The sequence below is a fragment of the Pleurodeles waltl genome, chromosome 6, assembly GCF_031143425.1.
Source record: "Pleurodeles waltl isolate 20211129_DDA chromosome 6, aPleWal1.hap1.20221129, whole genome shotgun sequence".
NCBI lineage: Eukaryota > Metazoa > Chordata > Amphibia > Caudata > Salamandridae > Pleurodeles > Pleurodeles waltl.
The window spans coordinates 788,274,080-788,346,168 of record NC_090445.1 but is presented as its reverse complement, the minus strand read 5'-3'; positions in this window follow the sequence as shown (position 1 = coordinate 788,346,168).

Below are 72,089 nucleotides of genomic sequence, written 5' to 3'. Positions count from 1 at the left end.
ATATAAAACTTAAAATAAAAATATGTGACCTGCTGTTGCTAATGTTCTACCCCATACATTTTAACCAGGCTCATGTTATATTCAAGTTGTGGATGTAATCCTAAATTTTCTTGCATCTTGCACTTGAAATCCTACTTTTATAATGGGAAAGTGAAAGTTTCCAGTTGCAGAGAAACACTAAGGCAATAGGCCTCACCATTGTGGCCCATTGGCTTTGCCAATGCTGTGTAGTATTGTGAAAAGCAAAATGCTTTTATAAGCAATTAATTTGCTGACACTGTTCAATGAGAAAGACTTGATTATGCCACACACATATGAGCATGTATATTTTATGACATCATGCATACTTATGCATGCATGACAATGTATGTATGCGCATGAGTCAAAATACATTTCCATACCTACAGATTCATGAAGGCACTATTTCATTTATTTTTTACTTACCAATTTAAAAAGGCAGCCACCAATTGGAGTGGTAAATAAAAATAAATATTGTTCACTTTTGCAAAAGTGCATTACTGAATGCCTGGCCAACCCGCAGCAAATAAAAGTTGCCACACCCACCAAAAAATTTATTTTAAAGAACATGAAGGGTAGGTCATAAAAGGTGGGGGAGCAGCAAAGGAAATGTATAGGGGAGTTGGTGAGGGGCTAGCAAAAGGTAGTCAGTGGGAGGAGCAACATACAAGCTACTCGACACACCAGCAGCTAGGACGCCATTGGACTGCAGATTAAGAATTGTAAAAAAGGAAAAAGCAAGACAGCAGGCCTTTTCCACTTATGCACCCAGGATCTGGACCAACATCCCCGTAACCACCAGAACCGTCACAACGGTGCTCCAAGTGAAGAACGAGTTGAAGTTTTGTTTTAGGAATTTGTAAAGCACATGGCTACCCGAAGGCCTCCCAGTGCTAGAACGGAAACAGAACTACAAGGAGACGGCTTATGCTGTAAACAGAAGGGTCTTCAGGTTCTTGTGGAAAGAAAGTTCTTGGCTATCTTGACATAGCTCCAAGGGAAGGGATCTCCAGAGGTTTGACACTCTATATGCTAAAGACTGGCCTACCCAACTTGCTTTCCTAATCTGTGGGACATTAATTAGAGAGGCCGTCGAGGATCTAAGAGCCCTTTGAGGGATATCGGGCATTGCAATCTGTTTAGGGAAGGCTGGACCCTCATTGTGCACGGCTCTGTGCAAAGTGCAGAGGGCCTTGAAGTCGATCCATTCTATAGGAAGCCAGTAGAGGGAGGCTAAAGCAGGTTTTGTGGACAGGTGTCTGTGGATGTTCAGGAGCAGGCGTGCAGCAACATTCTGCACCATCTGAAGTCTTTTTAGTACATATCGAGGTGAACTTAAATAAAGGATATTTCCATAGTCCATGTGTGAAATTATGAGAGCGTGAGTGGTTAGTCTTTTGGCTTCAAATGGAAGTATCTTAAAGACTTTTCTAAGAAGTCTCAGCTCTTTAAAGAACACTACATCACAGTGCATTAACTATCCAAAACACGGCCTCCTCTCTTAATACTCATTGACTTTATGCTTGTCTTTGACCATGTACAGTGCTCTGCTGCCTTTTGGCGAGATTTACGTAATAAAGATACCATATACATACATGCATAGATATGCGCATTAAGGTGTGGGAGGATTACATTTAAAAATCTACAATTTTAAAAAGGAGTAGTGAGAATGGAGCAACAGTGAGCGAGTGGGGGAGCGTTTATCAAACGGGGCTAGCATCATAAGAGGGAGAAAGCAAGTGAGGGGAGAGAGGGGGCAACACAGAGCATGGGAGGTGGGAGAGTACAGGTATTGGGAGGTGGGAGCACACAAGGGAGAGAGCTGGAAAACACAAGCACTGTCCCTGGGTTCTTTTAGACAAAAGAAACAAAAAGTCGTTCTCCGAATTTGAGCAAAAGAAGGCTACTAGTCAACCAATCAAAAGGATGGCAAAGAGGATATGCTCCACAGGAGGGAGAAACACAAAACAAGCATTGACAAAGTGTATAGGTTATTGGCTTGGCAATGTGTTTTGCCATGTTGTACACAAGTGTGGCTGCTGTTCAGCATGGCTAAATGTTAGGGGTGTGGAGTGTCATAGAGCAGAGTGAGGGAGTAGTTATAGAGTGGATTTCTTGGAGTACAGTATCTTAGAGTGGAGTTTGGGGAGTAGTGTGCCATAGAATTGAGCAGAGGGGAGTAGAGTTCAGTGGTTCAGTGAAGGAGAGTGTTGTAGAGTGTAGTGTCATAGAGTGGAGTGGTATAAAGTGGGGTGGAATGGGTTGGAGAGGATTGAGGTAGTGGCGTGGGTTGGAGTAGAGTGGGGTGTTTTTTATTAGGGTAGAGTGTGGTGGATTGAGTGGACCGGGGTGGATTGTAGTGGGGTGGATTGAAATGGGGTGATTTGGATTGGAGTGGATTGGAGTGGGTGGGTTAGATAAGTTTAGGGTAGGTGGATTGAATTGGAGTGATAGGACTTGGCGGATTGGATTAGGGCAGGGTGGATTGGATTGGAGTGGAGTGGTTTGGAGTGGGGTGACTTAGAGTTGGGTAGAGTAAGAAGATTAGATTAACCCGGAGTGGGGTGGATTGGAGTAGGGTGGATTGGATTTAGAGTGGAGTGGCCTAGCTTTATTGCATTTGAATATGGTAGATTTGACTGGAACTATGTGGATTAGACTTGAGTGGTGTGGATTGGATTGGAATGGGGGATTGGACTGGAGTGTGGTGGAATGGATTGAAGAGGGGTGGACTAAACTGTGTGGGTTGGATTGGATTGGGGTAGAGTGTGGTGGCTTGGAGTAGATTGGACTGGAGTTGGTTGGAGTAGAGTGGGGTGTTTTTTATTAGGGTAGAGTGTGGTGGATTGAGTGGACCAGGGTGGATTGTAGTGGGGTGGATTGAAATGGGGTGATTTGGATTGGAGTGGATTAGAGTGGGTGGGTTAGATTAGTTTAGGGTAGGTGGATTGAATTGGAGTGATAGGACTTGGCGGATTGGATTAGGGTAGGGTGGATTGGATTGGAGTGGAGTGGTTTGGAGTGGGGTGAATTAGAGTTGGGTAGAGTAAGTAGATTAGATTAACCCGGAGTGGGGTGGATTGGAGTAGGGTGGATTGGATTTAGAGTGGAGTGGACTAGCTTTATTGTATTTGAATATGGTATATTTGACTGGAACTATGTGGATTAGACTTGAGTCGTGTGGATTGGATTGGAATGGGAGATTGACTTGAGTGTGGTGGAATGGATTGAAGAGGGGTGGACTAAACTGTGTGGGTGGGATTGGATTGGAGTAGAGTGTGGTGGCTTGGAGTGGAGTGGGTATTAGAGTGGAGTGTGCTGGATTGGAGGGGGTAGATTGTGGTGGATTGGATTACAGTGGGGTGGAATGGAGTGGTGTGGACTATAGTGGGATGGATTAGAGTGGGTGGGTTGGTGTGGGCCAGATTGTAGTGGGCCATATTGTAGTGGGGCAGATTATTTTGGATTCAAATGGTTCAGATTGAAATGGAGCAGATTGGCATCGGGCAGACTTTTTTTGATTGCAGTGGGGCACATTGTTTTGAATTGGAGTGGGGCAGATTGTTTTGGATTGAAGTGGGGCAGACTATTTTGGATTGGAGTGAGGCAGATTGGAGTGGGACAGATTGTTTTGGATTAGATTGGGCAGATTGTTCTGGATTTGAGTGGGGATGATTGTTTTGGATTCAAGTGGGGCAGATTAGAGTAGGGCTGACTGGAGTTAGGTAGATTGTTTTGGACTGGAGTGGGACAGATTGGAAAGGGGCAGATTGTTGTGGGACAGATTGTTTTGGATTGGACTGGGGCAGGTTGTTTTGGATTAGCATGGGGCAGATTGTTATGGATTGGTGTGGGGGAGATTGTTTTGGATTTGAGTGGGGCGGATTGTTTTGGACTGGAGTGGTGTAGATCATTTTATTGGAGAGGAGCAGATTGTTTTGCATTGAAGTTGGGCAATGGATTGTAGTGGGGTAGATTGTAGTGGGGCTAGATTATTTTAGATTGTAGTGGGGCAGCTTCTTTTGGATTGGTGTGGGGAAGAGTGAGTGGGACAGATTGTTTTGGATTGGAGTAGGGCTGATTGTTTTCAATTGGAATAGGGCAGATTGGAGTGGACATACTGTTTTGTGTTGGAATGGGGAAGACTGGATTGGGACAGATTGTTTTGTATTGGCGTGGGGCAGATTGAAGTGGGGCAGATTGTTTTGGATTGGAGTGGAGCAAATTATTTCGGATTGGAGTGGGCAGACTGGAGTGGGGTAGATTGTTTCAGGTTGTAGTGGGGCAGATTGTTTTAGATTAGAGTGTGGCAGATTGTTTTGGATTGGAGTGGAGTGGAGCAGATTGTTTGGGAATGGCGTGGGGGAGATTGTTTTCAGTTTGAGTGGTGTTGATTGTTTTGGATTGGAGTGGGGCAGGTTGTTTTGGATTAGCATGGGTCAGATTGTACGGTATTGGAGTAGGGCACACTGGAGTGGGGCAGATTGTTTTGGATTGGAGTTGGGAAGATTGTTTTGGATTGAAGTGGGGCAGATTGGAGTGGGGCTGATTGGAGTATTGGAGTAGAGCAGATTGTTTCGGATTGGAGTGGGACAGATTGATTTGGATTGGAGTGGGGCATATTGTTTTGGATTGGAGTGAGGCAGATTGGAGTGGGACAGATTGTTTTGGATTAGATTGGGCAGATTGTTCTGGATTTGAGTGGGGATGAGTGTTTTGGATTCAAGTGGGGCAGATTGGAGTAGGGCTGACTGGAGTTAGGTAGATTGTTTTGGACTGGAGTGGGACAGATTGGAATGGGACAGATTGTTGTGGGACAGATTGTTTTGGATTGGACTGGGGCAGGTTGTTTTGGATTAGCATGGGGCAGATTGTTATGGATTGGTGTGGGGCAGATTGTTTTGGATTTGAGTGGGGTGGATTGTTTTGGACTGGAGTGGTGTAGATCATTTTATTGGAGAGGAGCAGATTGTTTTGCATTGAAGTTGGGCAATGGATTGGAGTGGGGTAGATTGTAGTGGGGCTAGAGTGTTTTAGATTGTAGTGGGGCAGCTTGTTTTGGATTGGTGTGGGGAAGAGTGAGTGGGACAGATTGTTTTGGATTGGAGTAGGGCAAATTGTTTTCAATTGGAATAGGGCAGATTGGAGTGGACATACTGTTTTGGGTTGGAATGGGGAAGACTGGATTGGGGCAGATTGTTTTGTATTGGCGTGGGGCAGATTGAAGTGGGGGAGATTGTTTTGGATTGGAGTGGAGCAAATTCTTTTGGATTGGAGTGGGCAGACTGGAGTGGGGTAGATTGTTTCAGGTTGTAGTGGGGCAGATTGTTTTAGATTAGAGTGTGGCAGATTGTTTTGGATTGGAGTGGAGTGGAGCAGATTGTTTGGGAATGGCGTGGGGGAGATTGTTTTTAGTTTGAGTGGTGTTTATTGTTTTGGATTGTAGTGGGGCAGGTTGTTTTGGATTAGCATGGGGCAGATTGTATGGTATTGGAGTAGGGCACACTGGAGTGGGGCAGATTGTTTTGGATTGGAGTTGGGAAGATTGTTTTGGATTGAAGTGGGGCAGATTGGAGTGGGGCTGATTCGAGTATTGGAGTAGAGCAGATTGTTTCGGATTGGAGTGGGACAGATTGATTTGGATTGGAGTGGGGCATATTGTTTTGGATTGAAGTGGGGAAGAGTGGAGTGGGGCAGACTATTTTGGATTGGAGTGAGGCAGATTGGAGTGGGACAGATTGTTTTGGATTAGATTGGGCAGATTGTTCTGGATTTGAGTGGGGATGATTGTTTTGGATTCAAGTGGGGCAGATTGGAGTAGGGCTGACTGGAGTTGGGTAGATTGTTTTGGACTGGAGTGGGACAGATTGGAATGGGGCAGATTGTTGTGGGACAGATTGTTTTGGATTGGACTGGGGCAGGTTGTTTTGGATTAGCATGGGGCAGATTGTTTTGGATTGGTGTGGGGCAGATTGTTTTGGATTTGAGTGGGGTGGATTGTTTTGGACTGGAGTGGTGTAGATCATTTTATTGGAGAGGAGCAGATTGTTTTGCATTGAAGTTGGGCAATGGATTGTTGTGGGGTAGATTGTAGTGGGGCTAGATTGTTTTAGATTGTAGTGGGGCAGCTTGTTTTGGATTGGTGTGGGGAAGAGTGAGTGGGACAGATTGTTTTGGATTGGAGTAGGGCAAATTGTTTTCAATTGGAATAGGGCAGATTGGAGTGGACATACTGTTTTGGGTTGGAATGGGGAAGACTGGATTGGGGCAGACTGTTTTGTATTGGCGTGGGACAGATTGAAGTGGGGCATATTGTTTTGGATTGGAGTGTAGCAAATTCTTTTGGATTGGAGTGGGCAGACTGGAGTGGGGTAGATTGTTTCAGGTTGTAGTGGGGCAGATTGTTTTAGATTAGAGTGTGGCAGATTGTTTTGGATTGGAGTGGAGTGGAGCAGATTGTTTGGGAATGGCGTGGGGGAGATTGTTTTCAGTTTGAGTGGTGTTGATTGTTTTGGATTGGAGTGGGGCAGAATGCTTTGGACTGAAGTGGGGCAGATTGTATGGTACTGGAGTAGGGCACACTGGAGTGGGGCAGATTGTTTTGGATTGGAGTTGGGAAGATTGTTTTGGATTGAAGTGGGGCAGATTGGAGTGGGGCTGATTGGAGTATTGGAGTAAAGCAGATTGTTTCGGATTGGAGTGGGACAGATTGTTTTGGACTGGAGTGAGCAGATTGGAGTGAGGTAGATTGTTTTAGATTGTAGTGGGGCAGATAGTTTTGGATTGGTGTGGGGCAGATTGTTTTGGATTGGAGAAGAGCAGATTGTAGTGGGACAGATGGGGTAGGTTTTAGTGGAGTGCGTTAGGAGGATTGGACTATGGTGGATTGGAATGAATTGGGGTGAATGGTTTGGATTGGAGAGATCTGGTGTGGATTGATTTGGTCTTGGTGGATTGGATTGAGTGGGGTGGATTCGATTGGAATGGTGTGGATTGGGGTGTACTGCATGATTATGTGTTAAGGCATGAGCTCAGAAATGACACATAAGAAAGAAACAATGTTACTTTCCAATATTTCAAACAAGATAATCGTCATCTTTTGAGAACAGTGGTCTCGAGGAAAAACAAAACATGAGTAGAATGTGAGAAAAGAAGACTTGCAAAAAGGAAATAAATTAGTTTACTATTGTTAATAAAACATTGCAATTTTGTTTGTCCTGCTAGGAACAATCTTGCCAATCACACACCTTCTGTTTGCAGTGCCCTAGAAGTTCAAAAGAAATACCTTAAACTCATTGGGGGCAGCGGACGGGCACTGATTAAGTTGAATCAATCAGTGCTTGGTCCCTGCTCCAGAGACAGCAACGGAAATGATGCTATGCCTGCAGTGATCCATTACGAGGCTGTAAAGACGAGTGCTGCACAAGCCAACAAATGGTGCCGGGCTCTAAACCCGCTGTAAGATTACAATAGTCTTGAATAGACCGCACTTTTGCTGTCTGACCGAGACCTAAAGAGGAAGGCAAGTAAATGAGAGTGACAATGAAGCTAAACACTGGTAAGCAATGGGTGGGCTCCATGCTCAATATTTATTTTTCATATGGTCCACAAGAGGTCCTTCACAAACAGCTAAAACGTTTTAGACGAAAGATAAATACAGGGCTTTGTAAGCCACTTACACCTAACATAGTGCAACTTGGCCTATCTGACGACCTGCTGTTCTTTTGATGGATTCACTACACATTCTACTGGTTTCCAGCATTTGTCCTTTCTGGTTAATTAGCTTTACCTCTCTCTGTCTCCGATCCCACTAACATTACAATGAAGCTCGTGCGTAGGAGCTAAATGTCTATATTGTTTCTCTTGTTATTATGTAGTGATTATGTATTTATAAGGCATACAAAACTGGCAAAAATGAAGCCTGCACGTTCTGGCTGTAACGCTTGCATGATGCTGTCAGCTGCGTGGCAATAAACACGTGTGCAGCGCCGCACTGCAGCTCATGCTTAGCTTGTGCATTAGAAGCGAAATATTCTCCGTGCTAATCGAGTCAGGCGCTACAGCTGTAAGAGCGCCCCTTACATCTGGCTGCACTGCACACCATGGAAGAGGTCCTTGCTGCAGTGTGCAGCACTGCGCGATCCGCACCAACCCTGCACTGGGCGCAGAGAGGCAGCAGCCCCTCTGGTAAGAAGCCGCTCGGATCCCTCTCACCTGCTGGCTTCGTGACGTGTGTGCTCTGGCCGCCGAACCCGTTGTCATTGCACTATGTCGACGGGTGTCCTCCTAATTAAGGGTCTCTCCCACACACACTGCTTCCTTGAGGCTGCACTTGTGCACGCTGCATGTTATTTAAGCCTCCTGCCACGGACGTCATTAAGATGTCGCCAGGGGTCGCAGCTTGTCCTTTGCGACCCCTGGCTTTAGAGGTGGCAAATTCAGTGCCAGGAGCAGAGTGACCGCTTGTCCTTATGGACGTCAGATGGGACTCAGGCTCTTAGTTTTCTGTCGTTTTTTATTACACTAATAGTGACTATTATTCACTATTAGTGTAATAAAAAAAGAGACAGTTAGCTTGAATATGCCCTTCCGTATGGTGTACGTGTGTCTGTGGGTGTGTTTATGTGAGAGTGTGTGTGTGTGTGTGCAAGTGTGAGTTTGTGTGCATGTGTAAGTATGAGTGTGAGTTGAAGCTAAGGTCAAAGTGCACGTGATGTCACTTTTGCTCCCCCAGACATTTTGGTGAATTGACTCCATGCCTCCTGCACTCTTCATGTGGATTTATTTTACACAGTACTGTAGCAAAAATGTGATGGGCCCTCCTGCAAGCATGAAAAGGTCCTCTTAGACTGCTGTTGGGGTAATAAAATACAGCAATTATACAGCAATTATAAAGGTTAAGGGGCATATTTAATAGCCCTTAGCATCACTGGAGCGCCGCTCCGGTGGCGCTATGCCATTGCCGTTTTTACAAAATTTTTGTGGCTTAACGCCACCTTGTAAATACAGCTCCTTCACAGCAACACCCAGGTTAACATGTTTTTGTAAACCTGAGGCAGGGCCAAAATCAGACGCTAACCCAGGGGTGGCGTTAGAGTAGCACAACAAGGAGAAATGCTTTCATTTATTGCTCTTTCTATGTTTGCTGCACTTTGCAGCACACATAGAAAGAGCAAATAACCATTTAAGATAGTTTTTGTGCAGGAAGGTGTTGCTTCCTGCACAAAAGCAATCTCCCCCTCAACGCAGCCATCCTTGCACTACGGTGCACAGCAGCAAATTTAGCCCTGACGTAGGGGGAAACAAAGGGGTGTGCCGTATTCTATTAAATACGGTGCATCCCTATGTTGTGAAAATGACGGTGCATGACGCTACCAAATTTGGCGCAGCACCGAGCACCCTCATTTTCCATTAAACTGGCCCCCTAAGTGTGCCTCTGAGGTCTCTGGGCCCCAATGCATTGCTCTGTTGCACCAATTGTAATCAGGCCCTTTAATTTATGGGAGACAGTTGCCAGCTCAAGCAAATACCACGGTGTCTCTTGAAAGAGCTGCAATGGTCAATCCCGTCATTTATTCCTCAGTATTTGCGAGGGTTGTCGAGCCACTACAGCCAAAATGTCCAGAGTTGTGCTTATAGTGGGCACGTTTATTGTGTGTAAGCGTGCCAGCCGCTGCCTTGCAGGTAACGTTATTCCGCACTTGCCACACTGCCTGCAACCTAGCCCTAGTACCAGGGGCCCTGACACATGCCTGACCGTGCTTGTCCCTCACACGTCACTGGGGCCGGATCAGATAACCACTGAGGTAAAGGTTCCGCTGTGTTTACTCTCCCCGCTCGTGGTGAGGCAATGACTGTGCCGAGCCAAGGCGCTAAAAATAATGAGGTGTGTACAGCTCTTGAGTGAGGCCCGAGCCTGGGTCCATTGACGGGGCAGCAGTAGGCACTGCTGCCAAGAAGCGCGAATACACATGGCGCGGGCTGCCAAGGCCGAGCAGCCATTTTACACCTCCCTGGGACTGCACTGAGTAGGCTAAAACCTGCATTTCATAATTTGGATACAGAAAATAAGCTGAAAACGAAGTAATTGTTATTCTTGAAAAAATCATATTATTTCCGGAAGAGCTATAATAAGTTATTGGCAGAGGGGTCAGATAAACGTATCAGTAATAAGGCGCCAGGGCACCTCAAAGTTTTCTGGTTCGGACTGGGTGAAGCTGCAGGCCACAATTTAAAATCCAAGAAATGCCACCAGGCATTTCATCTTTCAACGTATGATAAAATGAATGTAATCAATACGAGTAATAGTAGAACATGTTGTATACCGAGTTTAAGCGAAGAGAAAACCAGCGATTTTTAAGCCCTACATTACAAGCAGCACAAACCTTTCCCCAGAAAGCGCTATTGTGGTGTTCTGGAAGATGTATAAGGTGTATGTTTTGGCTGTGTATTCTACCCCATAAGTCATTCAGACAATTTGAAAAAGATATGACATCGATTACTATATAAATGTTTTTTGCGATCTGCAGGCAAATTACGGAAACTGTTTCTCCTTATCGGCATTGTGACAACCAAAGAATGGAAAAAAGTCAAATCAATCATTTTTTTGATAAACGGATTTGAATCGATAAAAAGCAGAGTAAGGAAAGAAAAATTGATTGCCCATTAAAACATCAGTGTGCACCAAATAACGTCAGTCCACCCGGGCTGTACAGATCCACTTGACCCCAGCACATCAAACACACACGTCTTTGTCCTTTCTCAAAGTAAAGTTATGGTGCTGACGGCCATCAACATCACTTATAAACATCAAATGTAGCAAAATAACCATACTTCTTGTAAACTAGTCCGCCTTATTTGAGCACAGAAAGGAGGACAGAAAGGCACTTGAAGCCATAAGAACGTTCGGAGCTAAAGAGATGGAGTGCTGGGGCAGGTTGGGGACAAAGAGGGTGTCATACTGTGTTTACGTCGCTAGCACTTTCCATACATAATTGAGCCCAACAATCACCATAAAACAAGCAATTACAACCCTGGCGGTCGGTGTAAAAGTGGCAGTAATACCGGCAACAGGCCGGCGGAAAAAAATGGAATAACAACCATGGCGGTTACCGCCATGCAAAACCGCCACTTTTACACTTCGACCGCCAGGGTGGTAACGACCGCTGGGCTTGAGACTTCGGTCTCCAGCCCGGCGGCCGTCACTAGACCGCCGGAGGTATCAGGACCCCGCATACTGCCATGGATTTCGTGGGGTTTTGTACCACCACAAAATCCATGGCGGTAGGCACTATCAGTGGCAGGGAATTCATTCCCTGGCACTGATTGGGGTCTCCCCCTCACCCCTCCCCTGAGTCCTCCCTCAACACCCACAACCCCCCTACCACCACAAAAGGTGGTAGGACACCCCTACCCCTACCACAGAAACATCCCCCTCCCCTTAGGGACGATCACCTTACCTGTTCCGGTGATCCTCTGGGAGGGAACGGGATCCATGGGGGCAGCTCTGCCACCAGCACCCCATCACCAGAACACCGCCACGCCGAATACTGGGATGTCATTCGGTGGGCGGTGTTCTGAAGACGTGGCGGTGGAGCAGCCTCCACTTGACCGCCGAGCGCCAGTATGGCTGCTGGCTGCTCTCCGTCCGAAAAAGGGCGGAGGGTTGCCAGCAGTCATGATACGGTTGGCGGAAGACCGACACCACTGGCGGTCTTTGGCCCGGAGTAACCTTGGCAGTCTTTGAAAAAAGACCGCTGAGGTTAAAATGAGGGCCTATGTCTTTTACCTATGTGTTTTGGTTTGGAGTATAGTAGATGTATGAACAGAGATGCAGCTGTGGTGCTGTCAAGAGGACTAAGAGTTAGGAATTGCCACTGGGACCAGGGAAGGAGCTGCAGCACTGTCTAGAGGACTTAGAATGAGTAATTACCACCGGGACAGAGAAGCAGCTGCAGCATTGTCTACAGAATTAAGAATGAGGAATTTCCACTGGGACTAGAGAAGCATATGCAGCACTGTATAGAGGACTTAGAATGAGGAATTTCCACTGGGACTAGAGAAGCAGCTGCAGCACTGTATAGAGGACTTAGAATGAGGAATTACCACTGGAACCAGAGAAGCAGCTGCAGCATTGTCTAGAGGACTGAGAATGAGGAATTACCACTGGACCCAGAGAGCAACTAGCAGCACTGTCTAGAGGACTTAGAATGAGGAATAACCACTGGGGCCAGAGAAGCAGCAAGCAGCAATTTCCATAGGATTAATGAATGGGGATTTAACACTGGGACCAGAGAAGCAGCTGCAGCACTGTCTAGAGGACTTGGAATGAGGAATTTTCACTGGGACCAGAGAAGCAGCTGCAGCATAGTATACAGGACTAAGAATGAGGAATTACCACTGAGACCAGAGAAGCAACTAGCAGCACTCCCTATAGGGTTAAGAATGATAATTTACCACTGCGACCAGAGAAGCAGCTGCAGCACTGGTTAGAGGCCTTTAGAATGAGGAATACTGAAAGTGGATGAGTGTGCATCTGGGAGGGTGCCAAACACACACACAGAGCCAATTGTTTCTAAAGCAGCAGTGGAGGGAAAAGTGGCTTGAACAACATCAATTAAGAACACCAGCAGAGCCGCAAGAACAAATGAAACCTGGAACCTTTAGTCCCTTACAAAATACAGTGTTTTCACTGGTGTGGTGTGAACACATTGTTATGGACACCAAAAGAACACTAAGGCTGCAATGCCCAGATGGGAGGAGGGGGCCATCACACGCTGAAACAGGAGGAAGCGTGATCGCGCGTGAACATAGTGTGATGGCCAACAAAAATGTTCTCTTGGTGAAATTGCCTGGGAGGGAACTAAGTACACAAAGGAGGGACATTAAGAAAAGGGAAGTATTTAAGATAAGCATAACAAAGAATAAATGGCAATATTGGGCATGGTTAAAGCCCATAGACTGAATACAGCATGTCTTGTAGACAGCGCATGTGTGCTGCGTTAAAACATATTAAGTAAAGGTCTATGAAATCTAACTGCTCTGAACATTTGTAGCTTTTCCTTACATCTTTTTAAGTCTCCTGTGCCATTACAGAAGGGGACAAGTGACATGCAAATTGTTCTAAGCTGTAACCTGACAGGTCCTAGTCTAAGCTGCTATATCGGTCCCATTCTGTGATGCCACACATGAACTTAAAAAAGCTCGAATGGAGCACTACCCTGGGGAAGCTCAATGGTTAGGGGGCTTTGGCTCAAGGATCTCAGCCTATTGCTTCTTTCCTGTCTGCACTATGTCTTCAGATATTGTGTTGCTTCTTCCTCTGTTGTCAGTGTTGTCAGGATGTACCATACAGTTTGATAGAAAACCTTGTTGGAGGCACACTAAATTTATATAGTTCTATTTCCCTGCAAGAAGGGCCCATTGACATCAGAGAGAGATATCCCCATCCCTACTCACTCTCATCTTTACACGGTTTTTGTCATTTCCATTGGACAGAGGAAGAGAAGACTGGATAATTAAATGTTTCCTACTAGAGACACTAAATTACATTCCTGTTTGGAATGTCTTGTGGCATTTGAACATGCAATAATGCTTTGTGCATGTAGCTCTTCCAAATTTTCTTTTTCCTTTACATGTCCCTTCTGCCTAACAAGGTTTTGAACCTATGGTCATTTTAAGCTTGCCTGCTAGTAACTTAGTAAGTTGTTCTGCTGGGTGGGGGATGGGGCAAGTACTAGGGCGTGGTGTGCTATCATAGGTGCAGCAAGTGCAGCAGCACCAGAGTCCTAGGGTGCAAACGACCTACTGCAAATCCAATAGTAACTTTTTTTTTTATTTCAGAACCTGGCATTGGCACATTTTCCTTGCTTGCATTAAGGCTTTTGACACATGCTACGCTACTTTATTTTCCTTCCGTGCATTTTTGTCATTGCACATTTGCTACATAGCTTTGAGTTGCAGCCATCACAAAGGGAAAATGTAAGAATTGTCAGTGATAGGGTGAATTATTTGTGTCTATAGTGGGCTTTTTGAAGAGCAGAGTGATCAATGCATCCCTTTGTATGAAACAATTGATCTACTACAGAACAAGACATATAGTAAAGCTCTTTTTGTGGGCTCAAGTATGTCTAAAGATTCCATTAATTTACAGTAGACATTGGTCTTTTAGGAAGTAAGTGAGGTTTAGATGGTTGATGGTGTGTATGATCCGATGATTGCTGCAGGTCATGAAGGAGGAAGGCTTGGTAAAAAAATTGGAGGGTGTTTGAGTGTGATGTAGTGTAGATTTCATGACAAGGTTGTGTATGAAGCTGGCTCTCTGTATGGTGCACTAAAATGAAGTACACCATAAGGAGAGTCTAGCGGATCCTCAAAGGTTTGCAGAAATAGATAGGTCTAATACTCTATTTGTGGTTGTGTCGGTGAGCAATTCGGCTTATCAAGGAGTCGTGTTAAGCATTTGTTGTACTCACAGAGGAAATAAATGAAACAGACACTCAAAGAATAAATCTGAGACTAAATTAGAAAAATAAAATGTTCTTTTATATATGCTTTGAACCAAAGAACTTTGATAAAAGGTAAGCAGTTTTTAAATTAAAAATACTTTTCAGTTTCAAAAATCGAAAGTGCAATTTTCAGACTCTTTAATTCTAACATATGGGAGGAAAAAAAAGAATGCAGTTTTGCAGGTAAGTACTCAACTTACAAATCCAGTCTTCAGGGTTTTAGATCAACATCAGGCAAGGTTGAAATAAGTACCAAGAGTGCACCCACAGCGGCACAGGGGCGGCTGGGTGCAGAGGTCAAGTTCAGAGTTGGGTGCCCAATGTTAACCAATGGAGACTGGGGGGGGGGGACTAAGATGCGCTGCTCACAGGTGAAAAAAGCAGTGTCTGATATTGATCTCCTGGGTTTGAGGTAAGCACTGGGGGACCACAAAGCAGCACCAAACTTGCACCCTCATCGGCACAGGGGCAGCCGGGTGCAGAGTGCCAATACAGCGTTGGGCCCCCATGTTATCCCATGGAGACAGGGGGTAAACGAAGATGCACTGCTCACAGCTGAGTAAAGTAGGGTCAGGGGTCGATCTCCTGGAGTTGACGTAAGGACAAGGGAGGGCCACAAGGCAGCACAAAATGTACACCCTTAGCGGCACAGGGGTGGCAGATTGAAGAGTACCAACTCAGCGTTGGGTGCCCAATGCAAGTCAATGGAGGAGGTTGGTTTTGGAAAAAGGCTGCAGGCTCGGCCCAGGAGACTGAATGAATAAAACCCACAGCTGCCCAGGTAAATTCGGATTTTGAAGGACTCAGGTACGTCATCGGTCCAGCTCCCCAAGGTCCAGGGGCTCCGGATGCAGGGGCATTCTATGACATCAGAAAACAGCTGAATGGGCAGCCACAGTCAGGGGGAGTCTCTGGATTGAGACTGCAGGCTTCGAGGCAGAGTCCAGCTAGGATTAACACACAGTGGACACGGGCTCAGAACCACTGGGGAACCTTCTCTTCTCGCCACCATCGCCCCCGAACTCCGCAAGATCATCAACCTCTCCTTCACTTCTGCCACCTTCCCGGACAGCTGGAAACACGCAGAAATCCAACCCCTCCTCAAAAAACCCAAGGCTGACCCCAACGACCTCAAAAACTTCCGTCCGATCTCTCTCCTCCCTTTTCCAGCGAAAGTCATCGAGAAGATCGTCAACACTCAGCTCACCCACTTCCTCGAAGACAATTCCATCCTGGACCCCTCACAATCCGGATTCAGACGAAACCACAGCACTGAGACCGCCCTCCTCGCAGCCACAGATGACATCAGACATCAAATGGACAACGGCGAAACCTCAGCCCTCATCCTCCTCGACCTATCAGCCGCTTTTGACACCGTCTGCCACCGCACCCTACTGACCCGCCTCCAGGAAGCCGGCATCCAAGATAAAGCCCTCCACTGGATCTCATCCTTCCTCTCCGACAGAACGCAGAGAGTCCGTCTCTCCCCTTTCCGCTCCAAAGCCACCAACCTCATCTGCGGCGTCCCCCAAGGATCCTCCCTCAGCCCCACGTTGTTCAACGTCTACATGGCCCCCCTCGCTCAACTGGCCCGCCAACATCATCTCAGCATCATCTCCTACGCCGACGATACCCAGCTCGTCCTCTCCCTGACCAAAGACCCGCTCACCGCCAAAACAAACCTCCACGAGGGACTAAAATCCATCGCCGATTGGATGAACAACAGTCGCCTGAAACTCAACTCCGACAAGACGGAAGTCCTCATCCTCGGACGCACTCCCTCTGCCTGGAACGACTCATGGTGGCCCTCCGTCCTCGGACCCCCACCCACCCCTGCCAGCCACGCAAGAAACCTCGGCTTCATCCTGGACTCCGCCCTCACCATGTCCAAACAGGTCAGCGCCGTCTCCTCCTCCTGTTTCAACACCCTCCGAATGCTCCGCAGAATCTTCAAGTGGATTCCAACAGAAACCAGAAAGACGGTGACCCAGGCCCTCGTCAGCAGCAGACTTGACTACGGCAACGCACTCTACACAGGCATCCCAACCAAAGACATCAAACGCCTCCAACGAATCCAAAATACCTCCGCCCGACTGATCCTCAACATACCCCGCCGAAGTCACATCTCCCCTCACCTAAAGGAACTCCACTGGCTCCCGGTAGACAAGAGGATCACCTTCAAACTCCTGACCCACACTCACAAGGCACTTCACAACACCGGACCCTCCTACCTCAACACCAGACTCAACTTCTACACTCCAACACGTCAACTCCGATCCGCCAACCTCGCCCTCGCCATCGTACCCCGAATCCAGCGCAAGACATCCGGCGGCAGATCCTTCTCCTTCCTCGCCGCCAAGACCTGGAACTCTCTCCCCACATCCCTTCGCCAGACCCAGGACCTCCTCGCATTCAGAAGGCTCCTCAAGACCTGTCTCTTGGACCGCTAAACCAGCAGCCTTCCCCCCCCCCTCCCCCCTCAGCGCCTCGAAACCCTGACGGGTACATAGCGCGCTTTATAAATACTATGATTGATTGATTGATTGATTGACTCTCAGACTCGGGCTGTGGGCATCAGGTGCTGAGGTGGGTCCGGGTGCAGCTTTGCAGTTCCAAAGAGTTCTTTTTTTTTAAAGTTAGTTTCTTCTGGACAGGTCTGCTGTCCATGGGAGATCTTGGTCTTTGTCAAAGGCAGACAGTCCTCCCCGGGCTTTAGAGGTCACTGGGCTGCAGGATGGGTCATCTTTTGATGCAGACTTGTTGAGGGCTGCAGACAGGCCGGAAGGGCTGGGGCTAAGTCAATAGGTGTTTGCATTCTTCTCTGCTGGTGCGACACTGTAGTGTCCTTCTCTTCTTAGGTCATCAGGAATCTGAGTTCTAGGGTTCAGGGGTGCCACCTAAATACTGAATTTGGGGGCATTACAGGGAGTACAAGGTGGTAGCCAATAGAATACACGCCTTTAGGGTGACTACACCCTTTTAAAGACCACCTCCATTGGGAAGTGGGCATAATCCTAACCCTAACCCTAGTGGCTTGATTCCTTCCAAACAAGATGGAGGAATTTAAAAAGTAGTGTCCACTTCAGCTCATTCACCTTAGGGGTGGAACTGGCATGAAGTGGAAACTCCTCCTAAATTAGCTTATTTTCCTGCCTGTGCCACTGGCAAAAGTAGGGTCAGTACAGGAAGGTTGGTCATCTCCACGATCTGTAGAAACCTGGGTCGCAATACAAAATTCGGCAAGGCCTTTGACGCTTCCCACCCTGGAAGTCCATCCTGCCTGGGAGAGGAGTTAACACCTCTGCCCAGTGCAGGCTTTACTCTCTGGGACATAAGAGCACTGACTGTCAGCATGGGGTCCCAGAAACACATCTGTGGTAGGTGAACTGGTCAGGAACAGTCAGTAAACACTATAATAGCTGGTAGGTTTTCAGGGGGCACCTCTAAGGTGCACTGTGGGTGCATTTCCTAATACATCCATCACTGGAATCAGTGAGGGTTTATTATTCTGAGATGTTTGATACCAAACATCCCAGGTGTGAGAAAGTAGCCTCTTTCTAGCCTTGTTACCCCCACTTTTGGCCTGTTTGTGAGTGTATGTCAGGGTGTTTTCACTGTCTCACTGGGATCCTGCTAGCCAGGGCCCAGTGCTCATAGTGAAAACCCTATGTTTTCAGTATGTTTGTTATGTGTCACTGGGACCCTGCTAGTCAGGACCCCAGTGCTCATAAGTTTGTGGCCTATATGTATGTGTTCCCTGTGTGGTGCCTAACTGTCTCACTGAGGCTCTGCTAACCAGAACCTCAGTGGTTATGCTCTCTCATTTCTTTCAAATTGTCACTAACAGGCTAGTGACCAATTTTACCAATTTACATTGGCTTACTGGAACACCCTTATAATTCCCTAGTATATGGTACTGAGGTACCCAGGGTATTGGGGTTCCAGGAGATCCCTATGGGCTGCAGCATTTCTTTTGCCACCCATAGGGAGCTCTGACAATTCTTACACAGGCCTGCCACTGCAGCCTGAGTGAAATAACGTCCACGTTATTTCACAGCCATTTTACACTGCACTTAAGTAACTTATAAGTCACCTATATGTCTAACCTTTACCTGGTAAAGGTTAGGTGCAAAGTTACTTAGTGTGAGGGCACCCTGGCACTAGCCAAGGTGCCCCCACATTGTTCAGAGCCAATTCCCTGAACTTTGTGAGTGCGGGGACACCATTACACGCGTGCACTACACATAGGTCACTACCTATATATAGCTTCACAATGGTAACTCCGAATATGGCCATGTAACATGTCTATGATCATGGAATTGCCCCCTCTATACCATCCTGGCATAGTTGGCACAATCCCATGATCCCAGTGGTCTGTAGCACAGACCCTGGTACTGCCAAACTGCCCTTCCTGGGGTTTCACTGCAGCTGCTGCTGCTGCCAGCCCCTCAGACAAGCAGCTGCCCTCCTGGGGTCCAGCCAGGCCTGGCCCAGGATGGCAGAACAAAGGACTTCCTCTGAGAGAGGGTGTGACACCCTCTCCCTTTGGAAAATGGTGTGAAGGCAGGGGAGGAGTAGCCTCCCCAGCCTCTGGAAATGCTTTCTTGGGCACAGATGTGCCCAATTCTGCATAAGCCAGTCTACACCTGTTCAGGGACCCCTTAGCCCTGCTCTGGCGCGAAACTGGACAAAGGAAAGGGGAGTGACCACTCCCCTGACCTGTACCTCCCCTGGGAGGTGCCCAGAGCTCCTCCAGTGTGCTCCAGACCTCTGCCATCTTGGAAACAGAGGTGCTGCTGGCACACTGGACTGCTCTGAGTGGCCAGTGCCACCAGGTGACGTCAGAGACTCCTTGTGATAGGCTCCTTCAGGTGTTGCTAGCCTATCCTCTCTCCTAGGTAGCCAAACCCTCTTTTCTGGCTATTTAGGGTCTCTGTCTCTGGGGAAACTTTAGATAACGAATGCAAGAGCTCAGCCGAGTTCCTCTGCATCTCTCTCTTCACCTTCTGATAAGGAATCGACTGCTGACCGCGCTGGAAGCCTGCAAAACTGCAACAAAGTAGCAAAGACGACTACTGCAACTCTGTAACGCTGATCCTGCCGCCTTCTCGACTGTTTTCCTGCTTGTGCATGCTGTGGGCGTAGTCTGCCTCCTCTCTGCACCAGAAGCTCCGAAGAAATCTCCCGTGGGTCGACGGAATCTTCCCCCTGCAACCGCAGGCACCAAAAAGCTGCATTACCGGTCCCTTGGGTCTCCTCTCAGCATGACGAGCGAGGTCCCTCGAATCCAGCAACTCTGTCCAAGTGACCCGCACAGTCCAGTGACTCTTCAGTCCAAGTTTGGTGGAGGTAAGTCCTTGCCTCACCTCGCTGGGCTGCATTGCTGGGAACCGCGACTTTTGCAGCTACTCCGGCCCCTGTGCACTTTCAGCAGAAATCCTTTGTGCACAGCCAAGCCTGGGTCCACGGCACTCTAACCTGCATTGCACGACCTCCTAAGTTGTTCTCCGGCGACGTGGGACTTCTTTGTGCGACTTCGGGTGAGCACCATTTCACGCATCCTCGTAGGGCCTGTTTCTGGCACTTCTCTGGGTGCTACCTGCTGCTGAGAGGGCTCCTTGTCTTGCTCGACATCCCCCTCTCTCCTGGTCCAATTTGCGACCTCCTGGTCCCTCCAGGGCCACAGCAGCGTCCAAAAACGCTAACTGCACGATTTGCAGCTAGCAAGGCTTGTTGGCGTTCTTTCGGCAGGAAAACACTTCTGCACGACTCTCCACGGCAAGAGGGATCCGTCCACCAAAGGGGAAGTCTCTAGCCCTTTTTGTTCCTGCAGAAACCGCAGCTTCTTCTGTCCAGTAGAAGCTTCTTTGCACCCGCAGCTGGCATTTCCTGGGCATCTGCCCATCTCCGACTTGCTTGTGACTTTTGGACTTGGTCCCCTCGTTCCACAGGTACCCCAGATTGGAAATCCACAGCTGTTGCATTGTTGGTTTGTGTCTTTCCTGCATTATTCCTCTAACACGACTTCTTTGTCCTTAGGGGAACTTTAGTGCACTTTGCACTCACTTTTCAGGGTCTTGGGGAGGGTTATTTTTCTAACTCTCACTATTTTCTAATAGTCCCAGCGACCCTCTACAAGGTCACATAGGTTTGGGGTCCATTCGTGGTTCACATTCCACTTTTGGAGTATATGGTTTGTGTTGCCCCTATCCCTATGTTTCCCCATTGCATCCTATTGTAACTATACATTGTTTGCACTGTTTTCTAAGACTATACTGCATATTTTTGCTATTGTGTATATATATCTTGTGTATATTTCCTATCCTCTCACTGAGGGTACACTCTGAGATACTTTGGCATATTGTCATAAAAATAAAGTACCTTTATTTTTAGTATAACTGTGTATTGTGTTTTCTTATGATATTGTGCATATGACACTAAGTGGTACTGTAGTAGCTTCACACGTCTCCTAGTTCAGCCTAAGCTGCTCTGCTAAGCTACCATTATCTATCAGCCTAAGCTGCTAGACACCCTATACACTAATAAGGGATAACTGGGCCTGGTGCAAGGTGCAAGTACCCCTTGGTACTCACTACAAGCCAGTCCAGCCTCCTACATTGGTTGTGCAGTGGTGGGATAAGTGCTTTGAGACTACTTACCACTCTTGTCATTGTACTTTTCATAAGAGAAAAATATACAAAACAAGGTCAGTGTATATACACATAGCCAAAAAGTTTTGCATTTCCTCTTTTTCACTCTTTTCTAAGTGCTGAAAAGTACTTCTAAACTTTCAAAAAGTTCTTAAAAGTTTAAGAAGTTTTTTTCTGTCTTTCTAAAAAGTTCTGAAAACTTTTTTCTCTTTTTCTATCACTTTAGCTCTCTCGAAAAATGTCTGGCACAGGCCAAAATGTTGATCTGTCCAAACTTGCATATGATCACCTTAGCTGGAAAGGAGCAAGGAGTCTCTGCATAGAGAGAGGTTTGAGTGTAGGGAAGAATCCTTCCTTGGAACTGTTACTTAACATGCTTAGAGAACAAGATAAGGCTAAAAGTGCCCCATCTGTTGAAAAAGTAGCTAATGGTTCTCAATCTGATCCAGGGACTCCCCCAGGTAAAGGTTCAGGAAAGAAACTTCTTAGCCTTCCCATTACAAGACAGTCTAGCATAGTTGGTACTGAGGTGGAGTCACATCATACAGATGATGTGCTCTCACATTACACTGTCAGCCAAGCTGTTAGGGTGCCCTCTGTAAGGGACAGGTCTCCTTCTGTTCATTCCCATCATACCTCTGTATCTAGAAATGTCCCTCCCACCAACCCTGATGACAGATTGTTAGAAAGGGAACTCAATAAGTTGAGGGTGGAACAAACCAGACTGAAGCTTAAAAAGCAACAGCTGGATTTGGATAGACAGTCTTTAGAGTTAGAGAAGGAAAGACAGAAGATGGGTTTAGAAACCCATGGTGGCAGCAGCAGTATTCCCCATAGTCATCCTGCAAAAGAGCATGATTCCAGGAATCTGCATAAGATAGTTCCCCCTTATAAGGAGGGGGATGACATTAACAAGTGGTTTGCTGCACTTGAGAGGGCCTGTGCTGTACAGGATGTCCCTCAAAGGCAGTGGGCTGCTATCCTATGGCTATCATTTAGTGGAAAAGGTAGGGATAGGCTCCTTACTGTAAAAGAAAATGAAGCTAATGATTACAAAGTTCTTAAGAATGCACTCCTGGATGGTTATGGCTTAACCACTGAACAATACAGGATAAAGTTCAGAGAGACCAAAAAGGAGTCTTCACAAGACTGGGTTGATTTCATTGACCATTCAGTGAAGGCCTTGGAGGGGTGGTTACATGGCAGTAAAGTTACTGATTATGACAGCCTGTATAACTTGATCCTGAGAGAGCATATTCTTAATAATTGTGTGTCTGATTTGTTGCACCAGTACTTGGTGGACTCTGATCTGACCTCTCCCCAAGAATTGGGAAAGAAGGCAGACAAATGGGTCAGAACAAGGGTGAACAGAAAAGTTCATACAGGGGGTGACAAAGAGAACACTAAGAAGAAAGATGGTGAAAAATCTCAAGATAAGCATGGGGATAAGGGTAAAACCAAAGATCCCACTTCAAATCTTAAACACTCTTCAGAGGGTGGGGATAAAACTAATTCTTCCTCTTCTTCTCAACCTGCACACATTAAAAAGCCTTGGTGCTTTGTGTGTAAAAACAGAGGCCATAGGCCAGGGGATAAGTCCTGTCCAGGTAAACCCCCTGAGCCTACCACCACTAATACATCAAGCTCTAGTGCCCCTAGCAGTAGTGGTACTAGTGGTGGGACTGCTGGCAACAGTCAAGCAAAGGGTGTAGTTGGGTTCACTTATGGGTCCATCATAGAAACTGGGGTAGTCAGTCCCAAGACAGTTTCTGTCACACCTAGTGGCATTGGCCTTGCCACACTGGCTGCTTGTCCCCTTACAATGGATAAGTACAGGCAGACAGTTTCAATAAATGGTGTTGAGGCCTTGGCCTATAGGGACACAGGTGCCAGTATCACTTTGGTGACTGAAAACCTAGTGCACCCTGATCAACACATCATTGGACAACAGTATAAGATTATTGATGTCCATAACTCCACTAAGTTTCTTCCCTTAGCTATAATTCAGTTTAGTTGGGGTGGAGTTACTGGCCCTAAGCAGGTGGTGGTATCACCTAGCTTACCTGTAGATTGTCTCTTAGGTAATGACCTAGAGGCCTCAGGTTGGGCTGATGTAGAGTTTTATGCCCATGCAGCCATGCTGGGCATCCCAGAGAAATTATTCCCTCTCATTTCTACTGAAATGAAAAAGCAAAGGAGAGAAGGCCTGAAAACTCAGGATCCCTCTCCAACAACAGGTAAAAGGGGTATCACAGTATCCCCTAACCACCCTACCATTCAGGATACCATTCCTGTGGTGGGAGAAACCTCTCCTGGGGTGGCACCTGTTCCAAGGGAATCATCAGTTGGCAAAACTGTACTCCCTGAGGTAGAAGTACCTCTCTGTGGGATAACTAACATTGGTGACAAAAAGAGCACCATTTTAGTTAACATGGAGCATCCCTCCAACCCTCCCAGAGAAACTTTAGTGCAGAAACCCTGCACTGCCTCACAACACTTAGGACAGTGTCCCTGCCCTAGTGTGGAGCTCATAGGACAGCATCCCTGCCCTGCTCCAACTCAAGAGAAACAGCATCCCTGTTCTCTCTTCCAGCCATATGGACAAAGTTTTTGCCCAGCCATGGCTTTTCTGAGACAGCATCCCTGTCTGGCATTTCCATCACTACAAATAGGTTCAGTGGACAATTCCCACTGCTCTAAACTAAAACTTACTGATAGAAACTCTGATAATACATCTTCACATTGTTGCTTAGCTAAAAAACTTCAAACAGGGTGGTTTACATCCCCAAAGGGAAGTAACCATATAGTGGATGATAAAGGGAGTAACCAGTCTATTGCAGAGCTACTCTCTACTTATCACCACTTAGACAATAAAGTCTCAACTGGCCAAGGTTAGCCTTATTGTCCTTCGTTTGGGGGGGGGGGGGGTTGTGTGAGAAAGTAGCCTCTTTCTAGCCTTGTTACCCCCACTTTTGGCCTGTTTGTGAGTGTATGTCAGGGTGTTTTCACTGTCTCACTGGGATCCTGCTAGCCAGGGCCCAGTGCTCATAGTGAAAACCCTATGTTTTCAGTATGTTTGTTATGTGTCACTGGGACCCTGCTAGTCAGGACCCCAGTGCTCATAAGTTTGTGGCCTATATGTATGTGTTCCCTGTGTGGTGCCTAACTGTCTCACTGAGGCTCTGCTAACCAGAACCTCAGTGGTTATGCTCTCTCATTTCTTTCAAATTGTCACTAACAGGCTAGTGACCAATTTTACCAATTTACATTGGCTTACTGGAAAACCCTTATAATTCCCTAGTATATGGTACTGAGGTACCCAGGGTATTGGGGTTCCAGGAGATCCCTATGGGCTGCAGCATTTCTTTTGCCACCCATAGGGAGCTCTGACAATTCTTACACAGGCCTGCCACTGCAGCCTGAGTGAAATAACGTCCACGTTATTTCACAGCCATTTTACACTGCACTTAAGTAACTTATAAGTCACCTATATGTCTAACCTTTACCTGGTAAAGGTTAGGTGCAAAGTTACTTAGTGTGAGGGCACCCTGGCACTAGCCAAGGTGCCCCCACATTGTTCAGAGCCAATTCCCTGAACTTTGTGAGTGCGGGGACACCATTACACGCGTGCACTACATATAGGTCACTACCTATATGTAGCTTCACAATGGTAACTCCGAATATGGCCATGTAACATGTCTATGATCATGGAATTGCCCCCTCTATACTATCCTGGCATAGTTGGCACAATCCCATGATCCCAGTGGTCTGTAGCACAGACCCTGGTACTGCCAAACTGCCCTTCCTGGGGTTTCACTGCAGCTGCTGCTGCTGCCAGCCCCTCAGACAAGCAGCTGCCCTCCTGGGGTCCAGCCAGGCCTGGCCCAGGATGGCAGAACAAAGGACTTCCTCTGAGAGAGGGTGTGACACCCTCTCCCTTTGGAAAATGGTGTGAAGGCAGGGGAGGAGTAGCCTCCCCCAGCCTCTGGAAATGCTTTCTTGGGCACAGATGTGCCCAATTCTGCATAAGCCAGTCTACACCGGTTCAGGGAACCCTTAGCCCTGCTCTGGCGCGAAACTGGACAAAGGAAAGGGGAGTGACCACTCCCCTGACCTGTACCTCCCCTGGGAGGTGCCCAGAGCTCCTCCATTGTGCTCCAGACCTCTGCCATCTTGGAAACAGAGGTGCTGCTGGCACACTGGACTGCTCTGAGTGGCCAGTGCCACCAGGTGACGTCAGAGACTCCTTGTGATAGGCTCCTTCAGGTGTTGCTAGCCTATCCTCTCTCCTAGGTAGCCAAACCCTCTTTTCTGGCTATTTAGGGTCTCTGTCTCTGGGGAAACTTTAGATAACGAATGCAAGAGCTCAGCCGAGTTCCTCTGCATCTCTCTCTTCACTTTCTGATAAGGAATCGACTGCTGACCGCGCTGGAAGCCTGCAAAACTGCAACAAAGTAGCAAAGACGACTACTGCAACTCTGTAACGCTGATCCTGCCGCCTTCTCGACTGTTTTCCTGCTTGTGCATGCTGTGGGGGTAGTCTGCCTCCTTTCTGCACCAGAAGCTCTGAAGAAATCTCCCGTGGGTCGACGGAATCTTCCCCCTGCAACCGCAGGCACCAAAAAGCTGCATTACCGGTCCCTTGGGTCTCCTCTCAGCACGACGAGCGAGGTCCCTCGAATCCAGCGACTCTGTCCAAGTGACCCCCACAGTCCAGTGACTCTTCAGTCCAAGTTTGGTGGAGGTAAGTCCTTGCCTCACCTTGCTGGGCTGCATTGCTGGGAACCGCGACTTTTGCAGCTACTCCGGCCCCTGTGCACTTCCGGCGGAAATCCTTTGTGCACAGCCAAGCCTGGGTCCACGGCACTCTAACCTGCATTGCACGACCTCCTAAGTTGTTCTCCGGCGACGTGGGACTTCTTTGTGCGACTTCAGGTGAGCACCGTTTTACGCATCCTTGTAGTGCCTGTTTCTGGCACTTCTCTGGGTGCTACCTGCTGCTGAGAGGGCTCCTTGTCTTGCTCGACGTCTCCTCTCTCTCCTGGTCCAATTTGCGACCTCCTGGTCCCTCCAGGGCCACAGCAGCGTCCAAAAACGCTAACCGCACGATTTGCAGCTAGCAAGGCTTGTTGGCGTTCTTTCGGCAGGAAAACACTTCTGCACGACTCTCCACGGCAAGAGGGATCCGTCCACCAAAGGGGAAGTCTCTAGCCCTTTTCGTTCCTGCAGAAACCGCAGCTTCTTCTGTCCAGTAGAAGCTTCTTTGCACCCGCAGCTGGCATTTCCTGGGCATCTGCCCATCTCCGACTTGCTTGTGACTTTTGGACTTGGTCCCCTTGTTCCACAGGTACCCCAGATTGGAAATCCACAGCTGTTGCATTGTTGGTTTGTGTCTTTCCTGCATTATTCCTCTAACACGACTTCTTTGTCCTTAGGGGAACTTTAGTGCACTTTGCACTCACTTTTCAGGGTCTTGGGGAGGGTTATTTTTCTAACTCTCACTATTTTCTAATAGTCCCAGCGACCCTCTACAAGGTCACATAGGTTTGGGGTCCATTCGTGGTTCACATTCCACTTTTGGAGTATATGGTTTGTGTTGCCCCTATCCCTATGTTTCCCCATTGCATCCTATTGTAACTATACATTGTTTGCACTGTTTTCTAAGACTATACTGCATATTTTTGCTATTGTGTATATATATCTTGTGTATATTTCCTATCCTCTCACTGAGGGTACACTCTGAGATACTTTGGCATATTGTCATAAAAATAAAGTACCTTTATTTTTAGTATAACTGTGTATTGTGTTTTCTGATGATATTGTGCATATGACACTAAGTGGTACTGTAGTAGCTTCACACGTCTCCTAGTTCAGCCTAAGCTGCTCTGCTAAGCTACCATTATCTATCAGCCTAAGCTGCTAGACACCCTATACACTAATAAGGGATAACTGGGCCTGGTGCAAGGTGCAAGTACCCCTTGGTACTCACTACAAGCCAGTCCAGCCTCCTACACCAGGGTTCAGAGAAGCCATCATGTAGCTGGGGAACTCATAGTGACAAGTGCCCAGCACATGCATTTAAAATGACTTCCCTGTGCACTTACTATGTAACAGAATCGACATACGCCTAGCAAAGGCATATCTGCTCATGTATGTATACCCTTACATGAAATATAATGCACCCTGTACTAGGGCTGTTAGAGCGGTCCGTACTAGTGATTTACCGGTACTTTGGACGCTCTTTAGGCCGATGAATCTTTTGACTAAGTGGGACTCTCTGTACTCTATATACCGATCAATTACATCAAATCAATAATCAATAACGAACATAAGCAATACCTTGATCAACATAACACTTAACAATTAATCCAGAATACATTTCGGCGAACCCTGACCTTTCAGTCAGGAATAACCACACCAGTTTATTCAAAGTTAGTGAATTTATTTCCCAATATTAACAAAGCTAGCACAATATAGATGTGTCTCAACATCAGATGATAAACATAAATGAACATTAATAGCTGTCCGTAGCGGCGAAACAGGTGCAATCTATGTAGCATTTGAATCACAAGGCATTCGATAATAGCAATGTAAATCACTAATACGATAATCTGTAATGAACTAATGACATACATTTAGTCAGCATAACAAGGTCTCAAATTGCATCGTGCAACAAAAGGAATCCTCATCTAACCCAAATTAGCATCGGCATGTGGGACTTCATGCAAAAACAATTTAGCAACATTAATTTAAAAAAACTCCTAACTAGGGCTCTTATCAAAAATCAGCAGTTGGTTACCTAAAGGAAACACAATGCAATTGTACAATTTCCTTTCATATTTACCAATTACGATATCAGCATACAAGGAAGTCTTCGTCTCACAGGTACCGTTTCTTCGGTCAGCATGGGTACCGTTTCGATCAGCATGGGACGGGGCAAAGGGGCAGGGGTGGACGGGGCAATTGCCTCACGGCGGCAAAGTAAAACTACTACTTCATGCAAAGGGACAAATCAAAGTTAAAGTCTCTAGGGCAAGAATCATTTAAGGTCTCTTTCTCTCGATTAGAGAAAGCATCGAAGTCTCTTTCAAAATGGCGTCGCAGCAAAGTGGGCCATAATAGCTGCAATGTCCTGCAAAATGGCGGGTATCGAGCTGGTAATGGCTGCAATGGCTACCTTCTTCTCGTGCACCTGGTTTAAATAGACAACAGTTCAAATCCAGTAGGGTCTTCCATTGGAGGGTTCATAGGTTAGCTTCAAATTGTCCAATCAAAAACGACAGTTCTCAAGCTTTTACTTAAGCATACATTATCCTTGGAGATGGGTACGCAAGTTGCAACATTTTATACCAATTAACTCACTTTCAGAGCTTCCATTGTCCGCACCTGCAAATCGACCTTGGAGTAAAGAGAAATATGCCAGGCTGGCACGAAACCTTAAGATAAGCATGTGAACGATCTCAGTGGAAAAGTACAGCTTCAAGCAGAAATACACGTTTATTAGCACATTGGAAAAATACGAGCATCTAAACCGTGAGACCAGGCAACTAGGCCGAAGCCTGCACTAAAGTTATGCTAAGCTAAAACATTTCAAACAAGCAAATCATAGCACACGTTTATGATTATGTCGGATTAGTGCAATTCTAATACACCACGTTATATAAAGCACGCTTATAAATGTTGGCAAACTACTCTGAGGGCACATTTTGTCCCCGTACAATCTTTATTAGTTCGGTTAAAGTCACACATGATTATTTCACACTACGTTTATGCGTTAATAAATGTAAAACCTTCATTTTCTGCTTCATCAATCCCTCCTCTGATGACTACTTGTCATCACACCAAACCATGCCCACAAATTTTATTCCATTAAAATTCTGTCAGTTCCCTTTTCCTTTTAATTCCCCTAGTTTGCGCTTTGTATTCTTCTGCCATTCTTTTCATAATTTTCTCTTCTTTTCTTCTCTTAATTCTTTCCATAGTCATTATTATTCCCCTTTTTATTCCCCAAATTCCGAATATGCAAATTATAACTATTAAAATTCCCTCTATTATTTTTAGCAATATTCCATTCCAAATTCCCCCAATCCAATGTCCCACTGAAGCAAGTCCTTTTCCAACCTTCTCCCACACTCCTGGTTCTTTCAATTCCTTCAAATCTGCACTTTCTTTTGTTAAATTAGCAAGCATAGTTTTAATTTTCACACTATTGTCTGGAATATAAGTACAACAGTGTCGTGCACCAAGCATTTTGCAAACACCGCCATCCTTTGCTAAAAGAATGTCTAAAGCAAGCCGGTTTTGAAGAGTCATAGCTCTTTCCGCTGCAAGTTCAGCATCTATCAGGATTATAGCACCTGAAAACTTTGTCAACATGTTATCCACTATAGTAGACAACTTTCTTATTTTGATGGAATTCAACACAACTCCCAATGAAGGAATCATGGCTCCAAATATATCTCCTACCACAGCAGCTGCGGTCTCTCTTTTCTGGATACGATGGGATCCAGATGTCTTTTGAATCATCGATAGGTCATCCAGTTGATAAACCTTTGGGAACACTATACCCAAATAACATCTCCCCCACCATCCCTTTGGAAGACGATAATAGGCATTATACCCACAAATGTAATATACACCTGGAATGACAGGGTCAAGTCCGTCCATCATGAATGTCCATTTGGCCTTAAAAATAAACGTATGTTTACACTCACTTGCTCCTACAAAAATATTGTCATAATAGGATTCACCTCGATATATACAAAATTTCCCTACATGCCAAGCATCTAAAGCTATTTTCCCTTGTGTCTTTATTGCGGCAAAATCATAATTATCTACTGAAGTCCTCTTATGTAGCTCTTTTTCTAATTTCGCCTTCATTTGTGCCCTTCTATCATCTGTGCGATCTAAAAAGCTTATTTCTACTGCAGAGAGCGAGCAGGTGAGATTTTCCCTATGAGCGTGAGCCGTTTTAAAGGGTTGCATTGGCTCGAAAAATTCCCTCATAATTTTTGCATCCCAATCTTTAGCAATCTGGCTTAGCTGCGCTATTATAGGAACATATGCAAAGGTAACATCATAATTTGAGTAAAAATACTGTATGTTAGTTTGACCATAAAACCTAGACATTACTATACTACATGTAATCCCGTATGTAAGAGGCATGTGGTGATATGTCACCCCTTCCTTCACTGATGTTGGTATCTGTGTACACACATAACAATCTTTTGCATCCATAGTCTCAACATATTCTGTTAGCAAGAGATAGAAAACGTTATACGAAAGCTCCTTCTTATCGTGCAAGAGTCTCTCATCCAATGCTAGTCTTTTCAATGCGGTTAGTTCGGTGACAGTAACAGGAGCAAAGGTAGAAGCGTCAATTTTCTCATTCTCACCCTTTCCATGCATTCCAAGCACAATTGCCATTATTATTAGTACACATGCAATTATCAAGCCTATACACACATATTTACAATATTTCTTTCTATTGTTTTGCGTCATGATCTGTATAGAATCAGAGAGCTGGAAGCACCTGTAAAAGAAACTATTTAGCAATTCAGTTACAAAGCTGAGCGAGCGCAATGTTCACACCGTCTTCTTCAAAAGGCCAGTCACTTATCGGTTAGCAGCATTTGTCTCAATTCGGCAATAACTCAGTCTTTATCGGTCTAGCAAATGTCTCATCCGGTTTAGCAATATGTCTCAGCTGGTTGTTTGTATCACGTTAGATTGTAGCAAGCAATATCATTTATTACCCTTTCAATCGACAGAGTCCATAAAACTTTTCTTTTCTATTGGTATCTCTTCTTCTTCTTCGTTCTCGATGCTTAGAGATACAAACTCGTCAGTCCAGTCGTCATTGACTACATATGCCCATTCAGGACCGGAATACCTTCTGTTCGGTATCCTTTTCCTTTTCAATTTTGCCTCTCTTTTCGATTCTGCCTCGCTGGTACTTTCCTCTTTGGCCAAATCCTTTTCTTCACTTGAGGATTGTTCCACAACAGTCACTTCCTTATTTTTCTCTTTCACTTTTGGCCTTTCTCCGTCGTTCAAACTTTCTTTAGCCCTTTCTTTTATTGGTGATATACTTAGTCTCCTCTTTGCACCATGTCCATTTGATGGACCTGCGATCTTTTCTGTGGAAGCTTGAACTGTTTTGTTCTGTTCTGCCTTGTCCCCTCCTTCTGGGGAATCAATCACGTTCTCCTTTTCTTTTTCTCTATCGTCTGCTTCTGGGAAAGCCCTCCTCTGATCAGGCTCTCCTGCTTTTTCACCCTTTTCGAGCTTTTCGTCACCGTTACTTTCGTCAGGCTCTTTATCACTCTCAGCTGCTTCAGGTTCTTTGTCACCTTCAGCTGCTTCAGGCTCTTTGCTACCCTCAGCTGCTTCAGGCTCTTTGTCACCTTCAGCTGCTTCGTCACTGTCTGAACTTTCTCCTTGGTCTCCCCCAAGCGAGTTGGTCTCTTCGTCCTCAGAGAATATCTCTCTCTCTCCCGTTTCTGCCTGTTCGCTTTCAGTTCGGTTTTGCTCTGTCTCAGCACTCAACACTGCTTTGTCAGGCACTGGTAGTTTCAGCGCTTCAACTTCCTCATCTGTGGGACACAACACCTTCTTTGTGTGACTGGCGTGAATCCAGTTGGGAACCCCTGCACACTTCACAGCAGTAGTTGTCGTCAGGATCACTTGGAAAGGGCCTTTCCAACGGGGTTCCAGACACGACTTCCTCACGTGCTTCTTTACCACGACCCAGTCACCTGCTTTCAGTGCGTGTCCTGGACCTTGAATCGGTGGCAAGGTGGTCGCTTCCACCTGGTGAGAGAAAGAGCGAACCACGTCAGCTAGACCCTTGCAGTAGTCTAACACGATATCATCTGTAATATTCAAAAGCGCGTTTGCGGGAACTGCAGGAAGTCTCATAGCCCTGCCCATGAGAATTTTGTGCGGAGACAATCCAGTCTTTCTATCAGGGGTGTTTCTCATTGACATTAACACCAAGGGCAATGCGTCAGGCCATTTCAAATTTGTCGATGCACATATTTTCGCCATTCTTGATTTCAGTGTACCATTCATTTGCTCCACCAGTCCTGAGGCTTCAGGGCGATAGCTACAATGTAGTTTTTGCTCAATGTTCAGCGCTTCGCAGAGTAACTTTATCACCTCGTTATTGAAGTGACTTCCCCTATCTGATTCTAAAGAGATCGGGAATCCGAAACGTGGTATCAACTCCCTCAACAATAGCTTTGCAACTGTAAGGCTGTCGTTTCTACGTGTGGGGTATGCCTCAATCCAGTGACTAAAAATGCACACAATCACCAACACATATTTCAGACCTCCATGCACAGGCATCTCAATGAAGTCCATCTGCATACGACTAAAAGGCCCGCTTGCTCTACCAATGTGGCTCGAGTTCACAACTGTTCCCTTTCCTGGGTTCATCTGCTGGCAAGTGACACATCGATGGCAAACTGCTTCTGCAGCTTGACGAAATCTGGGGTTAAACCAATCAGTTTTGAACAATCTTATCATGGCATCTCTCCCTAGGTGAGCTTGCCCATGATAGAACCGCGCAAGCTGTGATAAGAGACTGTTTGGCAAAACAAATTTTCCCTCATTTGAAACCCATAACTCGTCTGGTCTCTTTATACATTGTGATTTAATCCAGGAATCTCTTTCATCCTCCCTGACATTATTTTGTAATGCTTTTAATTCATCTATTGTATCTACGACCTTCAAGGCAAATGCTTCAGCTGGTTCTAGTTCTGGCTCACTTATTGAATTCCATTCGTCCCTGAGTAATATACAGTTCAAGGCACAAAATCTCGCGACTTGATCCACATATGCATTTCCCAGAGAAACATAGTCCTGTCCTTTCGTATGAGCACTACACTTTACCACTGCAACTTCGGCTGGCACTTGAATGGCGTGTAACAATTCCCTTATCCTCTCCCCGTTCTTCACTGGGGATCCTGAAGAAGTCAGGAAACCTCTCTGTGACCATAGTTGTCCAAAGTCATGCACAATCCCAAACCCGTACTGACTATCAGTGTAAATGGTGACTTTCATCAATGCAGACAGTTGACATGCTCTGGTAAGGGCTACAAGTTCTGCTACTTGTGCAGAATAGACTCCTTGAAGCCATCCCGCTTCCAAGACACCTGTTACAGTACATACAGCATATCCTGCTTTCAAAATCCCCATCCCGTCTCTTAGACATGAACCATCAACAAAAAGAATTTGGTCATTTTCATCAAGCTTAGTATCCTTAATGTCCGGTCGAGGTTTTGTGCAAAATTCAGTCACCTGAAGGCAGTCATGCTCGACGTCTTCAGCGTTCTCAATTTCAGCATTTTCTCCAGGAAGCAATGTTGCTGGATTCAACGTAGTGCACCTTTTCAGCTGCACATTCGGTGAGCCCAGAATTATCGTTTCATACCTTGTGAGTCTTGCTCCAGTCGTGCTGCGTTCGGGAGCGGGTCAAAAGTATCTCAACTGAGTGAGGGACCATGACTGTTACTGGGTGTCCCATCACTATTCCTTCACTCTGAGTGAGGCTGATACCAACTGCTGCTACGGCGCGCAAACACCCTGGGAGTGCTGCTGCGACCGGATCCAAAGTAGCTGAAAAATACGCTACTGGTCTGTTTACGCCACCATGGGCTTGAGTCAGGACAGACAAAGAACATGCATCACGTTCATGGCAAAACAATGTGAAAGGCTTTGTGTAGTCAGGCATACCTAAAGCTGGAGCCCTGCACATGCACTCTTTCAATTCAACAAAAGCATCCATCTCATCTCCGTTCAGCTCAATTTGGTCCAAAGCATCCTTCTGGGTCAGTTTCAGTAGAGGCTTTGCTAGAGTCGAGAAGTTGGGAATCCACTGGCGACAATAACCCACCATTCCCAAAAACTTCCTCACCTCCCTCCTTGTCTTTGGTGGACTCATTTGAAGTATACTCGTTATTCTTTCCTTCATTATTCTCCGTGACCCCTTCTCTATCTGGTGACCCAAGTATTTCACTTTCTTCTGACAGAACTGCAATTTGGAAGGAGACACCTTGTGTCCATTCCTTCCCAAATGGTTCAACAGAGCAATGGTATCGGCTGTGCAGCCACTTTCTGTCTTTGATGCAACCAGTAAGTCATCAATGTACTGTACTAGGGTTGACTCGAATGGCAATTCTAACTCTTCCAAATCTTTCTTTAGAATCTGATTGAATATTGACGGTGACTCAGAAAACCCTTGAGGAATTCGACACCAACTGTACACTCTGTCTAGGAATTTGAAACAAAAGAGAAATTGGCTGTCCTCATGAAGAGGCACCGAGAAGAATGCTTGTGACAAATCGATGACTGAGAACCACTCAGCATCGCAAGGGACCTGGAACATTATCACAGCTGGATTTGGTACGACAGGGCAGCACTTGACTATGATGTCATTTATTTTCCTCAAGTCCTGCACGAGTCGGACCTTTCCACTCGGCTTTATTAGTCCCATTATTGGTGAATTACATGGACTGCTTAACACTTCTTTCAGTACCCCCTGTTTTACAAATTCGTCAATAAGTTGAGCAACTTTCATGAGGGTGTCTTGTGCCATGTGGTATTGTGGGGTCTGGGGAAAGATTGCATTGGGCTTTACAGTCACTTTCACTGGTTCCACTCCTTTCATCAATCCCACCTCTTTCCCTGTCATGTCCCACACTTCCTTTCCGACTGTCTCCCGTAATTCGGCTGGAATATCTTCTTCAGTTATCATCGGGAAAAGACAAATCAGAGGATACTCTTCATCTACAGTTTCCATCTCATCCCCCTCTACACTGTCCTCTTCTTCCCCATCACTGCTCGTCTGTATTGTTATTCCTTCGTTCGAACACATGATCGAACAACCCAATTTGCACAATAGGTCTCTCCCTAACAGTGCTATTGGGCTTGAGTCACATACCACAAACTGATGTACCCCTTGATAGTTACCGATGCTGACTGGTACCGGATCTGTTATTGGGTTCGTCAGGTGTCTGTTTGCTACTCCCACCACTTGAACTGTCCTCCCTGAGAGTGGCAAATTTGGTACTTCACTGCTCTTAACAGTTGAACGTGTTGCTCCTGTGTCAACCAGGAATGAGACACGATGACCCATTACTCTTCCCTCTACGTACGGACCCTTTTGATCAACTTCCAAGTATGCTGCAAGCACACAATCTCCTTCTTCTTCTGAGCTTTCACTCTCCCATACATTGTTTATTCCACTCTCACTGTGTAATGGGAACTGTTGTACGGTGCCATTTGTGCTCATTACCTGACCCGAGACCTGTGGAGGAACCATCACTTGCTGCTGACTCATTGGTGCCAAAGGTATTTGCATTTGCTGGTTAGGTACCGTGGGTAACTGCTGTTGCATTGGCTGCATTTGCGTCATCTGCATACGGGGCATCTGCATCTGCTGCGGCTGCATAGGTTGTAATCCCTGCAATTGATTTATGGTCTGAAAATTTGGGTTTGGACCTCTCATTTTCGGTCCCCTCATTGTCTGAAATGCATTGACATCATTGTTTTGCTGACCAATACCTGCACCTGCACCTTCCTGCACCACCATCGGGCACTCGCGTTTCCAATGACCGACAATTCCGCACACGTGACATGGCATCACCTTCTTCATTGCCTGCACACCCGTCACAACAGTGTTCAAATCCGGACCATTATTCACAAAACCTCCTCTGCCTCTGCCTCTGGCCTGTGGCTGAAACGCCATGTTTCCCTGCAACTGCGGCTGTGGTTGCGGTACCTGCTGTTGGAACCCTTGCATCCCTTGCAAACCTTGCAGACCTGTCTGAGCTGCTTTAAGCTGCATCATCATCACCTTCTCTTTCAGCTTTTTCTGTTTCACTTCAATTTCGTCACTACAGTATTTCGCATAATTCAACACCTCATCAATCGGTTTCGACTGCCAGCAAATCAAATGCGACTTTATCATTTGACTTATCTCCGGTCTCAGCCCTTCCACAAATCTAAACACAAAATGAAGCATGTCCTTCGCCTCTATTGTTTCCGTGCCACTGTAGTTCTTAAACGCCTTCAACAACCTCTCATAATAACTATGAATCGACTCTTTAGCCTCTTGGGCAGTTCGATCGATCTTCTGCCAATCCACATTTTTCGCGGCTACCTTCGTCTTCAAATGCTCAATCACCTTATAGTACAGGCTCATCACCATAGGTGATGGTGCACCCGTCTCCCTGTCTCTTTCTGGTTCACTTGTCGGCCAACCTACAGCTCTCTTGCAATCCTCCCACAAATCTGCTGGAACCACAATCTCGAAGAGTGTTCAGGTCTTCCCAGAGACATTTTGCAAGCTTCACAAACCTATCAGTCTGTTGATACCATTCAATCGGCTTCTCTCTCAGTTTGGGAAAATCGTCCGTAAAAGACTGAATATCGCTTCTGTGCCATGGTACATGTATTAATTTTCCCCCTGCTGTCTCCCTCATTGGTAACATGGTTACTGCCTCACTGCTCTGTGGTCTTTTCTCATTATGCTCTGTAGCACTGTCCCTCCTCTTTTCCTTTCTCTTTACCCACCTGCTTTCCCACTTGTCTAAACACCTCCACACTTGTGCACTCTGTAGCAGTTCTCTAAGGTGCGCCTTCATGCCTGCTGACCTCATGTGTTCAAAATCTGTGGCCCCAAAATCCAACCTGTAGCTTCTGCTCAAGTGTTTTGTCTTGTCTATGTCAACCCCGTTTTTGTCAGCTATTTCCTGCAAGCTCTTATGTACCTTATTCACTTCCTTCGTAATCCTGGGACATAGATACCTCAGCTCTTCTTCCGAGTAGGACTCTAACCTATTCACACCCATGGTCCCTTCCACCAATTCTTGTGCTTCCATGTTCAACCTGACCCTATTCAGATAGTCTTCTCCCTTCCCACTGGCTGAGCTTTGTGTGGAATTCAGACTGTTGAACCACTGTGTCAGCTGTTGCGCATTCACCCCCATCAGTGTAGCGTTCACATCGACTGCCATTGATGGTTGCGGCAACTTTTCAGTGTTCGATGTTAGAGGTATTATCAGGGGGGGGGCTCGACCTCACCAGTGTTGACTGAGCACATATGGGACTAAACTCCATCAAGGACCCAGACCCAGTTGGCTGAGCCGCTATCGGAGTTATCCCTGGAGTGTTTTCTATGCACCTCCTTTCTGTCCCGTTCTGCAGCATTGATCCCTGACCGCTCATACCTAAGTTAGGCTGACTGTACAGAGGTACCGGTGGACCTACAGTAATGGGTAGTGATATCGCGTCTGGGTTCTGTCCATTTCCCATGTTCTGAGGCATGTTCATGCCCACACCATGGGTCATCATTGCCGGCATACCCATCTGACTCCCCGTCATTTGAGCATGTGCGTTTCCCCCTGCATCTGTTTTTGAGGCATCAAAAACTGGGTTGATTCGGCTTGTGTCAATGTTGGGTTGTGACCATTCTGTCCTCCCCTTACGGTTGGATCTAGAATCATTCCTGCACTGTTGTCACCGCTGTAGTACCCTGGGATCTGCGGCTGATAATTTTCTGCTGGTTTCAACATGGGCACATCTGGATATATTCTCCTCACTTGCGGTATCTGCGGGGTGAACAATAGACTCGGGTCCTTAGATCCCGATGAGGCTCCTGAACTCTGAGTTTCACTGTTCTGTACCGGTGCCGGAGGGGCAGAACTGGTACTTGGACCTTGTCCATTCTCCGCATAAGGTGGTGGACGGTCGTTCAGCAATTGCATGATTAACTCCTCATCCTCTAACTCCTCTTCTCTTCTCAACTTTTCCTCGTCCTCTCTATCCTTGGAACACCTCCTGTTTGTCTTACAGGTAGCTTTCTTACCTGTCTCCTCTTCTTCCTTAGTAATTGCGGGAAACAGTTTTATCCCCTGCAATACATCTGACCTCCACACCTTCTGTGCATTATCCCACCTAGCGTCCGCTAGTGTCTTTTCTACCTTTCTCATTCTGGTCTCGAACTTCTTCTGCTGCTGCTGTCTAGCCATTAGTTCCCAAATCGCTAAAGCCTCAAACTGGGCTGGCCTTGGAGGTACCTTCATGTCGTACATCGTGAATCTCAAATTCTCTAGAATCCTTATATTGAATGTCCCATGTATCGGGAACGCTACGCTCCCATGTTTTTCTGTCAGCTTGTGCCATTGCTTTAGCCAAAGACACGGAGCTACCCCCTTCTCTTCCATTACAATGTATGCTGGTGTACCTTCGGGCGGCGTCTCCTCTCCTACGCTCGCTTTAATGTAAGACTCTCCCTTCATCGCACTCCTAAATGCTTTAAAAAATTTCATTTTTCTCGTCTTTTGTTTCACAAAATATGTAATCAATAGGTGACTTTAATTCCCGGAATACTCTTCGCTTGCCTTTCCCCTTTCAATCGAGCCCCACGGACTGCGTCCAATCCGTGCGCGACCCTTCTCTGCAACCAACCTATCCCAGCGCGGCTCCTAGTGACGTCACATTCACACACACTGCGGCTGACAAAGCCTCGCGGCTAGTCCTCCTTCACTTAGCTCCTCTCGTAACAACTTCTTGCATGTATCGCGAGCTACCAAAAAAAAAAAAAAAAACAGATCTGTCGGTTTACTACAGGAAGGGTAACGCAATCGCTTCAGGACCTTAGGGATTTTTCACTAGCCTCGGCAGTTATTCCATCTTTCTCGGTCCCCACGTTCGCAAGCAAATCTGTCCCGCAGACCTACTCTCAACTTGTCAATGATCTATTCTAGTGCACTTAGAATCTTGTCAAAGCCCGAAGTCGAAGTTTCTTTCACTCCCTTACACACGTACCGACTCGTTGACCACGCCCGATCAACCTACTAAACCGCCCAGACCACAACATAAATCAACATACTCCGGAGTCTCTTGACCTCGCAGGGCCCGCCTCAACAACAACAACCACGTGGACCTTTTTATGCACGAAGCGCCACACGCACATGAAGTTCGACGACTTCCCTACTCTCACCCTCGGAGTCGCACCTCCGCTATTTCTATGAAGTTCGACGACTTCTCTACTTCTACACTCGGAGTCGCACCTCCGCTATCCTCTAAAAGAAAAAAATCCTCGCAACCTTTTCACACACCCTGCGGCAATAAGCTGTGCAAGCGCAAAACCCTAACTTCACTCATACCATCACTAGTACCACCAACGCCGATTCCACATCTCCTTTCTCTCCATTCGCAAGCTCCGAGATCCCGGGAAAGTCGCAGTGGACCTAGCCCATCATCATTCTGTCAATCTGTTTTATCCAAGAAAAATCTAATTCAACTTCTCGAATGGGGTCTCAAAATGCGTAACCGTTAATTCAGCACCATGTACTCTCAGAGTACAGGGTTCCAAAAGACGAAACCATCCTCTGCTACCATCTACTGTTAGAGCGGTCCGTACTAGTGATTTACCGGTACTTTGGACGCTCTTTAGGCCGATGAATCTTTTGACTAAGTGGGACTCTCTGTACTCTATATACCGATCAATTACATCAAATCAATAATCAATAACGAACATAAGCAATACCTTGATCAACATAACACTTAACAATTAATCCAGAATACATTTCGGCGAACCCTGACCTTTCAGTCAGGAATAACCACACCAGTTTATTCAAAGTTAGTGAATTTATTTCCCTATATTAACAAAGCTAGCACAATTTAGATGTGTCTCAACATCAGATGATAAACATAAATGAACATTAATAGCTGTCCGTAGCGGCGAAACAGGTGCAATCTATGTAGCATTTGAATCACAAGGCATTCGATAATAGCAATGCAAATCACTAATACGATAATCTGTAATGAACTAATGACATACATTTAGTCAGCATAACAAGGTCTCAAATTGCATCGTGCAACAAAAGGAATCCTCATCTAACCCAAATTAGCATTGGCATGTGGGACTTCATGCAAAAACAATTTAGCAACATTAATTTAGAAAAACTCCTAACTAGGGCTCTTATAAAAAATCAGCAGTTGGTTACCTAAAGGAAACACAATGCAATTGTACAATTTCCTTTCATATTTACCAATTACGATATCAGCATACAAGGAAGTCTTCGTCTCACAGGTACCGTTTCTTCGGTCAGCATGGGTACCGTTTCGATCAGCATGGGACGGGGCAAAGGGGCAGGGGTGGACGGGGCAATTGCCTCACGGCGGCAAAGTAAAACTACTACTTCATGCAAAGGGACAAATCAAAGTTAAAGTCTCTAGGGCAAGAATCATTTAAGGTCTCTTTCTCTCGATTAGAGAAAGCATCGAAGTCTCTTTCAAAATGGCGTCGCAGCAAAGTGGGCCATAATAGCTGCAATGTCCTGCAAAATGGCGGGTATCGAGCTGGTAATGGCTGCAATGGCTACCTTCTTCTCGTGCACCTGGTTTAAATAGACAACAGTTCAAATCCAGTAGGGTCTTCCATTGGAGGGTTCATAGGTTAGCTTCAAATTGTCCAATCAAAAACGACAGTTCTCAAGCTTTTACTTAAGCATACATTATCCTTGGAGATGGGTACGCAAGTTGCAACATTTTATACCAATTAACTCACTTTCAGAGCTTCCATTGTCCACACCTGCAAATCGACCTTGGAGTAAAGAGAAATATGCCAGGCTGGCACGAAACCTTAAGATAAGCATGTGAACGATCTCAGTGGAAAAGTACAGCTTCAAGCAGAAATACACGTTTATTAGCACATTGGAAAAATACGAGCATCTAAACCGTGAGACCAGGCAACTAGGCCGAAGCCTGCACTAAAGTTATGCTAAGCTAAAACATTTCAAACAAGCAAATCGTAGCACACGTTTATGATTATGTCGGATTAGTGCAATTCTAATACACCACGTTATATAAAGCACGCTTATAAATGTTGGCAAACTACTCTGAGGGCACATTTTGTCCCCGTACAATCTTTATTAGTTCGGTTAAAGTCACACATGATTATTTCACACTACGTTTATGCGTTAATAAATGTAAAACCTTCATTTTCTGCTTCATCAGGGCTGTAAGGCCTGCTTAAGGGGTTACCTACATATATTGCATGCAGTGTTAGGGGACATGGCACACAGACTGTGTGCCATGCCATATTTCAATTTTGGGAGCACCTTGTCACGCAGTCAGGAAATGGCAGTCTGCATAAGGTTGGTGTTGGGTCCCTCAGCGTGGCAGAAGTTGTGCTGCAGCTCTGAGGCGCCCTATTCAGTACCCATGCCCTAGATACAAGGGGTACAATATACTAGAAGTTTACAGGGGGCTGAAGGGCCTGGTCACTTGGGGATCAAGTGACCAGGTGTCTTTGTTTTAGGGAACGAACACTGGCACTGGGGACCTGGTTATCAGGAACTCAGGGCACTTCAGTCAAAGTTGCTTCAAAAAACCAGGCAAAAAGTGTGTGGGGGGGCAGTACTGCAATCAGAACCCAGCTCCCTACAGGTGGTAATTGTTTGTATTTAGTGGAGACAGCGATTGGGGACCACTGAGATTAGGTGGAGAGTGTCCCAAGTTCCTTTAAGATGTTGTGACTGGTTCAGATCTTATTTTATTAATGCTTGTGTAACCTACTGCAGTAAGAAGTTTACTCTCATTTTGCACGTGTTGTGCTTACTATTGTGCCCAAATTGTTACATTAGTAAATTCATTTGTTTGTGTCCTATATTATCGTATGACAACTATTATATGCTCATGCAATAAATAGGTCTCAACAGTTATGTTCAATCCGTGCCTTCCAGTATTCTATGTCATAGCATCTCAAAGCATTTTAATTTGGAAGTACAAAACTTTTAAATGCATGTCACTATATGTCATACATTGTTGTACATGCTGTACATGGCCTTCAAGAAGATAAGTATTATCAAACTTTAGCACTTACTGAAAATGTTGCAGATTAGTGCAGTTTCATGAATTTGGGCCTGATTTATTCGTTGTCAGTGTCTAAAGTCCATCACAACGGTGACTAAGTATACACACTGTCAACATCATGGTCCGCCCACCCGATTTAATTGCAGGCGGACCATATATTTGGCTACGGCAGTTACTCCTCTGTCACTGCCATAGAAAAACCTCTCTGCGTGGTAAAGATGTTTAGACATGTAGCCATTCTTTCACTGTTCGTCACCTGGCGGTGAGGGACAGTAAAATGTAAATAATGCTTCCCCCGCCATGGGAGAAAACTCCCACAGTAATGCTCCCATGGCGAGTGGAGCAATCTTTTTTTATTTTCAAAAATAAATCCTGTTTTGTGATATTATTTTTTGATATAAAAAACTTTTTGGTGCAGGGTTGCGTCAGGCTGACACACCCTACACCAAACAGCAATATGCATCGAGAGGAACCGCCGTGATGGTGGTCCCTGCCAATGCTTTATAAATGACTGCCAGCTCGGCAGTCATTTATAAATGTGGAGGCCAGCCCCTCCAGCAGGGGCAGCCCACCCCGCAGGCAGAACAGTGGGCCGTTGGCTATAATTTAAACCAGCCCCTTTGTTCTGTATTTCACAGACAACGTAAGAGCTTATCCTTTCCCCACAAATATGAAGTTTTGTGTCAGCGTGGAGTGGTGAGTAAAACTGCGGCTAACTTTGCAAATTCATCAATCTGCTGCAATATGAGAACGTTTGCATGTGTGATTTTATTTTATATTTGTATATTTCACAAGAGCGTGGGTAACTGTTAAACCCCATTTCCAGTTGCAAAGGGCATTTCTTGTATTGGTAATAACTATTGCAATGAACGATGAACCCATAAGAACATTCACAAAAGATTATCAATGTTAATTTTTTGTGAAAGACAATACAAAACAGCTGAGGACACTGCTTTTCAATGTCATAGTTACCCGTAGAACTCTTTGGTCTGTCCACGTTTGTAAATGTAATGTAATTATCGGTTTACTGCACTTCAGATAGGAAATACATAGGTAGTTGGGCAGGAATGGCATATGGTCGGTGGAAAGTAGGTAGACTTCCCAACATTAAAACAACTGGCTTACTATCACATGCTGATGACTCCCATAACACCAGCTTTGATCCTAAATAGTATGAACAGCGATAGCATGGGAGTCTGATAGCACCTAACAACCCCAGAGGATATTGAGGCCTATTGCTGAGGCGTGGAACAGACCACCTTCACGATGTCTGCGACCCATCAAAGCAAAATCATCAAACTATGAAAGCATGTGGTGTTGAAATCAAACTATACTGGCTTGGTAAGTGTCCTTAATTACACAGTCACTGCGGCCTTGCACTTTACAGCCTGCACAGTTCACCCCACTCCAGTCTGTTCCCACCAGACTGCCTGTACCCGCAGACCGGCTGGCAGAATGAAGGTTGTGGTTCCGATGTGAAGACTGATTGAAGAACAAACACTTTAGTGGGTCCTGCTGATAAAGAGATCACAGGATATAACCATCTGTCGTGTTCATTATCCACATCTCCTGAACAGGACTTGCTCGAGTTCCACCCTGGGTGTAAAATAAACGTGCTCAAGACACCAGCAGCAACACACTGACTGCACCGCACAAAGAGGTTGGATGGAGGTGCATTCAGCCTCTTCCGGACTGGACTAAATACAAAAATAGAGCTTTCTGTCCAACAAAGTGCATCACTGAATCCAGGGAGCACATCAATAAAATGGATACATTTACGTATCCTTATGTGAAATGGGTCATATTTAAAACAAGCACTGGCAAATCCAATAGGTTGTGGCCTACAATGCTTTTGAATTTGTTTTTTGCATATGTAACAGACATTTAAAGAGTGAAGGTATTAAAAAGCAAAACTACAGATGTAATGTTGTACGTGTTTGGAAAACAGTAAGTAAAAAATGAACACCTAAAACAGTAAATAAACACTTGAAATTCAACCAAAAATGGCACATCAGCACGTGGATTATTTTTAGCCGGCTGTGTACATATGCCACTACTATCACACACAGTGAAGAGATCCAAAGACCTAAGTGGTCTGGCCCCCTATCTCGTGCTCTAATCAGTGGTGAACCTAAGCAAAATGTGAAATGGTAAATGGTAAATGGAATAGCACTTAAACAGAACAAGGTATGTTGATGTCTGACCGAAAACCCATCTGTTTATTTCGTCTGATTTTTTTCTGACTTTTTTGGGGAAAACATAAAGCTCTAGGCAAAACCTAAAAACAAATCAGAAAGACACAGTATTTCCAGGACCTCAAATCTCCGTTATCATGTATTTCCAGCGTTCTGTGCTAGTCTGCCATTCAAGGGGCATTCTTATATTCATCTGGCATTCCTGGGCACGTTGTCTGGGTTCGGTGGCCAAGTGGATAAGCAGTACAAGAGCTGCCTTTGTCATCAAATATAGTCTCACACTGTGTCCTTCTGCGCGGCCGTGGGATCCGTGGCGAAGATGACTTCTGTGTTGGATGTGTTTACTTGGAGAGGGACACTGCGTTCTCCACGGGGAAGACAGCGAGAAAGGAGGGAGGCACTGTGGGCCTCTGTTGTGTGCTACTTGGAGCCCAAATATACATTTGAATGTCTCATTATTCATTGCACCTTACCTCCCCTTTTTACTTTAAAAAAGCTTGTTTTTTCAGTGAGGAATAACGTCTGAAGTTTGTACATTGTGAAGTTTTGAATTTCGGTGTTTTCTGTCAGATTAGTGGAAAGATGTGGCGAGCATATAGGCCTCTTTCACCTGGACTGGGAGAAAGGCTTAATTTAATCTTACCCTAGTGGGAACCTGTAGCCAACATTTGTGCATGGTCCGAATGGACCACTCATTTTGATATCATTCTGAGTTTGGTTAAAAAAAACAAAAAAAAACAGTACCGTTCAGGTCAGATAGTAATGACCTCCATCATTATAGCGCAGAAAGGTAGTCTAGGACACGCTATATGAATGATTACAATTTCTGTCTATTTTTCTTGCTGCATGTTATCTAGGTTTGAAGCTGGCCTGGACAGACCTTTGATTGGCTTGACAAGCGATCTCTAGTTTCGGTGCATCACAACTTCAAGAACTTCTCCTTCTGGCCTGTAGGAGGCACACAGGATTAGTTACAGGGGTGTCATTAAAGATAGAGATTCTGTAATGAGAGTACACACGGGCAGCATCCCTTCTGACGGGTAATGATCCTGAGCAGCCGATCTTTAAGTTCCTCTGCTATCCCTCGGCCATGACCCTCATAGTTATCCACGTGATAGGAAAGGCGTTGGAATGGTAGGAGCAGGGCCATGATGAGAAGCTTTAGTAGTGGCGAGTAAGCATTTCTAGCACCTGTGCCCATAGCAGTGGCGCTAGGAGTCACTCTTTAGTAGTGCAAAGAAAGTGTCAGTGGTAAAGGTTTCATTGCCAGGACCTTTGATATGAAGCATGCCCCCTAAATTACACAAACGTAGCATAATTTCTCAATTTATTCTGCTTTATAGTCACTATATTACCTATTATTTCAATATTTCATATTGTACCGCTAAGGCTTGGGAAGGTTCCCTACATTTTGTCCTTAATGGTGGTTGGAGATCTTTACTATCAGCAAAATGTGAATAGAAAAAGCAAACCATCTTTCCCGTGCTTTACTTGTGCACATAAAATAAAAAAAAATATGATATCTATGATTCCACCTGATTTATATAGTTTTTAATGCCCAGGGGTTTTGGTTTATGTTGGTAAAATACAAAGTAAAATAGAAGTCAGTGAAACCAAACACAAAGGTAACATCTGGATAAACAACCCAAAATAAAGCAACAAAGTGCATTTCAATCAGGTGGAACAGAATCTGAATCAGTTGCAGTTTCTAACACAAGTGATGGTATTGATGCCAGAAAGCAGATGTAGACACATTCAATCAATCAGGGATTTGTAAAGCGCACTACTCACCGTGAGGGTCTCAAGGCGCTGAGGAGGGGGAGAAGGTGGAGGGGGAAGGAGGTGCTGCTACTGCTCGAACAGCCAGGTCTTGAGAAGTTTCCTTAAGGTAAGGAGGTCTTTGGTCTGGCGCAGGTGGGTGGGAAGAGTGTTCCACGTTTTGGCGGCGAGGTGTGAAAATGATCTACTGCCGGTTGTAATTCTGCAGATGCGTGGGACGGTTACGAGGGCGAGGTCAGCGGTGCAGAGATGCTGGGTCGGGGTGTAGGAGAGTCATTTGTTGAGGTATTCTGGTCCGATGCAGTGCTTTGTGAGCGTGGGTGAGGAGTTTGAAGGTGATTTTCTTGTTGACTGGGAGCCAGTGTAGGTTTTTCAGGTGGTCTGTGATGTAGCAGTGGCGGGGGATGTCCAGGATGAGGCGTGCGGAGGCGTTCTGGATGTGTTGCATTCTTTTCTGGAGTTTGGCCGTGGTTCCTGCTTAGAGGGCATTGCCGTAGTCCAGTTTGCTGCTTACAAGGGCTTGGGTGACTGTTCTTCTGGGTTCAGTGGGTATCCATTTGTAGATCTTTCAGAGCATGCAGAGGGTGTTGAAGCAGGAGGAGGAGATGGCGTTGACTTGCTGGGTCATGGATAATGAGGTGTCCAAGATGAATCCTAGGTTGTGTGCGTGGTTGGTGGGAGTCGGAGTGGTTCCGAGAGTGGCAGGCCACCAGGAGTCATCCCATGTGGAGGGGGGGGGGAGCCAAAGATAAGGACTTCCGTCTTGTCCGAATTGAGTTTGAGGCAGCTGCTCTTCATCCATTTAGCAATGGCATTCATTTCTTCATGGAGGTAGGTCTTGGCGGAGTCCTTGGTGAGGGAGAGGATCAGCTGGGTGTCGTCGGCGTATGAGATGATGTTGAGGTGGTGGAATCGGGCGATGTTAGCAGGCGGGGCCATGTAGACGTTGAAGAGGGTCAGGCTGAGGGACGAACCTTGGGGTATGCTGCAGATGATTTTGGTGGCCTCCGAGCGGAATGGGGGGAGGCGGACTCCCTGGGTTCTGCCAGTGAGAAAAGAGGTGACCCAGTCCAGGGCTCTATCGCGGATTCCAGCATTGCTGAGGCGTGAGCGTAGGATGTGGTGGCAGACGGTGCCGAATGCAGCTGAGAGGTCCAGGAGGATGAGGGCCATGGTTTTGCCATTGTTCAGTATGGTTCTGATGTCGTCGGTGGAGGCGATGAGGGCGGTTTCGGTGCTGTGGTTGCTGCGGATTCCGGATTGGTAAGGGTCCAGGGTGCGGTTCTCCTTTAGGAAGCGGGTTAGTTGTTTGTTGACGGCCTTCTCAATGACTTTTGCCAGGAAGGGGAGCAGGGAGATAGGCCTGAAGTTCTTGAGGTCCTTTGGGTCTGCCTTGGGTTTTTTGAGGATGACGTTGATTTCGGCGTGTTTCCAGCTCTCCGGGAAGGTGGCGGACTCAAAGGAGCTGTTGATGATCTTCCGTAGTTGGGGTGCAATGACAGAGCTTGCTTTGTTGAGGATGTGGTGAGGGCAGGGATCAGATGGAGAACCAGAGTAGATGGTGTTCACGATTTAGATGATGTTGTTGACGGGGGTCCAGGAGAGCAGGAAGTTGGTCAGAGGTGAATCTGTGGTGTTGGTGGTTGCTGGGGGGGTCTGGGTGCTGAAGCTGTCGTGGATGTCTGCAATCTTGCATTGGAAGTAGGAGGCTAAGGAGTCGCAGAGTTCTTGGGAGGGCGGGATGTCGTTGACGTTGGAGCTGGGGTTGGAGAGTTCCTTCACTACGTTGAAGAGCTCCTTGTGGCTGTGTGCGTTGTTGTGGATTAGGTCTTTGAAGGTGGTTCTTTTGGCGGCTCGGATGAGTTGGTGGTGTCTGCGGATGGTGTTTTTGAAGGCTGTGTGGTTGTCCAGAGTCTGATCGTGGCGCCACTTTCTTTCGAGTCTTCGGCAGCTTTGCTTAGATTCGTGGAGGTTGGCGGTAAACCAGAAGGCCTTTCTGTCGGTGCATCTATTGGAGGGATTCTTGATTGGGGTGAGAGTATTGGCACAAGTGTTGACTCGTTGCCTGAAGTTGCGGGCAGCTGCATCAGTGTCGGTGGTGTCGATGGGTAGGTTCTGGGAGAGGGTCGCGATGAGTTGGTCTTCGGTGACCTTGTTCCAACTGCGGTGGGGGATCCGTTGTGGGTGGTGATGTGTTGTGGGTTTCTTGAAGGAGAAGTGGATGCAGCGGTGGTCTGTCCAGTGGAGTTTGGTGGTGTGGCTGAAAGAGACGTGACTGCTGGTGGAGAAAATAGGGTTGAGTAGATTCCATAGCTCTACTGCGTGCTTGTGGACGGAGTGGGTGTTGAGGAGGATACATCTGAGATGGTTGCGTCCTGCCTTGGTGGGTGTGTCGTAGGCGTGGAGGCTGGTGAAAATGCAGTTCCGACAGGAGAAGTGTCCGCAGGTGGTCTGCGGGGAGACTTGAAGGCAGGTAGGAGAGCGGCCGGTGTTGAGGGCACGGAGGGTGGCGGTGTCGTAGTGAAGACGTACGTGTCAGCGCTGGGGGGACGGGAGCCAGGTAGGCTGGCGCATTCACGGTGTGGACGGGTGCAGACGGGCTTGCCTTTGGTGCTCCAGCGGCGCAGCCGCCATTAAGTAGGGAGGTTGGGGAGGAGAGGACAGCTGGGAGGTGGGATGGGGGTGAAAAATGGCATGAAAAAGGGGGCAGAGCTGGAAAAGGGGGGCAGGGCCGTGGGGGCAGCAGTAACAGGGGAGAGAAAGATAGGGGGAGAGTGAAAGTAAGAGAGAGAGAGCAGAGTGAGAGAGAAATAAGGAAAAGGAGCACTAAGGGACAGTAGTGGAGCAGAGAGCAGAGCAAAGCAAAGCAGAAGGTAGCCTAGTAGGAAAGCAGAACACTCCCACTAGAAACCAGGGATAAGGCGCAGGCAGAAGCCTGAAGTGGGCCTCGAACTCCTGATAGGGGTCAGGAGTTCAGAGGAGTCAGGCAAAGTGCTCTACTTAGATGGTCGATGCACTGACCATTATGCTATTACTACCTCGAGAAACATTTTGGTCAGGTATTTTTGAGAGCCTGATTATGACAGAGAACAGTAGATCACATGCCTGACCTAAAAGTTGTGTGCTAGGTACAAGAAATAGTCCATAGCCAAAGGTGATGAGATGACCTTGAGCCAAATAAGCTGCAGCCATGTGTTTTGTGGAACAGCCTTTCCAGTTCAGACTGACCACAACAGAGCTGTATGAATTCCTTTGGGAGTGCAAGTGGGTAATCCCTCCACCATGAACTGTCAGGTGTTAGAGCGCTAAATAGGTGAGACTCCTGGCGGGACCTTAGATGAAAGTGTGGCAAAAAAGTTTGCTCACCTCCAAACCCCTATGGGGCCATTATTTCTCCATAATTAAATCCCAACCTGGGATTTCCAGAGCGATTTATTTGTATTCCATGAATATATGCATGAATAAATGCCAGTGGCTACATAGGTAACAAATAGAACTTTGGGTACTGAATCAAAGATCATAGGGATCTTTTCCTTGGTTTTGAAGAAAGCCACTGGCCATGTAGACTGATTTTAATACGATGCAGGAGAACTATTACCGCCCAAGGGCACCTGATCCCTTTTTTTAATTTTACCAGAGGACGCCAACACAAAAGAAAAGATTGAGGTGCTCCCTGAGTAATAGGGTTTGAGCCCGCCCAGATGGACTTGCAGTCCGGGCAAGGTCTCAATCATGAAGCATGCCACAATTTTTCTTTATGGATGAGACTCCTTTTACAAAGAACTTTGGTCTTCTGTTGAAGAAAATAGAAACCCCAAATAATGGATGGGCAATTTGACCATAGACCTATGTCACTTCTACCTTCCTCCTTCTTATTTTGCCTGGATAATCCCTTCAGTCATCTGTTGCATTGTAGCAAGGCAGCAGGAATGTCGACTCTCATGGTGTGTTTAGATTATCATTTCTAAAGAATGACTCCAGTGACAAGAATGCTGGTGGGGCTGAAAAATGTCCTGTTACCTCCAATCTCGAGGAGATATTCTACCAAGCCTATGATGGAGAACAGTCTGTACTTTCTATCTGAACCTTCTGGGACCTTTATCTACCTGAGGAACTTTCCCCCATGTATTCAGCCCACTTTGGAATGAACAGAACTCATTGTAATATGTGGAGCATGTCAGATGTTAACCATACTTTCTTCCCCCGTGATCGATGAAGGCAGCATGAGGAAGAAGCTCTTTCATGCCTAGAAAGAGACGGGCACAACTGGGAAGCCAGAGGAAATGACATTCGGCCAAGAATGTGCCAGAGACTTTACTTATAAAGCATGAATAAGATGTCTGCAGTGTGGCGAGGTTAGTAGCTGGTGGGGCTCGTATCCAAGCGCGACCTGAATGGTGAATACCAGGTTGTGCCTGGTCATGCATGAAAGTAGCTTAAAGAGTCCTCAGAGCTACTCACCCCACTTCTTAGTGCAAGCATCTCTGTGGCAAGCTTCCACTGTAACTCTGCAGTTCTTGTTATTGTGAAGCCCCGGAGGCTGAATGTCTGGCAACATCATAAGAGGTTGTGTTAATGGAAGTAACCAGAACTGAACTGGTGATGAAGGAAGAATCCCCACAGGCAGCAATTACGGATTCCAGAAGTAGGGAAATTACGTTTGAGTCTGAAGGGGCATTTCCATCTACAAGAATTGAACTCGTGATTGAACACAGAGCTCTTTATAATCCTACAGTGTGAAATAAGCAGTTGCCCCAGCTAGGCTATAAGATGCAGGATTTTATATAGGTAAATATGACTACAGGTTTTGTAAGCACTTGCAGAGCGATAGCTTCCAAACACTACTCTGGATGACAAAGTGTGAACTGCACTACATCAGAAACGTAATATACAAAAGACCTTCAGGTATTGTCATTTCTTCCCAATCAAGGTTAAGGAAAATTTGGATTCATAAGGGGAGGGTAAGGAACCACAATCCCGAGGCCTAAATAATAGCTGACAAATATTGTGTTGTAAATATCATTTACAAAAATATTTCAGAGTTTGATTTAATAATTGAAGAAAATCTACACCTAGTGGATCCATATTTTTGTAAACAATATTGTATTGAGGCCATTATATTTATGTTATAAAATATTTTTGTTATTGATAAAATGGCATGCAGCCCTGGGTAGGTGTAGGCACAGTAAAGAATAACAAATGCCACATTGTTATATGAGAGTTAATGGAGCAATAACAAACAAAGACACCCATCAGTGGTAAATTAGACAAAGGCAAGATTAGCAGCAGTGTGAGTGTGCAGTAGAAACAAAGATTAAAAAAAAAACAGTGGTACACATAAACACTGTATGTGTTGACACACAGTGTTTTCACACTTAAAAAAACTCTTAATTGTGCATGAAAGCCGGTATTGTGTCTCGTTTAATGTTCCTGCTGATACAAGGCAGAGAGTTAGAGAAAAATCGGACAAGAAGTGCAGACTGAATATTGTGGAGAGAAAACAACTATGACAATTACAAAAATACATATAAAAGAGGACAAAGGTAGTGTGTGGAAGATGTTAGCGGATAACAGAACTCGCATTAACATAAAAAACAAAGAGCCTACAAAACAATATAAATAATGCCCCAACGTACAAAAGATAAATAAGGACATTTCTGTTAAGACATTGATAGACTAAAGCACAAATGTGGTACAGTGATATAGTGATAGTATGGCCTCAAACCAAAGCATCAAATGCTTGTATCTAGCGTAAAGGAATTATTAACAATGACCTAATGTAATTTGGGCTTCTGGAAGCAGAGTTTATCCTTGTACATCCAAGTCCTGTTAACACTGAATTTTACTAATGAATATTCATGTTTTCTGAGTGTTGAATTTGCATAGAAAATGAGATAATGGGGAGAAATAATACTAATGTTTGAAAATGTGCCTACTTGGGTGACTACCTATAATCACGAAGCGTACTTATCAACAGCTTATTAAAGGAAAATGTTGAGCTCATGTTTGGATTAATGCAGTAGTATGTCATATTAATGGTTATGTATTATGTATTTTCTTTATTAATAATAGACCTTACTTTAGTGAGATCTTGGGCCTATTTGCACGGCCTCATGCCAAGCTGCACTGCTTAGGCGATTTATAAAATGTCTGCTTGTGAGAATTCAATTGTGATTTTCCATTGCATGGACCGAATGTTAGTAACTAGAATTCTTTACCATGAGAACTCCTTGCTAGAATATGCTGTACTAGCCAAGGATACATTGTAATACTTAGTGTGTGTAAAGACGACATTCCCAGGAGCAGACAATGAATGCAGTGACTGGAGTATAAGCTGTTAAAAATTTGTTACCTGACGAGCCCAACAACAGGAACCGGATAGGAGAAGCCAATCATTGACATGTGAACGGTGGCCTAGTAAATTCTTAGATTTAGGGTTCTACTTTCATTGGACTAAACGTCAACGTACGATTCTTTGACCAATAGCAAAATGGGAAGAAGTATTAGGGAATCTAACTTAGCCAGACTGCACCGAGAGGAGATCTGCCATTTCGCCCTTTCTTTCCTAACCGTCCCGAAACACCATTCTCCCCATTCTTCTTTAGTGTTTAGTTATTACCTTTTCCGAACTGCATGAAGAGACTTCGCTTTGTTGAACTTTAATGCTGAATTCCGATGCTTTGCTGACCGAACAGATGTCCAATTGACGAAGCCTGTCACAGCTTGCTGAACCATACTGAGACAAGGTATAAGACAAGGTTAATGACTGTTATGTACATTTGCTTTTATCTCTAGGTACCAACCGCTAATTTGATAGAGCCATAGTTAGACGTTTTCCCAAATTTGTGTTGACTAAATTGTTTTGCATGAAGTCCTAACATGCTATTCTAATCTGAAGGTTAATTAGGTTACTCACTGATGATGCTTGCTTCATGTAATGACAGTTAATGCCTTTTATTTGCTGAATCTAAATGTATGCCATTTCTCTTGCACAGTTATTCTTGCTATTGATTTGTACTGTAACCTTGGAATGCGTAGTGGTCCAAGCCTTGATTAAATTGTAATTCTTTAGGAGATTTGGTCAGCCAGTATTGTTTCTGTATGCTTATCATTTGATTTTGAGACCACGTTACGTGATATTAGCATTGTTAATATAGGGAAATAAACATTTTAACTTTTACATAAAGGTGTGGTTATTTATGACCGAGAGGTCATGGTGTGTGGAAATTACTGACTCCTATGATTATTAATGCTATTGATTGTTAATGCTATTGATTTGTGTTTGTACGGAGTCTCATGGTGGGAAGTAAGCACAGTCAAAAGGTCCATCGACCTACAAATGCACCCCCTTATAAATGAATGTCAATTAACCAAATACGGTCAGATGCGTCAACAGTCCCACTATGCTCTGCCTTCCAAGTAGCCTACGTCTTTCCTCAAAGGAGCTTCCTAGAAACTGAGTAAATGTCATTATCTGTTGCTTTCCCTGGGCACCCCTTGTTGCTTCCCTCCACGCACTCCCCCACCCACTCTTCTGTTGATTCCTCACCCCTCGTCGGCATTAAAGTTATTCATTTTACTTATTGTAAATTGTTTTGGAAGGCTCAGTGGCTGCCATTTACTACTGAGCTTCTGTGCCATGAAGGCTTTTTTGCAAGAAAATGTCATTCTTTTTTGGAAGTCCACAGCTCACCAGTTTCAATGGTTTCCAACAGAGCAGTTGTGATCCAGGCAATGACAGTGCTGTGAACTGTTGGAAAGTGTTTCAGTTTTCATCTGGGATTCCTCATATCTGTACAGAGCAAACTTTAAGGCAGCAGTGCCCGCATGCTCTATCAGGTTGCCCTACTCATACCTCTGCAGCCTTACCTCCACCTCCTTTTGCATGGAGGTTTGTTGGTTGGTCATTTATGCACACATCATGGGGAAGACAGAAAGGGTAGGTGTGGAATGCATCTGTCTTTTCGGGCCTTCTCTCTGCTTATGATAGTGTGTTGAGCTGCATGTGACCCCTGCCCTCATTCTATTGTGGGCAAGCTGTTTGGTTTGTTCCCCATTTCTCTTCCAGGACTAAGACAGAGGTGCCTGTGGTTTCTGGCGTGTTGTGCCCCTGGCCATAGGTGTATTATGTACCTTTTTACCTTTGCCCCTTGTCCACTGATTGCAGGCGGGGTTCAGAGGAATGGACGATATGTCCTGAATATTGTTTAAGCAAAGTGCTCCTCCTCTTGTTTCATCTTCATTGTTTGTCATCAAAAGGTTGGGAGTGGTGCCAGGCATGTCTCTAGTTTACCCTACTGATCATGGCTTGTCTTTTGCTGGTCCTGTGCTCCACTGCTTCTCATTCAGATGTTTGGAAGATTAACCTTACTCTTGGAGTGGGGTCCTGCTGTCCTGATTTTTAGTTGGCAATTTGTCCATTTTCACTCATACATCTGCCATTATTCTTACTTTCCAATGTGGTAGATTGTGTTTCTTTATCATGTTAGGTGTTCACTGTTGTATCGTCCATACAGGAGGAGGTTACTTTGGCTTTAGAAAGGTCACGTCTCTGCCTATAGTAGATTTCTGTAAAGATTCAATAACTCCAGGACGGGTGTGTAGAGGTTCAGTCTTGATGTGGGACATTGGTGCCTGTCACGCAATCACCTAGTTCCAGCCACGAAGACGATGCTGGTCCCCCAATCCGAGCTGGGACTGCTTAGTGAAACAAGTAACAATGTTCTAGTTCCTTCAACTGCCCCCAGAGGGGGAAGGGGGATGTGAGAAAGCAAGAAAATATGAACTTGCATCACTGAGGGGACTGCTCTTATGTCTTGTTTCACTGCCTAGTAGAAACAGACTCCCTGGACCTTGTTATCCTTATGCCGGTGTGGAAAACTAAAGAAAACCAAGAGGCAATGTTACCCATAGGTTCTCATCTGCACATGATCTATCAATTGTTTTCACTATGTACACTTACAGGCGTCATCATATTTTTTTCAAGAGAGAGCAGAAACCTTTTCAGGAATAAACTGGAGATTTTCTGGCACTCCGGAAGATACAGGATTTAGATTCAAACTTGAATATAACTTCAAGCTCTTGAAGTTTCTTCCAAAATACTAGATACAACTAACTAAGAACACAGCAGCAAACTTTCAATTCAGGTACAATAAAGCACAGAGTACAGCAATGGAAGAGTCCAGAGCACTGGGCCTTATGGAGGTTAATACTCAAACAATGTCCAATGTCAATAAACGTGCTCACGCCTTCATAGGAATGAGTCTTTGAGTTAATTGTTAACCTATGAATGAGTGCGCACTAGCCTGAGAGTGAGGTACTTTGCCCTGTTTAGTACTTTAACTGGAATCTGAAGACGACAGGAGACTCAGAGCACGAAGCTTATGAAGAGGCGGAATCGTAGATCAATAAGGAAGACACTAGAAGTGTTGCAGAAGCCAGGATCACAGGATCATCCACAAGGTTTGGAAGACTAGAGCACTGGAGGTTCTGGGCAACTCAGGAGGTGAGTGCAGTGACTATGCTTGTGCAGGACTGAAACGAGGCCAAGTGCAGATGCAGATTCAGAGTGGGTATTTATGCTGGTGTTCCAGAAGGCACTTGTCCTACTTGAAAGCGTGGACTATTCCAGTGAACCTAAGGAAGATCACATGCTACATACAATGAATATGAGGCCTTGGAGGTGGCAGATGCAAATGGTAATTGGAAACAATTGACAAGTATAACGAAACACCAAATCCGTGATGGTACAATTCAATGGGTCACAGTGGATAGCGTAACTTGTCCTAAAAGACACGTGATAAACTCCAGGTGCAAAACAAACTAAACTTGCTTAGCAACAAAACTGGAGGGTCAATGCTTCAAGTGTACTGGTGAGGGGGATCATGGGGTGCTCAGGACAGGGAGGCACCACATGGGAAGGGTGGCATGAGCCTAATGAGTAAAACCCACAGCCCATAGGGCACACAATGGAACTCCGAAACATTGTCTGGCTGGGGCCTCCTTTGTTGTGGTTAGCCTTACCAGAAGACCTAGGATTCTCAGTAAGAGGCCACGGAGATATTTCGCTTATGTTTGTTTTTACACAGTCCTTGCATTCGTTTGACAGGGCTCTTGAAGAGTTCACTGTTAAGCTAGGTTTGGACTGGTTCTTTTCGATTTTCCTTATGCGGCCTTAGAGTTGTGAATAGCACTCCTTGTCTTGTCCTCTCTTGTATCTTGGTATGGCAAGACATGTCAGCATCTATATCCATGTTAGGTCATTGGATGTGGTGTGTTGTTTTGATGGTGTCCAGTGTTCTATCCATTACCTGTAGGTGTTTAGGGGTGGTCTATCAGGGCTTGGTACCTTCCTGCATGAAGGCTTGGTTATTGTCCCTCTTTTCGGTATTGAGGCTGTCACATGAACAGTTATTCACCCCTTTGTGCTTCTCCTGCCACCCCAACCTCCCGGTAGAGCAGGACGAGCCAAGAATCTTTTTAAGACACAGGGAGAGCGTGACACTAGAGTACCTGTCTTTGCAAGGCTGACTTCCCTCATCCACTTATGGCTGGAAAGAGGAAACACGAAGTCAGAGTCAGCAATTACAGATTAAAAAAATGGAAGAGTGCTCCAAATTCTAAATATTCAAAATAGAGGAAGAATCATAACCTTACCAGTTATGAAAAAACGATGTGTCGGATTTCCTCATTATGAACTGCCACTTCAAACTCAGTGAGATGGTTGAGTGAGTAGTACATGTACTTGAAAATCAGGAGCCTCTGGAGCAGACACTCTGATGATAATGAGGCTGTCTCCTAATAAAGACATTACCCAACTGAGCTGTACCGCAAGTGGGAGCGGTGCAATAAGCCTCTGTGCACATGACAGAGGTTTCTATGAAGTGTTCCAAGTAGCAGCCAGATCCGGAACAGAACCAGGGGCCGGTTAGTTATGAGGACCTGGTCGCATCCTACAGGATGTCTGAGAGTACAAATGCACTGCACTAATCATCGTGCAGAAAGCAGTGAACACCCAAATATCAGTCTACAGTACTGAACAAGCATTTGTGATGCAATGGGTCTCGCATTTGCTCGAGTTAGAGTTATTAGTGTTGTAAATTCCTAACTGGACTTTTCTTGCCACATAAATTGAAAATTAAAAGTAAAACAGTTGACCTATGCGAGGCAATTCAAAGTGTCATGGCCGCCATGAGCATGAGCACGAAGGAGAGGCACAAAAGGAAAAAGAAGTTCACTCACCGTCAAACGTATCGGCAATCGAGCAATTATTCATGTTACAGGGGCAGTCTGCAAGGTGGTAACAACACCGCCCCAAGGAGGGACAAACATAAAACATTTACCAATGATCAAAAGGGACTTTTGAAAGGCTAGCCCACGATCGAGTGAAAGTGATGTGTGTGCAGTGGGCGTGGTTAAGATCCCACAAGACTTACAACGAGTCAAAGCACTTGCACACTCGACCTAAAAATGTGTCCTGGTGGGTCTCTTCAGGATTACTCACCACATGAACCTTTTAAACCTGGAGATCCCCAAGAGCTCACAGGGGAAACAGAGGAAATAGGAATTTTCTGTGGCGTGTGCCTCCAAGGACCTAGCTTCGGGGATGTTTGGGGTATTACACTCCCCTAATAAATGAATTTTGTGACAAATAGTTGGGTAAGGTGCTTTCAGTCAGGTATGTTGAGGTGTCTGTTGAATTTCACCAGAAATGTTTAGACACACAGACAAAATGCACACACACTCTTCCTCCTACTGTTTGGAAAGACTTAAAAAATGTTGGTTAATTCACAAAATAATGTGCTTTAATTTACTTAGTAGTGCTACCAATCCGCACTGCTCTCCCGTGTCGCTGTCCCTTATGAATCTCTTGTGTGCTTTGTTTGTCATATAATGTTTTTTCACATTGTGTGCCAGCAGGATTGTTGGGAAATATGAATCCCACAAACAGACCATATTAAAATAAAATTACAATTAGGTGGTACTGCTTTGTGTTTTTTACACATGGCCAAAGGTTGCAGCTTAAATAGCGAACTACCTTCTGAGACTGACACACCGTCTGTGCTTTTCACAGTGGAGTGTGTAGGATGTGGGGTGCCAGCAGCGGCTCCTCCGCTATGGCGGAAGAGCTTTGTCCCCCCCGCCAGCAACAGCAGCTGCAAAACTTGAAAAAATAAAACAATAATAAACAATGTTTATTATAATTTTATTTTTCTAGGCTGCGGGTCGGGTGGGGTGACAGGCACGAGGGTGAGTAGTGTGCACTGTTGTTAGCGCGCATGTGGGTTTGGCCAGCCGTCGCAGGATGCCCAAACTGACGTGCACTGAGCTGTCTTCAACCTGAGCTGCATTGCCGGGTTGGAGAAAGCAGGCACAGTCTCCCAGTCTGTCTGGAAGCGCAAAGCGAGGGCGCTTAGGCCAATCCTGACGCTGCTCTCATGCTGCCAGCAGCAAGTGTCATGCTGGACACATGAGAGCAGCATTAGGATTGGTCGCAGGGCAGTCTGGGAGCCTGTGCCTTCAGTGAGTGGAGCCAGAAGAGTGGTGATGCAGCAGCGACATGGCAGGGGCAGATACGTTTTTTGGGTGATTTTTGTTGTGTTTTTGTTTTGTACCCCCCACCCCCTCCACTACCATGCCCAGCCTCTTTGCCCCGACACCAGCCACGACTGTAGGTTTCCCTTGGCAGCCATGACAGCCTCATACCAGTGGCCAGATAAGTTGCGTGTGCACTGAGAGGAGGTGGGCAGAAGCAAACAAATTACTAGTCAGGTAGGTCTGATCAGTGGGAAATGAGCTGTCAGCGACCTGTAGTGACAAATGCGTTTTAACCTGCCATGCAATACCTGGCTATTGATTCAAAACGTATAATATTTGGCATGGCTTTATAAACTCAGAGAGAATAGTCTCTATTCTTCCAATATGTACGCGGAGCTTTTGTGGTTTATAATGTATTCCCTCCGCTCATCCAGCGCTTGCCTATTCATTGGCACTGTCTATTATTGTGTCACCCATGCTCTTTCACCGCTGCTGCGCGGTGCAGTTTTTCTTCCTTTAACGCCCCCTCAAAGGCTCTCTGTCAGATCTTCTTTTCTTTCTGCATTTATAGCATTCAAATCTCTTCGGAAATTCCTCGTCTGACATTTACCGTTTTTCAATGTAAGCCTTAATGAAAAGCTGCTGTACGATTCAACCTGAATTATTTTGTACTTCATTTTTTTACCCTCGATAATTTTAAGTACAACGCATCCTTACTCCTAATGGCATTTAGAGATGGCAGCATCAGAGAAAGCAGGAGTCCGGGGGCCCCTTGAGTGGTAGCTCGCAGAATCTGGAACAGTAAATTGATGTTCTGTCATTTGGTACAACAACCGGAATTAGCTGATGCAATTCTTTTGGGGAATTCCTAAATCAACTATAAACACTGTAAGACAGTTTCTGTACACCAACCTTCCTCGGAGGGAAGGGCAGTGGTTTGGTTTTCTGACAGCTTTTCAAGGCAAGGTCCTTCTTCCACTTTTTCTCTCTCTAAAGAAAACTGAAGATTCCAAACTGACTTAAAATCTTTTTTGAGATTTCTGAAAACAGAAACTGTGGAAGATGATGATTAGCAAGTCCTTGTGTCCTGGAAATGTCTTCTCTTTTGGTACACTGCAGACCTGCCATTTGTTCCTGCTCTAGCCTTTCTTTCTAAGCACTATACTTTGTCAGTCTTGGTTTTTTTAGAGGCCTTCATGTGATAAAACAAGTAAATGCATATAGCAATCCTGCTGTTGTTTTGCTTTAGCCACATCTGCGCTGAACCAGTGCCCCTGGCCGGTGCTTGCTATAGTTGAGTTCTTGTAAAAAGCAACGTTTTCTTCTGCATCAAAAATCTCAGAAAAGTATTCAGGTCAACCGAGAAGTCCATAGGACATATAACTTGTGTTTTGCAGAGAGATCGATTGAAGTCCAAGTCCACTGACAAATACAAAGAGCACGAAGTCCATGAGTGTGAGTCTGCCAATGAGATGGCATGGTACATGCCTGGTCGTATTTTCGAGAAACATGAAACTTTTAAGTGCATTTCAATTCGTAATTGAGATGCAGGGGTATGGACCTTTAGGCTATTATCAGGTCCTAACTAGGCCGAAGAGGAGATGGCTTTGTCCTCTTTTGCTCATAGCTAAAGACACCCTTATGGGGATGCCCTGGGACACTGTCAGATAATGCCTGGGTGTAGGAGGCTGGCCTGGTTTGTAGTGGGTACCAAGGGGTACTTACACTCTGCACCAGGTCCAGGTATCCCTTATTAGTGTAGAAGAGGTGTCTAGCATCTTAGGCTGATAGAAAAGGTAGCTTAGCAGAGCAGCTTAGGCTGAACTAGGAGACATGCAAAGCTCCTACTATACCACTGGTGTCATATGCACAATATCATAAGAAAACACAATACACAGATATACTAAAAATAAAGGTACTTTATTTTTATGACAATATGCCAAAAGTATCTCAGTGAGTACCCTCAGTATGAGGATAGCAAATATACACAAGATATATGTACACAATACCAAAAATATGCAGTAATAGCAATAGAAAGCAATGCAAGCAATGTACAGTCACAATAGATTGCAATGAGAGCACATAGGTATAGGGGCAACACAAACCATATACTCCAAAAGTGGAATGCGAACCACGAATGGACCCCAAACCTATGTGAGCTTGTAGAGGGTCGCTGGGACTGTAAGAAAACAGTGAGGGTTAGAAAAATATCCCACCCCAAGACCCTGAAAAGTAGGTGTAAAGAGCACCTAAGTTCTCCAGAGAGCACAGAAGTCGTGATAGGGGAATTCTGCAAGGAAGACCAACACCAGCAATGCAACAACAATGGATTTCCGGACGAGAGTACCTGTGGAACAAGGGGACCAAGTCCAAGAGTCGCGACAAAGTCGAGATTGGGCAGATGCCCAGGAAATGCCAGCTGAGGGTGCAAAGAGTGCAAGCAGCGCCGCCATGGGGATTCTGACCCCCTTCCCGCCAGCCTGTTTCTGGCGGTTTTTACCGCCAGGAACAGGATGGCGGGAACGGGTGCCTAGGGGCCCCCTAACAGGGCCCCAGCCTGCTTTTCACTGTCTGCTATGCAGACAGTGAAAAGCGCGACGGGTGCAACTGCACCCGTCGCACACCGGCAACACCGCCGGCTCCATTCGGAGCCAGCTTCAGTGTTGCAGGCCTCTTTCCCGCCGGCCCAGCGGGAAAGTTGGAATTGCACCAGCGGTCTTTTGACCGCGGTGCGGCCAAATGGCGGTTCCCGCCAGTCGGGCGGCAACCGCCACCCGCCGGGGTCAGAATGACCCCCATAGTTGTGGCTACTGCTACATGAACTTGAGGACTGACCTCCTTATTGAGTTCTCAATTGCTGTGTAATGTAAGAGCAAAGTCATTTCTATAGTCCACCTTGCCAAAGCCAGAGATGAGTAAGTTTTATTTTTCTACAGATTCCTTCTGTGGTTAACAAGTTAGACTGTTATTGTCAAACAAGGTTCTTCTGACTAGCTAAAACATAACACATGGAAGCCGGCAAGCCCTGTGTAAAAGGTTATCTCTTATTTCCTTGTTACAGTCAAGCTATGACATCTCTAGTCACCTGTAATAAGAAAATGAAATAGATACTCAACTGTAATAAATTATCATAGTTGAGTTGTGATGTGACAATGCCTGCTGCCAGCAGCCAAAGTGAGAAACAGGTCACAAAGTATCAACACAACTGCAGTTCAAATACCACAAAATGAGAACTGGCTTACGTGCTGATCTGTTTTACTAAATTGAACAGTGATCAGCAAAGAAAGCTAATTATGACAACATATTTGTTTTTTCCACGTTATAAGTAATTACAAATAAGATAGACAGCTACATAAATAACTGCACATTCATGTTTTGGAAGGTTGCTTTTCAGCTCCAAAGGAACATATTCTTTTAACAATTAGTGACGAAAAGACAACACAAGTGAATGAACACCAAGTCATCAAAGATCACCGACATTGATATATGATAACTCAGTTTGCTAAATGTAATATTTGTATAATAATTCGGCCAAAGAGGCCTATGGGAAAATCATGGAAACATCATTTGTTTAAAATGAGTGTCAACAGAAGTGAGCATCTGCCTATCCTGCAGGCTGTTTTACAACCTGGCGACTGCGAATGAAACCGGGGCAGCCTCAGGTGACCCTCATGTAATCCGTTTATCTCCTAGATTCCCACGAACACGATTTCTAGGTGTGGAACCTCGCAGCAGAGTAAGTCACAAGACAACTGAATATTGCTTCTCTAGCGAGAGCACTGATGGGAAAAAGCCAAAGGGACGTGTAATAGATGGGCGAAAGAAATACAGTGGTAGAATGTTTTTATCTGTAAGAAGCCACAAGAACGAGAGACCGACCTGTTCTGGGTCTGTGTGGGCAGCCACTGAACCTTAAACACCCCATGTATGAAGGAACAACAAATGTTACAAAGCTGGCGAAGACATTCTGTCACCTCAGTAACCTGAGCTGGGAAAGAAGGATTGTGCCTGCGGTTTGTGTGAAACTGGGAGACAAAGGTGAACTAAATTTGAAGTGCTGGTGTACCAGCAGTCCGCCCGTGCTGATGCAAGAAAGAGCATGTGGTTTGCACAGCCACGTGACCATGACAGGAATGTTCCGAGCCAGGGAGTAGCCAGAAAATTATATCACGTCCATCTTTGAACCAAACCACCGATGGCACCAAGCAAGCGAATCCAGTGAGCCTGGCTTTCCTTCCGTAATAGAGCCCCCTTGACTTGGCAGTCCAGCCATCTATCCATTTATCCTTTCAGTGAACTGCTGATATACACCACTTCACCTTTCTATTATGTTATGCATTACATCCATCATCTATGCATGCATCCATGCCAACATCCATTCACCTATCATCCATCCTTTGATTTAGCCATCCATCAATAAACACATCTTATCATCATTCATCCTTTTGCCCATCCGTCCATTCACTCTGCCACCCATTCATTTCAACTGCCATCCACCCAGTCATCTACCTCTTCACCGTCCTTCCATCCATTTATCCTCGCATCCTATCACGATTCCTTTCTTTCACCCTTCCTCCCAACCCTCCTTCACTTTTCTATCTACTCGTCTTTCTTTCTCACTTCTACTTGCTTTCCTATTTCATTTTTTCAGTCCGTTGTGCCCATTTTTTTAAAAGGCATCATTCTTGTCCATTGCACTGAGGCTGCTATTGCCTTACAGCGATAAAAGTACGTTTTTCTGCAGCTTTGCAGGTAGAAGAGGCCAATAAATAACTCCAACCCAGCTGTAGCTGCTTAAGCTGGGGATCCACGATGCCCCTGCAGTATTAGTGCAGTTGGTGTGAACAGGTGCCAATGCCCGCGCGTGCAGGTGTGGCTGCTACAAGATGGCCACACGTGTGACCAGGGGTTGTACGACGGAATGCCGACTGACAAAACAACGGGTGCCTAAACAACGAGGTCGGAACACCGACCTCGTTGTTACTACTAATGCCTTTACCACGAATGCCTTAACAACGATATTTCGTTGTAAAGGCACTCCTGGTAAAGTCATTAGTAACAGGCACCCATTGATCCTGCATGTCTGACTCCACCCCCCCAACCCAACCCCAAAACCTAAAACCCCGACCCCCCCACCCCCTCCCCAAAACCAAAAACGCCCCAACCCCAACCCCACCCCAAAACCTAAAACCCCGACCCCCCACCCCCTCCCCAAAACCCAAAACACCCCACCCCCCCAACCCCACCCCAAAACCTAAAACCCCGACCCCCCACCCACTCCCCAAAACCAAAAACGCCCCACCCCCCCAACCCCACCCAAAACCTAAAACCCGACCCCCAACCCCCTCCCCAAAACCTAAAATGCCCCACCCCCCAACCCCACCCCAAAACCTAAAACCCCGACCCCCCACCCCCTCCCCAAAACCTAAAATGCCCCACCCCCCCAAACCCACCCCAAAACCTAAAACCCCGACCCCCCACCCACTCCCCAAAACCTAAAACGCCCCACCCCCCCAACCCCACCCAAAACCTAAAACCCCAACCCCCAACCCCCTCCCCAAAACCTAAAACGCCCCACCCCCCAACCCCACCCCAAAACCTAAAACCCCAACCCCCCACCCCCTTCCCAAAACCTAAAACGCCCCACCCCCCCAAACCCACCCCAAAACCTAAAACCCCGACCCCCCACCCCCTCCACAAAACGCCCCACCCCAAAACCTAAAACCCCGACCCCCAACCCCCTCCCCAAAACCTAAAACGCCCCACCCCCCTACCCCACCCCAAAACCGAAAACCCCCAACCCCCCACCCACTCCACAAAACCAAAAACGCCCCACCCCCCCAACTCCACCCCAAAACCTAAAACCCCCGACCCCCCACCCCCTCCCCAAAACCAAAAACGCCCCACCCCCCAACCCCACCCCAAAACCTAAAACCCCCAACCCCCCACCCCCTCCCCAAAACCTAAAACCCCCCACTTACCTGAGTCGTCGCCTCATCTGCGTCGTCCTCCTCAGCCGACTCCCTTGTTTGTACCTTAACCATGCATGTTCGTTGTTCAGGACATGCGTGGTTAAGGCACAAAATAACGAAGTCGTGGTTAAAGAAAGCGTTGTTCCGCTTTCTTTAACCAGGACTTCGTTATAAAAAAGTCGGCATAAAGGATGTTTCCCGTGACTAGGGACGCACATGGTCGGACATCCAGATAGACTATTATGTTTGTGCTGGTGTTAAAGTAAGCACCTGGAGAACCACGTCATAATGTCATGGAAAAGTAATGCGCTAATCTGATGGGAGATTGTTATATCATTGGGAATATATTCTGACGAGACTAAATGCTTCTCTGCATCCATATATTAGCGTTTTGCATTCATATGAACTAAAGGGATGAGGCTTATACTCTGATTGTTAGTTACACCCCAGGACCAGTTGCAGAAGGACAATTATCATACATCATGCCGCCATGTGGGGGAGGGCTGACAGAGTATGTCCAACTCATAGTACTGACAACTTTTGCCGCTGTTGTTTTTGTGTGATAAATTGCATCAAATGTGACAGATAATCAGAAATGGTCTATATCATAACCTTAGTTATTCATAGGTTTCAAAATTGTGAAAAAGGACACCTCACCAATATTTTGTGGCATACTTCATCATTGGTGTCCTTCTCCTGTCGTGGTGTATGAATACCACCAGGATGGACTCAACCTTGGTTTTAGGGAGCCTTCAAAAAGAATATAAAAGTAACTGGATGGATGCAGGGATCCAGGTTACTAAAATTAACTTAGACCAGTGGTTCCCAACCTTTTGACTCATGAGGACCCCGAATGAATCATTACTGGAAGCCAGGGACCACCAGAAATTTGTACGTTTTAATTTTCAAACATTAAAACAGTAATTCGCAAAAAATATAACAAGTACACACCAAACAAATACTCAAATTACTAAGGATAAAATTCTTTTATATTGAAAAAATATGCAAAAATCGAAACATTTTACTGGGAAGATTGGCGCTGCATCTCGGCGAACTGCCTTTTCAATGTTTGGTTTTATTTAGGAGAGGTGAATCCTCAGGTCAGATTATACATTTCCGGAGTGATTTCTGTTTTTATTTTTTAGATATGCAAGATCTGAGTAAATCATAAGGGCCTCTCATCTCTCCCTAGCCTCTCTGTCACATATACTTTATTTGTTTTACAGCACTTCTCATACCACAGTAGGGTGTCAGGGCAATTTACAGGGGAGTAACAGGTGTAGGATTCACGTGTCATCCACACTGGTAGGCATTTTCTAAGAGTGCTTGGTCCGGAGAAGCACAAACTTAGGATTCAGAACACAGCACAGTGATTAGCGATGATGTTAGCACAGTGCTTAATTTGTAAATAAAAACGTGCCTGTGCCCAAAGCCCTCCTCTTAAACACGCGGCTGCTGCAATTAAAGGTGGGTACACGGAATACTAAGGCAGCATAACCCTGAAGCCATCTCGGGACTCTTCAATCCACATAAAGCCACTCCCTGCCACTTCACCTCACTCTAGCAGCTTTCTACTTTCTCCCTTTGTGAAGCTTTTTCATTTTTCCCTTCCTCCGTCTTTCCCATATGTGTCATTTGCTCGCAGCAAATGCTTGAGGCGGAAGAATAAGCCCCAGCCCTCAAAAATAAGTGCAAGCACAAATTAAGCATTGCGTTAGCAGTAAGAATTTATTTCTACACAAGCAAACTTTTTTTAGCAACATAAGGAAAATGAAAGACTAGGAAAAAAACAACTTTCTAATTTGTGCCATGCGGTTTGCATGCAGCTCCTTAATGGCAGTTCACAGCTCACTGTGCTAGATTACGATTATGAACTGCATAGTAACAAAACAATCTCTGTGACAAAAGCAGTAACCCACTGTGCCATGCACATAAAATACTGTTCTTTGCATGATACACATTCTTTGCAGCAGGCATATTAACCATCTGCGCTACCTTTGAGTCAAAACTGCCACTGCACAAAACTCCCATCTCTCTCCAGCAGATACATTAATCACTTGAGTTAGCTTGATGCTTTTATTTTTGCGGTACAAGGAGCTTTGCAGTACGTTTAAAACTGCTCAACAAAGGAAGTAATAAATATGAAAACACACATGCACGTGTTTGTCAGAGGCCCCAGCTGGAGAAGTGCCTTCCTCCCAGCCCAGGCCTGCGGACCCCCTGGGAATGTGCACGGACCTCTGGGGGTCTGCGGACCACAGGTTGGGAACCACTGCATTACACTAAACCCAAAAGATATGTCTTTAATAGGTCAGTACCCTGGGTAAGGTTAAAACGTTTTGAGGTTATCCGTTATCAAGGGCCAGCATGTTTTGGCCGTTCTTAGTGCCCGTTTGGATCATAGGCCTTCTTCATGCTTGGATAGATTCCTACCTAGACAGTATTCAAATTTACGCATTCATAATCCACTTTGGCACAACATTCATACATTCATCGGTTGTAACTAATAATAACCATTACCCTAACTTGCGTTTAGAAATGCTTCACGGTCGTGAAGTGGGGGCACATTCTGTAGACATCAAGTGACGGTACCTGCATATTCACCCACTGTTCCCTTCTTTTGTTTTTTAATTTTCGTGCTGTAAGGTTGGAAAATGGTGGTCAAACTCAGTAGCTACTGTGACTAGAACCAGAGGGCTGAGGTGTACAGATAGTGAAGGGCTCACGTTTGGCATTTTGAATTGTTTTGATGCCAAGTCTGAAGTGTTGTTAGGTGACAGTTGTTGGTTTTTACAGTGTTACCTAATTTGTTGTGTTGCTAAGGCATTTTTTGAAAAGCAAAATTGTGATATAGATGACATGACAGTCTGTTAAACTAAGTATTGAGTACGAGTCTGGCTTGTTTAGTTTTGCAAAGCTGTTCAAATGTCACCACCACCTTGTTTTACTTCACTCTAATATGCCAAGTGGATTTTGAACTACATTAAACATACAGCTTGAAAGTTTAACTTTTAGCCGTGAAGGCGGGGAGCCTGCGTATTTATCAGCTTTTCTAAGCCACTGCATACCGCATTTATGCATCTTCATAGTGCAGAATGGAGTAAGGTGAGTAAGGTGGTAGAGAACAAGGGAGCAGAGGTGGTGACAGGGAGCAGAGGTGGATTTATTATATTTTGGCTAAGAACTGGGTAAGTGCATAAAAGCAACATTTTTCACAGGTGTCCCAGTAAGCATCCACTCCACTGACTGATAAAATGTCTGGTCACACTGTCATTTCACAAAACAGAGTACAGTGCTATGACCATTCCATGCAGTAAAATCATGATAGGACAGTAGTCAACTGTCAACAAACCAGGGCATGCTTGGTATGCCCCTCCAGGTCACAGGAAGGGTACAGGACTTCACTCATTTCAAGGGACATGCCTAGGCCTCTGCACAACTACTAAAGGATCTCAGATCTAATCAGTCGGACACTCAGGGCAGAGAACACAACTGTACTCCATGCAAGTGGCATTCCTACCCCAACAAGGAGTATCACCTGAAATGTGGATCTCTTTCTGGAGAAACTGTGTAGCTGGCCTGAAGTGCCAAGAAGCCTGACTGCTCAGAGAGTGAAAGATCCTGCCCTCCCTGCTGGACGAGACATAGTCCAGGAAGAAGCAAGGTCCAGCACGTCCCGGGTAGGTTTAGGACACCCAGAGGAACAGATTGAGAGCAATTGGGATAACCCAAGCATCAGATTCCTCCCCTCAGACACTTCTGATGGTTCCAGGTAGTAGCCATGACTATACTGTGTCTTGATCTGGGCTGTAATGGCATGGCTTGATTGGCCCACTCAGGGCTGCAAGTACTGAAGCATGATCATCCTGTGCTGGGCTGCAACTGATGAAGTGTGATTGGCCTGTGCAAAGCTGCACTGCTAAAGACTATGGGGCATATTTACTATAAAGTGGCGCAGCGCGGTGCTGCACCAAAATTGGCAGCGCTGCGCTTCTTCACTTTAGAAACGCAGGGATGTACCATATTAACAAGAATACAGGGCACCCCTATATTTCCGTCTGCACTCGCGCAAAATATGCTGCAGAGCGCCAACGCAGCCACCCTTGCACCAGGTGCAAGGACTGCTGTGTCGTAGAGGAGATTGTTTTTGTGCAGGAAGCGTACCTTTCTGCACAAAAACAATCTTCCATGCCGATTTTCTCTTTTTATGTGTGCTGCAAAGTGCAGCACACATGGAAAGAGCAAAAACCGAGGAGAAATGAAAGCATTTCTACTCATTGCTCCAGGCTAACGCCACCCCTTGGGTGGTGTTAGATTTTGATGCTGCCTCAGAGTTATGAAATCTCGTAAATCTGGGGCAGCGTAAAAATGTAATGGGTGTTGCAGTGAAACGCTCACAGCAACACCCATTGCAAGCCCTTCCTACACAAAGTGCTGCGTGTGAAGGGGCTGTATTTACAAGTTGGCATTAAGCCTCAAAAAGTGGCTTAACGTTGCCTTGTAATTACAGTGCAGTGCACAGCACCACTGGAGCGTCACAGAAAGTGACGCTCCGTGGCACTAGGGGCTTGTAAATATATCCCTATGATCGGCCCATGCAGTGTTGCAACTGCCAATTGTGTGGCCCGCCGAAGTGGAAGCTGCACCTGCAAAAGTTGTGACTGCCCATGTGGAACTACATCAACCATACTCACGACAGGCTCACATTCAGGCCGCAACTGCCACCTGTCTCAGGGCGCTGTAAGGGGATTAATCTATGGTCCATTCAGCCCCTCCATGTGCCCACCTACCAAGTCAAGAGGTCCAAGACACACCAGTCCAGGTGGGACCGCTTCATCTCACAACCGCTCCTTCTCACTCCCACAAGCAGATTAGCCAGGGAAGCCGTAGCACTGAAAGCAGCTCACTGCCCAAGGTACTCGAAGACTGACTATCAGTGAGACGTTACCAGAATACCAGATAGACTGAGCAAGACCTGAGAGGACTGAGTTCACACCGCAGCGGGTAAGCTCAGAAACTAAAAATACTGAGTGCACATGCTGTTTGGGGGTTATCAGAGGACACTAAAGCTACACTACTCCTGTCCCCCCATCAGATGAGGTGGGTACATAGAACTGGGAAGATAGAGCAAGGAAGCAGGGTGGGCACAGAACCTGCACCCAGAGAGGCTGACTTGGCTTCAACTGCTAGTAGAGAGTAATATTAAGTATCATTCTGTAATAAAGTACTTTCTTTCCTGATAAGTATAGGTCTGGGCCTTCACTTGTGTGGTTGCTTAATTGTTGAGCTTTGAGCTCAAGCACCACAACACCACCTCCCTGGGAAGCCTGTAAATGCTCACGCTTACTATCCCGAGGGTCAAAGGCGGAACAGGTTGTAGGTGGCCCAGTTTGCAAAGCCATAGAAAGATGGGCTCCAACACACGGGAGGCAAATGGCCCGTATTGGCCCTTAGCTCCTGCGGCTGTGGCACAGTAGCCCCCGCAGTCCCCATGGCCACCTGAGCGGGGTCTTACAGAACCGAAAAAGTAAAACTAAAACTGTCATCTTGACTTTCTTTATACTTCTTTTGAGCTAGCATTTTCGATAAGTGAAACTTCACATAAAATAATCCACGTTATTCTCCTTTACATTTTCTGGCCCTTTCAAATATGAGCGAAAAACAATCAGCTCCTGGGTATAGGAGATGCCTAATGCCCGAGTGATTTAAATGTAAACAAATATTGTGTCGGTGAAAAAGGCGCGGCGCGATCTGGCAGTATTGAACACGTGTTGTTTTCTTCTGGAGATCTTTAAATAAAGGCAAGGCCTGTCAATCTGTCTCTGTTCTTCAGTGCACTCTAATAACCCTGCAAGTGGAGCAGCACAGAACAGCGCGCCTTGTGCCTGCGACGCATCATCAGAATCTTGGGTTTAAATATAGGCCAGTAACATTGCCTGGAGCAAACTGAACTGTACTATGAACCTTTCCAGTTCTTGTAATTTAGCTTTGAGAGAGGTTTACATGAAAACAGAGCAGGCTTTTGGCCACAAGGTGACCTCTGTTTTTTCTTGGCCTGGAGCTCAGCAGAGACCGGCTACAGACATTGCAGATGCAGAACTCACCTGATCCACACACTCTGCACCCATGGAGAGCAGCCTGGGGCGGCCAAAGCTGTGCCTGGAATGCACTGCATGGAGTGGCCAGTCAATTACTGCTTTAAGGAGTGGCCTCACTGTGTGTACCAAGGAGCCATGGCTCTGGAAAGGGCCTTGTAATACTGACAGCCTAACGGACCACATTCTGTAATTGGGTGGAGGCTCCACAGAAATCTATTTTGAAATATTGTAAAGTTTATGTTGTTCTACCTGCATCCTAAAATGCAAACGCTTAAATGAAAGTTAATAGGGACTGAGAAATCTCACTACTTCTTCCACACACTATTCTCTCAAGTGGCGTAAGCCCCTGCCGTAAGGCGGGGCCCCCTCAGCACCATACACTGTGCACAGACGACAGGCCCCTGACTGCCACTGATTCTCTCCACTCTGAAGATTTCAAATGTTGGCGGCAACCTTTATTCACCGATTTTCTCGATATATAACTCAGACGTCAGTAATCATCAGCAGGCATTGATGCAAGTGCTGGATGCAGCTGTCACTGTACTAAGTCACTTTTTAATGCAGGTAGGCGTCGAAGCGCATAAATAGAAGTATGGAAACCGAGATCCTGGGTACACTTGGGCAGGGAGACGCGGCTACACATAACAGGTTCTGTAACTATTTTGGTGGCCTTTCGCCCGCATATGGACGCTGATTTGAATTCTGGTTATTGCACTGGAGAATGGTGTGTGAGTCAATGTATGTATAGTGCAACGAGGCCGCAAGCTGTGACAGAAGGCACTGTAACTATGTAAGTCATTAGTTTAAACAAACATTTATAATGCAATGGGTCTCGTGTTTTCTCAAGTTAGAGCTACTAGCGGTGTAAATTCCTAACTGGGCTTTCCTTGCCGCTTTAATTGAAAATGAAAAGTAAAACAATTGACATAAGCGAGCCTATTCAGACCGCCATGGCCGCCATGAGCTTGAGCACGAAAGAGACACTAAAAAAAAAAAAAAAATTTGCTCTCAGTCAAACCTAGATGCAAATGGGCGATTAGACATGTAACAGGGTCGATGGCCAAAGCAGTAACAAAACTGCCCCAAAGAGGGACAAACGTAAAGCATTTACCGATAGCAAAGGATTTTTGAAAGGCAAGCCCATGAACGAGTGATAGTGATGGGCGTGGTTAACAGCTGACAGAGAGATTAGAACAGGCCAGAGCGCGTGTGCGTGGCCTGAAAAATGTATTACACAGAGTGTAAAAATACGCTGCACTCAGTAGAAGACAGACAGACTCAAAATGTGCAAAAAGAGTCACTGATTAAGTGCTTAGAGCGCTTTCAAAAGTTATATTTTTAGTGATGTCCTTTCAGACTGTACCTGGTGCAACCTCTTTTTTCATAGATTTTAATTACACATTCCACAACTGACAACGTCTTTACATACATCTTTCACAATGAC